We start from the raw sequence: 72,089 nt of genomic DNA, 5'->3' as shown, positions 1-72,089 counted from the left end.
GCAAACCAACAGCATACCAGTAAATGTTCATTACTAATATCTAATAAAACCAAGGTCTTATATTTTTAAATGCTTGTCTTTCACTTGAATTCCTATGATCCAGAAATTATGAAAACTATAAAATTATGAGATCAAAAAGTCTGTGGAACATTCACATATCAGGTTGGTTTGGTATTTATTTATTTATATTTACAATAATATGTACTGTTCTGGATAACATAATTATGCATAAGTTTAAGCATTGATATTAGTGAGCAGCAAGATGATATGACATCCTAACAAATAAGCATGCTTTTTCAAGCTGTACACAATAGTTGCCCAAAAAATGATCTCATTGCCTTGAAAGAATATCATTAGACACCCAAAGTCCATACTTTACCTTTGGGTTCACTCTTGGTGTTGTCCATTCGATGGGGCTGGGCAAAAGAGTAAGGGCATATGTCCACCATTATAATATTATACAGAGTATTTTATTGCCCTAAATATTCTCTGTGCTCTGCCTATTCGTCTCCCCCTCCACCCCACAAGACAACCACTGACTTTTTTATTGTCTCCATAGTTTTGCCTTTTCCAAAACATGATACAGTATATAGCTGTCATTCATTAATTTCACTTATATGTAAGCATACATAAATGTATGTATAATTTAAATTACATATTAAATAATATATAATGAGTTTTTCCTACACCCAGACTGGCTCCTGTGGTGGTTTCTGACTTTGAGTCTCTGCTCCACTAAGCCACTGCTCCTGTATTCACCTGTCTGTCTCTCCAGTCTTGAGGGCAGCAGTCTGCCCTGTGTCCTCCCCTCTCTTATGGACCCAAGAAGAGTTGATTTTTCAGTCTGTGTTCAGCTTTTAACTTGTTGTTAAGATGGTATTGGTGACTTCCAAGTTCTTCCCATGGCGAACTAGAAACCCGAAGTCTTTTCATTGCTTTTTACTAGTTACTACATGGAACAACTACAATTTAGGTATTAATTTGTGAATAACTGTAGTTTTATTACTTTTCCCAAATTTTTACACATTTTGTTTACCATTTTATTTATTGCAATTTCACAAATATTCTATACAATGTTCAAAGGAAGTTGTGATAGGAGCCCTCCTTATCTTGTTCTGCTTCTGCAGGGTTAAGGCTTCAACATTTAGCCAAGGAGTATGATATTATCTGTAGGTGTCTAAAAACACCATTTAGCACATTAAAAAAGACCTTGTATCTAGTTATCTCAGTGGGTTTTTAAATAATAAATTGATACTAAGTATTACAAATGCTTTCTTTACATCTACTGATATGATCAGATGATTTTGACAGTAATCCCATAAATTAGTGTTGTGATTTTCCCACTGCACCATGTAGAAAGAGCAAGAAGTCAATTTTTCTTATTACTTGTGATATGAACTCTGATCACTTGTTTTTTGAGGTTTTTAAAAGATTTTATTTATTTTTTTGAAAGAAAGACAGAGAGAGCATGAGCAGGGGGAGGGGCAGAGGGAGAAGGAGAGGGACAAGTGAACAGTCCACTGAGGAGGGAGCCTAACTCCAGGCTTGAACCCAGGACCCTGAGATCATGATCTGAGCCAAAGTCAGACACTTCACCAACTGAGCCACCCTGGCACCCCAAACTGTGATCACTTGTTAATTGGTGTTTGCCACTGGATATTTTCTAGTTTTTTCTTTATTATTAATAGACAGCTTGCAGGGAGATATCTCGAAACAATGTAAATAACCTGTTTCTCTTGATTCTTTCATCCATTAATTTCTAATAATCTTTTGATTGTCACATTTGTTCTTTTTACTTTTAATGTCTTTACTACATATTTTTACTTATTTATTTTCTATTGGTCAAACTTGTTCTATGTTCATTTTCTCCTTTTTATTGCTTTTTTATGATTTAGCATATTTTAATACTTCATATTTTTCTTCTGTCAGTTGAGAAGGTGATTACCATGAAAATCACAGCAGGTATTCTTGACTTATGAAAATCTAAGATAATTAATATGTTTAGCCTCTTCTTGAAAATGCAAGGATTTTAGAAAATTTTAAATCTATTTATCTAGATTTAAATAGCATTGTTGTCATGCATTACATATACAGAGATATATGACATGTATACACACTTAAAATATGTATTATATATTAAATGTCTATGGCTATGCCTGATATATATTAAACTCTACAAAATATCATTATTATTCTATACAGTCACCATTCATTTATATATTTCTATATGCCCACATACTTCTGTCCATTGCTTTTACTTCATTCCTTATTTCAAAGTTGCCCTAGGATTTTTCACCTTCTTCTTGAATAACAATCTTTACTATTTCCTACAGAGCATTGGCTGATGACAGATTCTCTTCACTTAGATTTGTTTGTGAATGTCTTTATCATCATTTTGGAGGATTCTTTTTTATGGGACATTGAATTTTAGTTTGGCATTTAAATCATTTCATTACTTTGAAAATATCATTCTGTTATATCTTGAATTCTAATTGCTCTTGAAAAATCAAATACAATGCTTGTTCTATTTTTCTGCTGCTTTGAAAACTTTGTATTTATATATTTTAACAGTTATACCCTGATGGGTCTAGATAAGTTTTTTTAATTTATTATTCATCATCCTTTCTGTTGGAAGGGCTTCTTGAACTTGTATGTTGATGTCTTTCATTAATTTTAGAACTTGGTAGCTATTAGGTCTTGAAATATTGCTTCTGCTCTGTTCTCTTATTTCTTTTCTTTCATCAGAACAATTCCATTTATGCTAGACATTCTCAGTGGACTTCCCACATCTTTTATATTATTTTCTGTATTTTTTACTATGTTGGTTCGTTATGGATAGTTTCTTTTGACTTATCATCACAATAATTTCCTTACATATGCATGTTTAAATCCATACATTTAGTGCTTAATTTCGATTATTAAATTTTCCTTAAATTTGAATTTTGTTGGGGAGCTTGAGGGTCTCAGTCAGTTAAGCATCTGAGCTCAGCTCAGATCATGATCTCAGGGTCCTGGGATTGAGCCCTGCATTGGGCTTCCCACTCAACAAGGAGTCTGCTTGTCCCTCTACCCCTCCCCCTATGTGTGCTCTCACTCCCTCTCTCAAATAAATAAATAAAATCTTTAATAAAAAATTTTTTAAATAAATTTAAATTTTATTCTTTCACAGTTTCAAGTTCTCCATCAAAGTTTCAATTTTTTTCTTTTTAATTCCTGGAATGGGCACACCATAGTTACTTTTAAGTCTGTGTTAACTCCATTATCTTTATTTCTAATTGGTTTACTTCTATATTCTATTGTTCCTCTTGGTTTTCAGTCATGGTGATTGCCTCCATGAGTTACTCTATTTTTTACTGAAATCATATATTCAAACATCATATATGAAATGTTATAGAAATAACCTGAGGCCTATGATGACATTCACTTCTCCTAGAGAGGAATTATTTTTGCTAGTTTCTCTGTGACTGCTCTCTGATCTTTCACTAAGTTTACATAAAAATATGGATTGGCTGCTCTAACTTAAAATTTTTACAAAGAAGTGTTCAACTATTTTATTTACTTCGTTTTGCAAAAAAAAAAAATCTGATATTTTAGGGAACTCTTAATTCATCTATTTAATAATTACTTATTGTTAAATCAATTATTGTTAGATCCGTGCAGCCAGGAAATCTAATAATCATAGATCACTTAGATCCCTTGATAGGAATTAAAATGACTTGATGCTGGGCTTAGGTTCCTTGAAGGGCTTTCCTACTTCTGGCTCAATCTTATCCTAGGATGTAGTCTTTCAAATTCTAACCTAGAGGTGCTCTCTCTCTCTCTCTCTCTCTCTCTGTCAAATAAATAAATAAAAGCTTTAAAAAATGCTCTCAGGCTATTAAGCTGGTAGGAGTGCCTGGACTATCAAAACAGTTAGTGACTAGATTGTACGTCTTAAAGGGCTGTGGGAGCATCATGGGAAACTGTTACTCTGGACTTAATGATGACCAAGAAGGAAAAATTGGTTAGTAAAGTAGAAGTGACAAGAACCTTGGAGACAGGAAACAATGTTACCTTAAAGTTTTAAAATAACAGCAAAAGAAAATTCTGGGCACATTCTTTATGTCTTTATGTCTTAGAAGGAAGTATTTTTTATTACTTTAAGAACAAAGTGAAAATGGATTCAGGCAGTCAGAACCTAAGAGGGAAGACCTCAAGAGTTTTCAAAATGCTCCCAAAAATGTAATTCTGCTTATATCATTATGGAAGAGATTCTGATGAGGAAGAATATGGGGGCAGAAACAATAAAGCTGATATTTCCACAAAGCAAAGTTTCTAATACACTTGATTTAAAAAGACAAATAAACTCATGACAATGACAAAATAGGAGTACTTGCGAATGGTTTCAGGAAGTCTTGTTCACAACGCATTTAAAGTTATAAAAATATTAAAAAACTACTTAAAAACTTTTTGTGCACTTTTGGAGCAAAAAGACAACCAATGATGGGGCAGCTTGCCCATGTGCTTATGTATTATGAGAAGAAAATGACACTTAACTACTTTGCATTTGTATTCTCCTGCAAGGTGAATTACTATAGAGTAAGCACACAGAAAAGAGGGAGTGGAACGCCAGAGCAGAAGATATTTAAAGAGACACAGTTAACATCTCAAAATAAGGCCAGTTCTCTTAGACCAGGTGAATTATCCCAAGAATGGTAAAATAACTTGTCAATGAGTTTGCTGAAGATATATGATGGATGCTAATCTTCGAGAAATTTTAGTGAATACATGAGCTACTACAAGCCTGTAGAGAAACTAAGATCTCTAATATTCAAAAAGGCAGGGAAAAAAGTGAAAAATCCTAAAGACGGTCTTATCTGAACACTTCTACAAAAGATTGTAATGGTATAATTTTTGAACTTTATGAAATGAAGTTTTAAGAGACTTAATCCCAGTATATTTTTCCTTCTCTCCTTGCTGTCTGTGCTCCAACCACAGAGGGCTCCCTTTCATCCAAAAACCTGGCACATAATAGAAATCCAGCTTTTGTTGAACGAATAACCCAATTCTCATCTACTGATGTCTCTCATATGATAGCATCCGATGGATTTTCCCACACAGGCCTATTGTACATGCTATTCCTTCTGCCTGTCAGCCTCTCCTTCTCTTGATTGACACTTAAACTCCGCACTCCACAGCTTTAATCCAGCTAACTCAATTCATCCTTCATGTCTCAGATTCAATACCATTTCATTATGGGATCCTGTCCTGACACCCCTCCACACAGAAACACAAACATTGGACAGATTGTTCTGTCATATCCTTAGTCTTTCACAGCACTTACCACCTTTACAATTGATTAGTTGTCTGGATAATTATGTATTTAATATTTCTCTTTCTCACCAGACTGTAACTTCTATCAGGATGAGGAACATGTCTGTTTTGTTTATCTCTATACTCCAAACATTCAGGTCAGGGAAATTTACTGGTCATAAATTCTTTGTAAGACAGTTTGTGGGTATAGGCAAGGTCTTTTATAAACACCTCTAAGAAAAGATGGAGAAATATTAGCTGGTCATGGTTCAGTTAGATTGAACAGCAACCTTGGATTAAATGACTATTTCCCAGGGATGGAGATTAAAGAGAGTCTAGAGAGACAGTATATATTATGTGCCCAGTAGCACAGCACATGATAAAACAGTGATTCATTATCTTTAGTGTGAATAAGAATTACCTTTGTACTTGCCAAAAAGGATAAACTCAGAGCCCCACTCCCAGCTTTTTGGGTTCATGAGGTTCTCTATGCTCTCCCTATAGGAAATTTTTCCAAGGATTTTGTGATTTTCTGCGGGGTCTCTGACTGTAATATCACAAGGACATTCTTTCTCCCATTGATCTTTCCCTCTTGGGCATATTCAGTTACGAACTACATTAGTAAGAGTCTATCTTGGTGTTTTTTCTATTTTAGGCTACTATATAAATGACATGTAGGATAGAATTAAAAATCAAAGAAAACATTTTGCTGTGGGAGAAGAAAAGGAAAAAAATTACTCTGGGAACAGATTTTTTAAATAAACATTTAGTTTAGAATAGTTTTGGATATATAGAAAAATTGAAAGGTAGTAAGGAGAGTTTCCACATACCCATACCCATCTTCCATTATTAATAACATCATACATTATTATGGTAAATTTGTCACAATTAGTGAAGCAGTATTGATCATTGGGGTTTGGAGGTTTGTTTTGTTTTGCTTGCCTTTGAACACTTTGCTTTCTTACTTTTGTAGGACTTTCTAGTACTATAAGATACTCCAAGCTCAGAGCGCCTGGGTAGCGCAGTCGTTAAGCGTCTGCCTTCGGCTCAAGACGTGATCCCAGCATTCGGGGATCGAGTCCCACATCGGGCTCCTCTGCTGGGAGCCTGCTTCTTCCTCTCCCACTCCCCCTGCTTGTGTTCCCTCTCTCTTTGGCTGTCTCTATCTCTGTCAAATGAATAAATAGAAATCTTAAAAAAAAAAAAAAAAAGATATTCCAAGCTCATTTTTAATATTCCCTGACCTAATCCTGGAATCAGTCATTTCCTCCAAGAAGGCCTGGTTTCTTTTAATGGAGAATGGTATTTGAAACCAAGATCGAGGTGTGTTCATTGCCACTTGGGTGTCACGGCTTCTAAGCTCTCTCAGCTGACAGGAAAAGGAAATAGATGTGTTAACCCATATATATGCACATATCTATAAACATTTCTATATGTAACCATCTGTACTATATTAAGCTAGATATGAGTTCACACTGAGGTCTCCGAGTCTAATCCATTACCATATGAATTATTTTAACCTTGATTATCTGTAACTTCCCAAACCATCAGTGAGAGACCTGGCTCCCACTATCCGTCATTTATTTACTGAATTGTTCAACCCAGTATGCAGGTATAGTGGTTTCGGAACTGTTAACTCATACATGAGGGAAACAATGTTACCACTGGAGCAAATCACAATGCTTACCTAAAGGTTGCTTTGCCTTTAGTCCTTTAAATTCCACTCATTTACTTAGCTCCCCCACCCTCTTCAGTGAGATTATTTCATACACTGGCAGCATACACAGATCTTTTGTGACATTCTGCATTCCATTCTAGGATCCCTCCATCTCTTGGCCTAAAAAGTTTCTGCAGAGAAATCACTGATAGCTTCCTGCCAGTTCCCTTGTATATGATGGCTCTTTTTCTTGACCCCCCAGTCTTGAATATTCTGGTCTCTTTTTGTCTTTCTTTTTCTGTGCATTTCAGTTTGGGAAGTTTCAATGTACCTATGATCACTAACATTATCTTAAAACATCACACTGCAGCAGACACATAGAAAAGAATTGGCAGTATAAATTTAGTCATCTGTGTTCTCATGTAATTTCATTGTCCCAATTATCATTACATTCTTTTCTGTTTAATTTGGGAAGATAAAAGTACTAACTCACTTTTCAGTATTCTGTACAATCCAATCAGTATTCTGTACTATTCAGTATTCTCTACAATTTTCCTTAACTCCATTTTCAAAATCCAGCAGTCATATTTTTAATCTCTAAGTATCTTTCTTGGATCTTTAATGACTCTCTATTCTGATTTTCTTGAACTTTAACACATTTACATTTAAAGTTTCTCTACTGTTTTGTAATAAGTTTATTTTACAGGTGGGCATTTGTTTTAATCCCTCAGAGTAGTCTCATTTAAAAGTATACCGTTTTCAATACATCGGTCAACTTTTTGGTTTACTTATCCTTAGAGAGGAAAGCTTATATTTGAACAGTAGTGGGGTTAAGGCTTATTGTAAGAAATAGAATGAGGCCTGTGTAAGACACAAAAGCAAGACGAGAATTATGATTTTACTTTGGAAAGTTAATGGTCAAGGACACCGCACTTGAATGAAATCAAGGCATGGGTTTTCTCTTCTTTACTGAAGATTTTCTGGTCTGTAATTATGGAGTAGTCCCAATGCTTTCTACAAAATTATTCTCATTGGCTTGACAGCTCTCACCAGGAACTACCCTCAGCTGTCTCCCTGATTTAGCTAAATGTGTAATATGAGAATAATCTGTACAGCGGGCTCCCTCCACTGCATTAACCCTGGCATCCAGGAAACTTCTGGTGGTAAGACTTAATTACCAAATGCTGTGCAACCCACACTTTTATCCAGCTCTTGCCATTCAAAATTAGGGGCAATAATAGTTTTTTCCATTCTTTCTGACTTAGGCTAGTTTTATATGCAGTGAGTTAAAGGATAACATGGTTCCCCCAATATATCTCCCCTCTTCTAGAGCCTATAGACTCCTCAAATCTTTGAAACAAAATTGATATTCTTTCCTAATTTTCATTGTTAATACAGATTTTTCATTATTATTATATTGCTTTGGTAATTTAATGATGATTTTATGAAAGAGTAATGGTAAAGCCCTTCAAAAGTTAGGATTAACATTCTATAATTTTATTATAATCCATATTGAAAGTGTTAAGTCAACTAAATACTATTGATCACAAATATTATATTCATCTAAATTTTACCCCAGTAAAGTCCTTTGTCTTTATCTCTGGATACTTTTGAAATTTTCTCTTTACCCCTGGTTTTCAGCAATTTGATTAAGATGTACCTTGGTGTAGTTTTCATAAGGTTTACTCTTTTGGAAGTTTGTTGAGATTCTTGGGTCTGTAGATTTTCGGTTACTTTCAAATGTTCAAAATTATTTGCTATTATTTCTTCAAATTTTTTTTCTCTCATCCCTTCTCTCTCTTCTTTCCTTTTGAGATGGTAATTGCATGCATGTTACACTGCCTGATATTATCCAATAGGTCACTAACACTCTGTTCATTTTTTCCATCATTTTTGTGTCTGTACATATTTTTTATAATTTCTACAGCTTGGGTTCAAGTTCATTGATCTTTTTTGCTTCTGGGTCTAATTTAATGTGAATGTTGCTTTAAATTGTAAATTGCAAGTGAATTAATATTACAAAAGTCGTAGAAGAAATTGTAAGTTAATATCGGTAGGGATATTTCCTAAGTAAAACACAAAACCAAAGAAAAAGATTGACAGATTCTATTTCTTACAAACAAAAGACTCCCTAAAACAAAATAAATCATAAATAAAGTCAAAATTCAGCAAAGTTCTGGGAAAAATCTTGCACCATGTATTACTGGCCAAGACTAATATCCAAAATACACACACACACACAGACCCTAAAGTCAATTAAAAAAAAAACAATGGAAATAATGGACAGGATATATGTAGACAAGTCTCAAAGGATAATCACAAATATCTACATAAATATATACAAAAAGATGTTCAACCTGACTAGTTATAAGAAAAAGGCAAATTAAAAGGAATTATTTTTCAGAAGTTTGACAAGAATTATAGTGATAACATTAAGCCTTGTCATAGAAGAATAGTACTTTTGTACACTCTTAGTGGGAGTACAAATTGTAGAAACCATTCTGGAGAATAAGTTGACAGTCTATCAAAATAAAATCATGCATCTCCATTGACTCAGCAGTTCTACTTCTAAAAAACAATTCAAAGGAACTATTCACAGATGAGCACCAAAATACCCATAGTAGAATGATTTCTTTGTTGTGGTAGTGAAAATTGGAAACCTAAATATCTATCAATAAATTATATATATTGGGGTGCCTGAGTGGCTCAGTCAGTTAAGTGTCTGACTCTTGATTTCTCCTCAGATCATGATCTCAGGGTCGTGAGATCAAGCTCCACATTGGGCTCCACACTGGGCATGGAGCCTGCTTAAGATTCTCTCTCCCTCCCCCTCTGTCCTTCCCCACCATACCCCCTCCCTCTCTAAAAAAAGAAGAAGAAGAAGAAGAAGAAGAAGAAGAAGAAGAAGAAGAAGAAGATTATTATTATTATTATTATTATTATTATTATTATTATTATAGTGTATTACATGGGTATTGAGATGAACGAGATAGACTTTTATGAACTTGTACAAACCCTAACCCTAACTCTATAAAAATGGAAGTTACAAGTTGCAAAAACTAAAGGTTGAAGTATCCATCTCCATCTGGTAGAAATCCCAAAAAGAGAAAAATAAATAAGAACACGGAAAGGGAAGAACTGAAGATACAGCTGTCATAAATTTTTGTAACTAAAGAAAGATGCATACCCTCAGTTGAGAAGCCCCATAAAGTACAGAGCAGGGCAGAAAAAGTAATACATATTTATATGTAGCACAGAAATATTTAAATCATTGAACACAAAGAGAAATTCATTGAGAGTGACAAAAAGGCATAGATAAAAGTGCTCACTGAAGAACAATAGTAGTAAAAGGCTGAAAGCATCCCAGATACCAGTCAACAGAAGACTTGGTAACTTAGCGGGGGGTACTGAAAGCCATAATTCCAATATATTTATCAAAATAAAATTTCCAGTTCTATATAGGTTGAGTGGAAAACGTAAGAAATACAATACAACACATGTAGTTGTATGTGAATCTAATATTTATATGAGAGTTATGCAATTCAGACATATATACAAATATATATGCATTATGTGAAATAATACTATATATTTAACACTGACATCCGTCAGAAATTTACGGAGGGTGTGGATTGGAAGGATATAAAGCAAGCATGAAATAGACAAAAAGCATATGAGAATGGGACCATATAGGGAGATAAAGGACATAAAACTATAAAAATGAATACTTGTCATACATTGACTGATAATGTACCAAGAAAAACACCTCAGTTTAATCAGTGCCCTTGAGATCCTCCCCAAATTATAACATTCAGCATGGGCGAGGCCGTAGTGAAACAAGCGTTCATGTATACGATTGTTAGACGATACTTTTCAGGACCTAAACTCCAATCTGTGTTCTTGGAATATATAATAACCTAGTCTGTTCCCAAGCTATACAGTAATGATAGGAGCAGTTTTACCACTCTTGACTAGCAAGGCCACTTTAACCACCTCCGTCTTAGCCTTTGTCTAGTTTCTAAGACATTTCTGTTTTATTCATTCAGCAGATGTTTACTGAACTCTAATTACATACCACAAACTCTCTGAATTTATCCCTGTCCTGTATTGATTTCCCTTCCACTTCTCTGATTGCTCCATTATTTTATTTATTTTTAATTTAATCTACCCTAAACCTCAAAATCACCCAAACTAAACCATTATATTTTTGCCTAAAATACTCTTTAGATTAATCCTCTATTCTCATAGCTTCTTCATATTGTCAATTTCCAAATCCAAATCTATTTTTTCATCTGGACATTGATGCTTTCGTATCATTCTACTACCTCAAACTCAAATATAAATCAGTCGAATTTCATCATCTTCCCCCAAAAATCATCTCTGATTGCCAATTACTATTGTCTTCCCTGAACACTTAAGCTAAAAAAAAAAATTCATATATTTGTTCTGCTCTTCTCTTTCCTTCACCAATCATATCAATTCCCATAAATCCATATTAGTTTCCTATTGCAATTGTAACAAATCACTACTAACTGGCTTAAAACAATATAAATTTATTATCTTACAGTTCTGGAGGACAGAAGTCTGAAATGGGTCTCACTGGGCTAAAATCAAGGTGTCAGTGGGGCTTTATTCCTTACTTCTTCCAGGGAAGAATTCTTTCTTTCTTTTCTTTTCTTTCCTTCCTTTCCCTCCTTCACTCCCTCCCCCCTTTCCTCCCTTCCTTCCTCCCTCCTTCACTTTCTATCTTTCTTTCTTTCTTTCTTTCTTTCTTTCTTTCTTTCTTTCTTTTCTTTTCTTTTCTTTTCTTTTCTCTTTTCTTTTCTTTTCTTTTCTTTTCTTTTCTTTCTGCCTTTTCTATCTTCTAGAAGCTGCTCACATTCCCAGGCTTATGGTCCCCTTCCATCTTCAAAGCCCACAGTGGTTGGTTGTCTTTTTATGGTGCCATTTCTCTGGTTCTCTTTTTTCTGTCTCGTTCTTCCTTGATGAGCCTTGTGCATATACTGGACCCACCTGGATAATCCAGAATAATTTCCTGGAATAGCTGATTAGTGACTTAATTCCATCCTCAACCCTAATTTCTCCTTGCCATGTAACATTCACAGGTTCTGGGGATTAGGATTTCAACATCTTTGTGGACCCATTATTCTACCCACCACAAAATTCAATTCATATCAATTCCAATATCACTCCCCCCCCTTTTTTTTTTTTTGCTTTTCTCCATATTTCATAATTTAGGACAAATTCCCTGCAAAATCCTTTTCCTTCCAAACCCTTCTGTGGGTCCCCACTAGGTATCTTGCATGTACTCGAACCAAGTCATGTTTTTAGCATCTCCCTGTACTGTTATCCTAGTTCTTTCTTTTTTTTTTTTTAAGATTTATTTATTTATTTATTTATTTATTTAATAGAGAGAGACAGCCAGCGAGAGACGGAACACAGGCAGGGGGAGTGGGAGAGGAAGAAGCAGGCTCCTAGCAGAGGAGCCTGATGCGGGACTCGATCCCAGAATGCCAGGATCACGCCCTGAGCCAAAGGCAGATGCTTAACGACTGAGCCACCCAGGCGCCCCTGTTATCCTAGTTCTTATGTCACAAATGTTCTTTGTCAAACGAAGTGACATCATCATTAAGGATCCACCACAAACCCCCATCCCCTCTCAAAACAGTTGTGAAATTTTCTAAGACAATTTAATCCATCTTCTTAAAAATTCAGTAAATATTTGATGCTTAGATGGTTGAATAAATTCAGAGTTTGCTAAGTAGATATAGAGGCTTTATTGTACCTAGGAGAGAACAGTATCTCTTAAAAGTAAAAATTAAACAATTCATCCTAGGGTTAGTATTACTTTTTTTATTACCGCCACCTCCCCGTCCCCGCCCACACCAGCAAACCACGGAGAACAGCCGCAGGTGTTACTCTGTCCTTTCCTGCTTGATTTAAACTCAATAATTCCAGGTTAAGCCTCATCTTGATATCCTCAAAAACCCAATTTGGCAATTCCTATTATCATCTGCCTGTACCCAGTGCCTTTAGCAAACCTCCTTTCCTGAGGCCACTGTCTTTTTAGAAAAATTCCTTTTTCAATTGCTCCAAACTCAGTCCTTTCTAACTGGCTTGCATTCAGTTTCTTCTGGAAATGACTACAGGTCTTTCCAGGCTACGTCCAAAATATAATTCTTTAAATTCCAGAATTTTTTCATAAAAAGTTTCTATTATTTCACCATTCATGGCCATAACACGCCAAATTACTGCTACATGATCATTAATAAATCATGATATTAGTTTATCTGAAGATAACGTGATCACTTTCACCGACAGGCAAAGCAGGGACTGTAATTCAATATCCAATAACATTTGAAGAAGGAAGTATTTCTTCACAAACCTTTCTGGGTGAAAAGTGCTGTATAATTTCAAAATAACAGAATCATTTTGGCAACAGAGGAAACGAGCTTCAAGGATTCTGGGCTATGTCTTTCCTCTGATGCATTTTTAGAGATCTCCCTGAGGGAGGAAAGCCCTAAGTGGGGGAAAAACCAGTGTTGCTATAATTGTTGATAAAAAATGAATAGTTCTAAGAAAAGAATCGGGATCTAAGACACTGTGAGTGGAAGACCAACACGTTTGGGGACTTAAAAGTTAAGTGGGCTGAGGTGCCCAGTGCTGTTCAGCAGTTCACACGTTTGCTGTTGTCAAGAGGTCGAAGAGACAAGCATTATGGAATCAGATAGAGAAAAAGTAAACTCCTCTTTTGGGGTCTTCATTGGTTGTCTCTGACCTGGAAGAATCACGGAGCCATAAAGTAAGTCATCTTATCGCTGTTTGAATTAATTATAAGCTACCTGGAAGGTTACGATTACAGGACCAACAACTCGTCACTGCTTCCGGCACCATGGAAAAGCCCTGAATTTATCAGAACAAGAGTTCTTGCTGAAAATCTCCTCACACGTGATCCTTACTGCTTCCTGAGACAGGCAGGGTACAGCACTTCCTGCACAAAAATGTGTGCAAAATTTAGACTAGAAATATCTGAGGGCGATCACCTATGAACAATCTTCATTCCTGTTTCGATCATTGAAAAGCTTCAACATCCCACACTTCCTCCTCTTTTCTTTGCCAGGGCACCTGACCACTACTGTTGTCAGAATTCTCTTCCTGATCTTTTTCTGCATTGAACAATCCAACCAGCCCCCGCCCCCACCTTATCCATTGTCATGCAAGACTCTTTCCGATGGATAATGAACTGTTCTGTGTCCCTAAGCTTTCTCTCAGGACCTCTTCAAGGTTTTTCCTCACAGATGACAGTGGAAAGACAGTCTTCCAAAGGAGCCAGAGGACTAGCCCAAAGCAGCATTTCGTAAGTGTAAATTTTCTTTTACATTTGCTGTGTTATCATTAACATGTGCATAAATTTTGCCTCCTACTTCAACTGTCTCTGAGTTTGTATGAATCTGAGATGTATGAAATTGTTTACCAACCATTGAAAATTGATGCTACTGGAAGATAGGCCTTGATTAATTGTGGCTTTCAGTATTCCCATAAGCCTCTTTGCTGGAAGCTATTTCTTTTTCTCCTGTCCAGGGGAACGCACGTATATATATTGAGAGACTGTGGAGGCGGCATTCCCCTGATCCCCTAATTCTACTTCCTGACCTTTATTTTTTCATCTGCCTATAAAATTTGATCTTCATTTAAGACTGTTTATCTCATATCATGCTTGTTAAGCTCACTTTATTCAATGTAGACTTTCAGACCTGGCTCAGAGTTTTTTTCTATCATACTTCTACCAGGATTCGAGGAGATTTCAGTGTTTACATAAACAAACAAAGAAATCACATTCTAATTTCAAATTCCCCAGACCTCCTTCACCTTACCCTTTCTTCCTCTGCACTGTAGCCCTTTTCCAAGGGACATGCCTTGAAGAGGTCAGTCGAAACCTCAAAGCTCTATATTCCATCCATTGCAAACAAGTTCTTGGTTTCTCACCTCTCATGCTATCCTGCCCACCAGATATGCACAAGAATCACAGCAAACCCTCCAGTCCCTGTTCTCCCATTGTCTCTTGAATTTCTCAGTTTCATTCTAGTCTACCTTCCTTTCTCACTGACAAGGTCTTTCATCTGAAGTTCGTCATTACCAGCAACCTGCTAAACCCAAATCCTTGAGCAGTAAGAGCTACTCCTTTCTGTTTCTGCATTTGGGGAGTTGAGAATACTAGAGAAAAAGCCCTTGGTTCTTTGATCTTGCGGGACTATGAATTCATGGTTTCCAACCTTGGCTAAGACCTCAGCCTCATGTCAGTACTCTTACTTGTCCTGATCAGTTCCCTCCAACTTCCCCTCAAAACCCATTCAGCATCTGCTCCCCTCAAAGCTCTTCTCCTCTCAGACTGGACTCACTCTCAGCAGATTTCAGCCTCCTACTTCATACTTCAATAGAGAAAACAAATATTCTCTCCTTCAACTTCCTACATCCTTTCTCATAAAACTTATTATCCATATTAACTAATAGCTCAAGATCATTTTTATTTAAAGTGAAAAAGAAAGTTCCTATAGTTAAGTTCTTCTCAATCATTTGAGAGGGCTTAACCCATTTAATAGCTTAAAATATGAAAATAGACCAGATACGGTCTGAATAACTATAGACAAAGGGTGCTCTAGTCTCTGTATTCCTGCCTCAATGGGAGCTAGATGAAAAACTACCCGGTCCTCCACTTATTGCTTATAAACTATATACATACTTTAAATTCTGACACAGTACAATTAGACTTCTAAAATGGAAAGCTCAGAGACTGGCCACTTTCAAGTTGAAGAAGACAGTGCGTCTTTGATCACTGCAACGGAGAGAAAGCTGCTGAGACTTCATTCTTTAGAATTCACCTCTTCAGAGTCCTCACTTTTCATCAAGGCTCTATCCGCTGGTATTGTTTATAACTCAGGAACACCACAGTTGCTGTCTTGGAGGACTGGGCTCTGCACCCAGAAACAATCCAAACCAACTTCTTGCAACATTCGAGAGAAACTAGTCAGCTAGACATTTAGAAATTACCTCCCTCCAACAAAAGAACTCAGTGTCATTAATCTTCAAATGCTTTATCACAAGCAGGAGAACTTGTGATAATTTAATGAATTATGTTTGTGCTTCCGGATTGAGAAGGCACAAAGCTAATGCAGAGGGCTTTGCTTTTGAAAAGACTAGTTGAAAACTGCAAGCTTTCAGCTGAGCTTCCAGTTTACTAAGCCTCAATATTTCTTTCTTTCTGGAATATGAAGTACAACAGCCTTACATAAGTAGAAAGAAGTTTAAGACAGCATTATGTTCCATTTCATAGTTCTGAATTTTTTCCCAAAAGTATATTTTCTGTCAGAAGCAGTGCATTTACATTGACTAATCTGGATTACTTCATGAGTGGGAAATGCATCCTTCTTCAACTATTCTGGCAGCCAGCAAAAACAACAGACTCCAATGTGAGGCAAATGTTAGGCTTCACCTTCATAAAAATCAAGGATCTGTCCAAAACATTGGCAGTTAGGATAAAAGTTTATGGCAAGATCCCCCAAAATGTTGTTAAATCTCATAGATCTTGACATTTTCCTGTCTTCAACACAAAATGTTATCATTCTCAAGGGTAACCTTCATCAAGCTTGGCCCTTTTTTCTTGTGGTTGGGATTTCCGTTCTTAATCCCAGTAGACTTTCAACAGATAGCTGGACTCAGATAGCTGGACTCATTCCAGACTGCCAAGACCTGTGCCCCCAGGTCCTTCACTAGGTAGGAGATGCACCGTGTGGCCTCGAGATTGGTGAGCACAGAGGAGCCTGATGGACTCCACCCTGAGTCAGGTACCCACCAGTTTAGCAGTGCCCCCAGGAGGCATCCAACTCTCCCCTGACACTGACATTTCCCCCTCAATCTCATAGCCCCGGCTTCATGCCTCTCTGCCCATGCCTACCTTCCTGCTGGCAGCATCTCCTCCTGCAGACTCTGGACCTGCAGGTCACCTAGCCCCTCCAGGGCCATGCCATGCCGCCAGCAGACGGTGAAGCAAACCTCTTTTTGTTCACCATATTTTTAATATCTGAAGTTAAAAAATGTTCTCTAGGGGTGCCTGCCTGGGTGGCTCAGTCATTAAGCATCTGCCTTCTGCTCAGATCATGATCCCAGGGTCCTGGGATGGAGCCCCGCATCAGGCTCCCTGCTCAGTGGGAAGCCTGCTTCTCCCTCTCCCACTCCCTCTGCTTGTGTTCCCTCTCTCGCTGTCTCTCTCACTGTCAAAATAAATAAATAAAATCTTTTAAAAAATTGTTCTCTGATTTTCTTTATAGGACCCCATTTTTGTTTCATAGGCAGACTATCTTTTCTCATATCCTTTATATTAACTATACTTTTATTTCTTCTGTTCCACTGATGGTCTTTGTTTTCCTGTAAGGTTTTTTTTTCCTGTTTTTGTCTCTCCTAAACTGACTTTTCTTAAATGTCTAGTGATTGTTGGCTGTCCTTTCCTTTGTATAAGTGAGAAGCTAACTGGAAGAAGCGCATTGGTGTGTGTTGGTAGGCGGAGAGTACAAACCTGGCTGTCTAGGATGCTAGGAGTTAGGCAGGAGAAGCAGCCTGCTGCTCTTGCATTTCATTATGCAGATTTTTGCATCCTACTACTTTCAGCTGCTACACATACCCCCACCTTATCCTGTGCCTGTTGTCTCTGAACCCAGAAGCTTCTTGGCTCAGTCTCTCCAGACTAAGCATGCTATTACCTATGACAGATGTGGGTGGGATAGTTTCCTGACTGTTCAGAAAGTTTAAGGGACCAGGGAAATTCAATCAATTGGTATATAGAATTTCAACCAATCGTGTCGCCAATCATACTTCACCCCATGTTCTAAGCATTCTGCAAGGCAATTCTGATCAATTCTTATAGGTACTCCTTTTCCTGTAGGCATTTGGAACCCTATTTCTTCTAGTCTGCTAAGACCATTAAATCTCCTCCATCAGCTTGTTGACTAACTTAAAAAAAAAAAAAAACTTTCATCCATTATTCTTCACTGATTATTTTAATGGAATTTTTAGAGGGAGAACTGATGCACAAGGATGGTTAACCTGCCAAGTCTAAGTGGAAGGGCTCAGTAGTCAACTGTTGATATTTCTAAAAGATTGGACAACAGGTTTTCAGTTTCCTCCCCAGATATAAAGCTGACTAACGTTCATATGTCATCTTAATGACAATTAAGGAATGGAGTTAAGCCTGATCCCCAGCCTCTTAACTCCCTTCCATGCCTGTTTTTGTAGAAGGAGCCCGACATGGGGCTCGATCCAAGGACCCTGAGGTCATGACCTAAGCTGAAACCAAAAGTCTGTAGCTTTACGGACTGTGTCACCCAGGCACCCCTCCTCCTCATCCTTTAAGACCATCTCTGGCTTCAACTCGGAGAAGCATTTTGCTCTGATTAGCCACCAGCAAAAATTGCGGGGACTTCCATAGTTCCTTATATTTTATAATTTGGTTTACACTTTTATAATATGTTTTCCGCATTAGACAAATCGTCATGTGAGTATAATGCGTCTATCATTCACGTTTGCGTTCTCTCAGTGCCTGGCACAGTGCCTGACATATAGTAAGTACTTGGTATGTAGTTGTTGAAGCAAAGAACAAAGGAGAACTATGGGCTTGCTTAAGGGTAAAAAGCAATTAGGCTAAATACTTTCAATTAAGATTAGTGTTTATCTCTAGCTTCAGAATTAGCCAACCATAAGGAACACCAGTGAGACTCTTAATGAAGGAAATAGAATTCAATCATCTAATCGGAAAATAATACTGAAACAGGGACTGTACAAAATAATTGTTTCCAGGGCATGTGTGTGCACACACACATACACACACATCACATTCTTTTTTCCATTTTTCTGTAAGATAACTTCTTACTGAGTTCTGAGGAAAAGCTGCCTCAGGAAATGCAGTAGATAAGTCCTACCCTGAGGATGGGAGAGGGGAGCTTGCAAGGTAACAGAGGAAAATGGGGAAACATTAACCTGGCTCCACTGAGGAAAAAAAGATCTTTAATACAAGGAAAGGAAAGAATGACATATAAATATACCATTTATAAGAAAGAAGATCAAGACTCAAGAAAAATATGGAGAACAGCAATAACTTAAGAGAATATAGACATGGATATTACACCACTGAGATCAAACCTTAAAATATATGAAGAAAACACCTGAATCACAGAGCAAAATTGATAATCAACATGATATAGTGCTATCAAATGAACAAGCTGAAGTCAATACTGCGGTATGTCCTAATAAAAGCCTTAACTTTCGAGAAAAAAGAAAGAATTATCTAAACTTCAAAAGCAGAAGGAAAGTAAACAGATTACTATCAGGAAACCAAAGTCAAGAGTGCTTCAGACTACCAGACAATGGAGTGACATCTTCGAAAGTCCGAAAGAGATAGTATGTGACCCAAGACCGCTATACCCTTAAGCTGTCCCTGTTACGTGGTGGTTACAGGAGCTTCGAAGAGATGCCAATTTCCAACATCCTTCCACTCCTACATCTTTCTGCAGAGAAAAACAGAGTGTGGTACTTAGGACACCAATAACTCAAGGATTACAGGAAAATTCGAAGTAACATCTTCAGATGCCTTATAAACTACTCAGTTTAGTGAGACATAAATAATGAGCAGATAAAAGAATGGTCATTTATAGGGGTAAAATACAGGGGCACCTGGGTGGTGCAGTCGGTTGTCTGACTCTTGGTTTCAGCTCAGGTCATGATCTCAGGTTCGTGAGATCGAGCCCCGCGTCAGACTCTGTGCTCAGGGTACTAAAGACTCTCTCTCCCTTTGCCTCTGCCCACGTGCTTGCTCTCGCGTTCACGCTCTCTCACGCACATGTTCTCTCTCTCTTTCTCTAAAATTAATAATCTTTAAAGGGGTGAAATACAAATGCCCAGAAGGAAAGAAGTTGGTGTGGATTTTAAATAACTCCATTAATTTTTGGAACAAAATCATACTTTAAAAAATGTCAGTCCTTCATATAGCAATCATAAAGAATGTGACAGGAGAGAAAGAGAAAATCAGACATCTGATATAATAATGATCCAAACGTACTGAGATTGCTGAGGCAGACACAGTTTTATGGATTATGTCAGTCGACAAATACTTATTGTGTATTTATGTGTCAGACACAAAGCCAGGGACTGTACTAGATCATGAAATAGAGTGACAGTCAATTGGAAACACCATTTGCCCTCTCAAGGCAAATATTAGTTGAAATAAATGAATACAAGTGTCAAAGTGATACAAAGCATAAACAGTGCTACGGAGAGTATAAGGAGTCCCAATATTCCCGGCATTACAGATGAAGCCTGAAAGTGTGTTTTAAATTGTTACGAGAAATTTCAGAAACAGAAAAGCTACCTTCTGAATGGTACTGAAATAGAAAAGGGAAACATAAATAGGAAACGCATCAAAATCCTACCTGCCTTCTACCTTCCAGCCTTCACTGCCTTAGGTACCTAACTCCATTACAACTTAGTCAAATGCCATCTTCCCTGATTCTTCCCTAATTTTTATAGCACATGTACAAATACACACCTTTGGGCACATGCCCACGTGCGTGCGCGCACACACACACCTAGCGTATTATTTCTGTATCTGTCCATACTGCCAACCACTTCTCTTACTTAACAGTCATTTACTTCTTTGACTGCCGTTTCTGGGACCCATAAGGCTTCTTGAGGAAAGAAAGCACGTTTTTTTCTACTTTGGACAGTCAGGGCCACAGAAAACCCCTTTCTTCTCTGTCTCAGTAGAAACTCTCAAAAGTCCCCTTTTCCACTTAAGTAGTTTACGATCTACTTAAACTCCCTTTAACACACACACACACACACACACACATCCTACTCAAAGACAGGTGAGGTTCAGATCCTGAGTTAAGTTCTTGGCATTTCTGCTTCCAACCCTGGGATGGTAAAAACAAAAGCAAGCCTGTCTTCTTGGAATGAGGCTGGAGAGATCATTTATTCTTTTTTCTGAATCTTATAGCGATAAGAACCAAACGCAAATGATTATGTCTACAAATCATCTTGCCATATTCATCAGAGTCCTTGGTGAAACAGAGGGAATGGACAAATTCTTTCAGCAAGAAAATTATATAATACTTAATCTAAGACAGTGATAAACTCACCAATTGCCAGAACTAATACAATATAATCAGTAACTGTTACAAGGGTAAAATATAAGTTCTGCAAAGCTTTGACTTTATATGACAGTTCAATTTCATTGTATAACTTTTGGATTCTGTGTATCACTCAGTCCGCTTTCTTCCACCCAACTCAGATCATACAGACTTATCGTGCCCACTTTCTTCTTCAATGTCTAAAAAGGATTTTATAAACTATGGGCCATATTAACTAAATCTCCTGAATTTTGACAAAATGTTTTTACTATCCTTGCTTTATCCAAATTCTAATTAAGAATGTGATGTACTTGCTATATTTATTTTTAAAAATAACCCCAAAACTTGAGCAGCCTAAAGCAACCATTTTATTTTGCTCACAAAGTTATGGGTGAATTAAGCCTCAATAAGCCTAAAGTTAAAAAAAAAAAAAAACAATATAGAAAAGCTCAACCGGTGGTTCTCACTTGGGGTCTGTCACGTGAATATAGTGAGATGTTAGCTGGGGCTGTAATCAGCTCAAGATGACTCACTCACATGGTAGACCACTGATACTAGCTATCAGCCGGGCGCGCAGATCTGGCTGTTGAGCAGAGCACCTCCCACAGCACCCCCAGTTTGGCAGTCTCATATAACCTGACTTCTTACTTGGTGGCTCAAGTCTTGCAACAAGCAATGAAGACACTTTGTGTTTTTTTCTTGCTTAGTCTGAGAAGTCACACAGCATCAGTGCAGCCACAGTCTATTGTTACAATCGAGTAACAAGTCACCTATATAGAACTAGAGAAGACATACACCTCACCTCTTGATGTAAGGTCAAGTTCACTGTGAAAAAACACTTCATGGGATGAGATACTGTTCCAGCCATCCTTGGAAAACACAATCTCTTACTGGATTCAAGGCAATCGAATGTCTTAGTGTAGACACCAAAGGTACTAGGAATGTTGCCTTACGTCTCTATAGTTATAAAATTGGTCTTCCACATGTATCATCTTCCAATTAATTCCAGTAACAATAAATTCTGTTACTAATCACTCTTTCAAACTGTCACCTTACTATATGCCTTGAAGGAAAAGAACTATCAGGCGCGCCTGGGTGGCTCAGTTGTTAAGCGTCTGCCTTTGGCTCAGCGCATGATCCCAGGGTCCTGGGATCGAGCCCCACATCAGGCTCCTCTGCTGGGAGCCTGCTTCTTCCTCTCCCACTCCTCCTGCTTGTGTTCCCTCTCTTGCTGGCTGTCTCTCTCTCTGTCAAATAAATAAATAAAATCTTAAAAAAAAAAAAAAGAACTGAGAGCGTTAATGTAAGATTTTGATTTTCCTGCATGGGCTCTGATGAAGGAAGAGAACTGATCTCTCTTTAAAATAATGGTTCTTATGATGGCCATTTGGGACTAATCAGAAAAAAAATAAACTCATTAATTTTTTATTTCATGCAAAAAACACAAAGGAAATAAGTGTATACTGAGTTACATTTATCTGCTAGATTGTGCTAAGCACTATACCTAGATACATGTCTACAGCTACATCTCTGAGTACCTCCATACTTATACCTACAGTCAGTCCTTCGGTAGAGACTCAGTGACATTAAGCAGCTTCCCAAAGTCATACCTAATTTGTAGCGGAGTTCAACTTTTGAAATCAGTATTCAGTGACTTCAAAGCTTGTGCCTGTTCCACATCACTTACGTTAAAATACTATTAAAGCACACACTTTGTCTTGATGTAATGGTCATCTGAATATATCCTCAAAATTACCTTTCCTTGACAACATATATTTTCTTAAGTTCTTCTACACAAATCTCTTCGAAAGCATGCAGCTTTCATAAGTGACACATAATGATTTCCTTGAATTGCAGTCACCTGTTCCATACTGGCTTTCTCATCATCTGAAAATCCCAGGAAACTCAACAAACAGTTGCAAAGGTGACAATCTTTTCATTTATATCTAAACTTATTCAGCCATAGCTCAGAAATCCCACCCTAACTTGATAAAAGGAATACTTAAATACAAGAGACCTTGACTGTTTTCTCCTTGCATCGAATTTGTCACCAGATAGGTAATTTTTTATTGAAATGCTGCCAAATAACTTTGCCTTGCTTAGATACCCAAAAACTACACAGATGGGCTCACATAGGTTACTTAAGAAAGAAATCTGAAAATGTGTATCCGCTAATACATTTTTATAATCTACACAATCAAATCTCCAACATTTTTACCGTTTCAGCTGTTTTATAGAGCATTTAAAATGCCAGCTCAATAATATCTTAATAAATCATATGATTTCGGAGGGAGGAATTATTATTACCCCCTGAGATGACACAAAAAGTTCTTCCATGCTCCACTGTGCCTACTTTATACCTGTGTTATAATAATCATGAACTAGGGGTGTTTAAATTTTTAAGTCTATTACCCCAGGCACTGTGCCATGCCATATTTGGGTCTGCGACGTGGTGTCTGATAGAGAATTGTAGCTGTAAACTGACAACTGTATTAGGGATAGCTATTTTAGTTGTGCACAACAGGTTTTTTTATGGTAGTTAACTGTGATACCTCCCCCCACAGCCCCCAGCCAAAAATCTTTGAGGCCGGTCAGAATTAGCTACTCCTCCTAACCATGCTACCCAATTATAATGAAATAAATTTCAGACCAAATTCTGCCACACATACAGACATTTATTAAACAAGCATTTCTGAAGCACCTGGGTGGCTCAGTCGGTTCAGCTCCAACTCTTGATTTCAGCTCGGGTCACCATCTCAGGGTCATGGCATCCAGCCCTGCATTGGGCTCTATGCTCAGCGTGGAGTCTGCTTAGGATTCTCTCTCTCTCTCTCTGCCCCTACCCTACTCACATTCCCGTGCATGCACGCTCGCTCTTCAAATAAATAAAATCTTTAACAAACAAGCATTTCTTAGCGAGAAGGCATAAGGAGATGACACAACCTAATCTGCAAAGTCAGTGAAGTCCCAGCAGTTTGTCCCACTGGGAGCTCCAACCATCACAGTGCACAGAAGCTCCCCAGAAGCAGCAGAAGCAACATACAAGGGGAGGCATCCGGTTACTGTGTTGTTATAACTGGGCAACCAGAAGTTCTAATTCACCAGTGGGCACAAGACCATTTAGGGATTCAATGATACTCTGTTTTTATGGATCAAACCCATTGTGCTTAGGCTAGTTCTGTAGGCAACAAATACGGACCGAATTCCAGCTAGTTGAAGCGAACATGGTAGCCCCTGCAGTAGTGAGGTCTTGCTGATACAGTGCTGACTGAACCACCTCCAGTCCGTGCATCCTTTATTAGGGAAACTTACTGCTCCTGTAATTGAAGCTTGCACTGAAGTGCTCATTCGTACTATTCAGTAGTCTTTGCTACAGTGTTTTAAAGCAACAGTGTTAAAATCTAAGAACCATAACAACTGTTGCTCAAAATCACATTTATCCAGTTAGCAAATTTTGATTTAACACCTAACGCGTGTCAGACATGCTGCATTAGATACCAGGCTCATAAAGTGAAATAAGATACTGTTCTTCCCCTCAAGAAGCTTACAAATCAGTGGGAAACTGTAAGCAAAGTACAGTATGAAGTGATAAATGCTGGATGAACGGTTCATACAGGCTGCCTCTGAGATGCAAAGGGCAACCATATCAGACTCAGTGTCTCTGCTTTAGCTTTCTAGAAGAGACGGTTCTCGAGGTAGCATTAGAAAATCAGTATGAGTTCATTTAGATGCACTAATGGAGGAAACCGTTTTAGAAAAAAGCAGCAGAGCAGTTCTGAAGTCACAGCGGTTTGAAACCTCACAATCCAGTTCAAAAACTAGAAGTAGTTCGGAATGGCTGGGAGGCAAGGAGAGTGAACTGTGGAGGAGATGAGCTTAGGGAGACCAGATTCTTTAGGTTTTATGCGTTAAGGTGAGGAGTTTGAACTTCTGTTAAACGTATGGGATACCATGGGAGGACTTAAATCATGGAAGCACATCTTAGATCATTCTAACAGCAATGTGTAGGATGGGGTGAAGTAGGATTGGGGAGGAGGCAGAGTCGGTGTGGCGGTGATACACATGAAAGGCGGCGAAAGCTTGAGCAAAGGAATAGGCGTTGAGAACAGTGAAAGGGATGGACTCAAAAGTACGAAGCCAAAGGGCTTGAGACAAAGTGGATATACAGCATGTGAGAAAAATCTAGACTGTCCCGAGAGCCTTGGAAATTGCATGGAATAGTGCTACACAGTAAATACAGTTGACCCTTGAACAATACGGGTTTGCCCTGCGCAGGTCCACCTACACCTGGATTTTTTTTTTTATAAATACAGTTTTCTTTTCTCTAGCTTACTTTAAGAATGCGGTATATAATGTAACATGTAAAATATATGCTAGTAGACTATTTATGTTATTGCTAAGGGTTCTGGTCAACAGTAGGCTATTAGTACTTAAGTTTTGGAGGAGTCAAAAGTTATAGGTGGATTTTTGACCATACAGGGGATCGGCACCCCTACCCTCCATGTTGTTTAGTGGTCAACCATCTACATGACTGGCTGAATGAAATGATCAAATGAACAGTGGCTCCACTATGAAGCACTTATATAGGAAGATATCCAAAAAATAAGTTTTCCTTGGAAGTTTATAACCATAAAATAAAAGTGGAAGGCTGTGGGGCGCCTGGGTGGCACAGCGGTTAAGCGTCTGCCTTCGGCTCAGGGCGTGATCTTGGCGTTATGGGATCGAGCCCCACATCAGGCTCCTCCACTGGGAGCCTGCTTCTTCCTCTCCCACTCCCCCTGCTTGTGTTCCCTCTCTCGCTGGCTGTCTCTATCTCTGTTGAATAAATTAAAAAAAACTTTAATAAAAAATAAAAGTGGAAGGCTGTAACAGGAGGTTTTCCTCATCATCAGATTCTGACATTTCCCTATCAACCCCCTGAATTCTCTTTGCTCTTCTCTTGCTCGGCTTGTTATGTAGGTTCAATTCCTTCTCCTTCTTTAAGCACTTTCACTATGAGTATTTGTCCTTGCTGGCCAACCTAGTATGACTACATTTTATCACAGTATATATTTTATTTATTCAAGCACTACAAACCATAATCTCACATATATATGCATGTTAAATAATCTGCAGTAAGCACAGCCTAGTAAACACAATTCTCTCCTGAAGTAACTCACAATTTTGACTGGAAATCCAAAGTAATTGATAAAATGTGTTTTACAGCTGTATCAAAATTATGGACTATTTTAAGTGACTCTACCTGTGTAGAGGTAGTCACTGGTTCCGTAAGTACATATGTTCATATACTATAAAATTTAAAATAGGAACATACACTTTTATCTATATTATGCTCCAGTTGCTCCATCATTCAAATGTATATTCTTTCCTAACTAAAATATAGCTCAAAATTCCTAAATAGTATCCCTTCTTTTCTAATACAGTGTGAGTTTTCCCAAAAATTCTGTAAAACATTATTTATAAGAATAGACACTAAAATTAATATGTAGAATTCAATAAACAGTATGGCTACTGGGAAACAACTCTATGCCACAAATAAAGACCTTTTAAAGACCTAGAGAATGATGAAATATACACTTAACTATAAAATTCATGTAACATCACTACAACATAAAATTCCATATTTAATATTTTAAAGTTAATCAAGAGATATTTTAGACTCTTGAAGACTGTTAAGTATAGAATTTCAAATGTCACTTATTATGTTGTGGGTGTTTGAAAATGTAACTACGTAATTAAATGCTCTTCTATTAAACTAGATATTAAATAATAGATTTTATTATACCAAAATCAAAGAATGCAGACAGTAAAGCAAATGCAGAACGATTTATTGTGCCACCAATTAAAATTTAACAAAATACACAAACAACATATTGAATATGTGTTTTCTAACTCTACACTGAAATATAACAGTGTAAAATAATAAGAAATTAACTACTTCTAAGCTCCAAAATAGAGAAACTTTTTGCAAACACATATGAATATTTATATTAAGAGGGTGGAGGCTTATTTAAGAGTATAATGTGACTTTCACATGTTAAATCCCAGAAGAATCCCCTTTTTTCACGATATGACAGCCTATACGTTTTCTGATTATATTCACAAAAAAAATGACCTAACAATAAAGGAATAGATTTGTTATGAATAAATAAAAATTTATCAATGAAAAATAGTACATGCATATTGAGCACCCACAGACTTAGTCATTTCAATATGAGGACAATTTGTAAGGTTTAAAATGACTATCATTGGATAATTTTCTCCAAGAAAAAGAATGTGATACAGAAATGGTATTACAGACTTATTTCTACCAAAATGTCTCCCAGCATATTGTTTTAATTACAATAACCTAATTGGAAAAAAAAATCCAAGGGATAAAGAATTTAGCTAGCAAAAATAGCAGTAAAATGTTCATACATATGTTCCTTCTGGTATTTTAGTAGTGAGTTTTAGTATCTCCTCAAATCTTGAAAAAGTACTACTTTGAAGTTATTGTGTTCACACACATCTCTGATAATGTTGCCAAGGGTATGGATGAATAAAGTTATGTGCCAAAAGTCACATTCTACAAAGTATATGTTTTCACTTTTAACAACTTACTTTACTCAACACCATTCTTTTCTAATTTATGTTATCTTAACATGTAACATTTAAAATTATAAACTTGGAAACAACTCTATGAAGTTATCTCTTCTCTCTGTATTTCCAAGGAGAAGTGAGAAATGAAGAAGAATTTAGAAAAGATAATAACAATACATCTAACCATTAAATAATATCTATTTAGAAGAAAATGTTTTAGTTGCTTAGTATAACAAAAAGAGATGTTTAGAATAACATACATTGATTTTAGGACACAAACATCCTTTTACATTTTGTGAAGAATTACTAAATTATCCCTTAGTCCATACATGGGATAATGCACTTTTTGAGATCTTTATTTAAAAATCTAAGAAAATATTCTCCCTCCTATTTTGTATTGTCTCTAGCTAAACAGTAATTCTGTGTAGGTAAAAAGGATTGCAGTTAAAAACAGAATAAAAGAAAGAACAGAGGTGATCACTAGAATAATTACATTGTGCTCTACTGGACAAACAACAGCACATAATTTAGAAGAATCCACAAGACAAATCAGTGTTTAAATAAGCATTTTGAGGGTAAGCCTCCATCATTCTAAATATTTATGTTACAGAAAACATCTACACCACGTGGAAAATTTCTCTTGAATATCCTTTAATTCCTTTAACATTTTAATATGTTTGAAACAAGCTGAACTATTAGAAGTCTTACAGGCTTTGGGCCCAACTCCAGTCCATCAAATTGAGAATGGTGGCAATCATATTTTGGGGAATGGGTAGCCAAAAACCAATGGACGAGTAACTTCGTTACTATATACAAGCCCTCATATAGTTTGATTCAGATGTAACTTTCCTATGAAGTCTAATTTAAAAAATGACCTTTTAAATATTTTCAAGATAAGTAATGAATCAAAAGATACAGCTTTACACACTTAGAGACAGGCAAGCACTCAGACATGCACATGACCAGACACATACCCCTCCAGCTCTCTTTCTGATTTCTCCTTCTAGACTCAACCTGTTTGAGAAAAACAAAAAACAATACAAAAAAAGAAGTCCTACACAAATATATTCCAGGGTTTGACCATATTTTACATTCAATTTATCTCTCCTTTAAAATGCTTAGTGTTGAAGACACACTTGTTCTAAAAACACTAAATCCCCCATGGAGTACGTACGATAGTAACAAAATCTTCATCATTTACCATCTCTATACTTAGACCTTCATAGTAATCTTCAAATTCACCGTAGGACACTTCCTCAGACTTGCTGCAGGCATCTTTTAATGTTTCTAGAAAAGATAATTTGATTTCTTCCTCTGTGGAATGGCCTGTAAGATAGTACCGACAGTGAAACAATCTCCTTAAAACACTAGTAAAATGACTGATGACGATAAAGAAATACTTAATCACCTTACGAAATCTTTTCGACTGTTTCAAATCTTATGCCAAACTACCCTCCAATTTATTTAAACATTTTCTTGCATGAATCAGAATTTAATGGTGATGACTTTAATACACTTTTGAGGGATCTTTTAAGCTTCTGATCAGATGTGTCCTTTAAGTATAAACAAAATAACAGCCGCTACAGTAGATATTCTTATATATCTTAATGTTTGGACTCGGCTTTATTCTCATTAGAAATGAGGAAAAAAGAAAACAAGTAAATTGAGATTTACTGTTTATAGTAAACAGAGATTTATAGGCTGTTAACGCAGTAATGCAATGTGTGAAAAACATCCCCAGATTCACGCATTAGTTATTTTATGAATCAGTTACTTGTAACTGCAGCTCGAAAATATAACCACAAACAGGATTCAGAGGCCTACGAAAATCTTAGCTGGAAGAATTTTCACTGGATTAAATCACTCTATTTTAATCTCTGACATTAAGTAGGCTATGTCCACTACGTCATACTAAATATGATTAATTTCATTCTATTGGAAGATGCTATTGAGAATCACATTTGTAAAAAAATTATAATTCTTCAGTTTGTTACTTAAAGAGAGAACATAACTGCTAAGCAAAGTGAGTCAGAGACAAATACCATATGATTTCATTCATATGTGGAAGTTAAGAAACAAAACAGATGACTATAGGGGAAGGGAAGGGAAAATGAAATAAGAGGAAAACAGAGAGGGAGGCAAACTGTAAAAGACTCAAGCTATAGGGAACAAACTGAGGGCTGCTGGAGGGGAGGCGGGTAGGGGGAGGTGGTAACTGGGTGATGGGCATTAAGGAGGCCACCTGAAGTAATGAGCACTGGGTATTGTATGCAGCTGATGAATCACTAAAATCTATCCTGAAACTAATAATACACTGTATGTTAACTAACTTGAATTTAAATAAATAAATAAATAAATAAATAAATAAATAAATAAAATCGAAAGAAAGAAAGAGAAAGAAAATTATTCATTTGACCATGCTATACCCATTAAGATTCCTAACCCGGTGTATTACTGAGATGACTAAGACATTGTAATCTCCACCCATGGATTGTGACTGAAAAGTACTTCTAAAAAGAATAATCTGCTGAGTTTAACTGGGGAGAAGCAGGTCAAGTTTAGCAAACCAGGAAGAATGCATTAACTCTGGAAATTTTATATCTCTAGAATCCCCCTTTCACAGCTGTTTACATTCAATTAAAATACTGTAAAAGTTCTAAAACAAAACAAAATAAAACAAACAAACAAAAAACACAGGGACTGAGTGGGTGGCTCAGTGGGTTAAGCATCTGCCTTCAGCTCAGGTCATGATCCTGGACCCGATCCCAAAGCGGGCTTCTTACTCAGCGGGGAACCTGCCTCTCCCTCTCCCTCTCCTGCTCCCCCTGCTTGTGCGCTCGCAAGAGCTCTCTCTCTGACAGATAAATAAATAATATCTTTAAAAAAACAAAAAACAAAACAAAGAGAGAACATAAAATATCTGGTTCAGTCTTTTCATTCATTTGATTTTTTTTTTTTATTCAGAAAGAGAACAACAAGCTATTTCAATAAGTAGCTTGGGTTATACTGTGGTCAGTTAAGAGGAAGGAGCAATGTCAGGGGCTACCCAACTCACATGCACCTAGATATACTCCCAGGATCCCAGCACAGAACAGGAAAAAAGATGTTCCTGAAGTTCTTAATAAAAGGAATTAAAAGATGAAAGGAAGCTAAAAATATGGCCAGATGATACTCAGAGGAAATAGAGACCCATATATAAAGGCAAAAAGCGTCCGAAAACTCTAAATGACCCTCTGGATCATTGTGAAGTCATGCTGCATCTTAAAACAACACACTTAAGTGGGGAATACCACCTTGATTATCTAACGAGGTGGGCAAAATTAGGGTAAGAGCTGGACCTTTTTCAAAAACCAGAGGTTCTCTAATGGACTTGTAATTCATTGTTAAGTGCCTTTCAAACTAACGAAATGCTTCAGACGTTTGCTGTCTTGTAAAAATGTGTGCAGAATAGAGAACAAGTGATTATTTTATTTAAAAAAAAAGGCTGAATGAACAAGGACTGAATAATTATGTTCTGCAGAAATGGTAATATAAAACAATAGAGTGAATTTGTGACTGTTAGTCAAGGATTAAAATTAACCAAGATCTAATCTATGTAAAAATATATACCTGTTGGCAGAAGAGATTTCCTCCTCTGTTTACCATCCACATTTCTGAACAAATGAGTTTTAATACTATTTTTAATGAAAACATTTTAATTTAAATTTGTGTTTCAAATACTCAAGAATTTTATACCGCCTCTGTATCACCACCAAAGAAATACATACCTTTTATCATTTGTAACTAACCTTTCTTTATCTCCTCCTAGAGGTATTTTATTAAACAATGATAAATTTCTACTATCTTTACACAGAAACACATTTGGGACACCTCATTTCTAGTAAAGCTGAAAACACTTTTTTCTAATAAATTATTTAAGTAAAAAGAAAGTATTTTCTCTAGTTAAATTATGCTACAAAAGCCTTAATTTGAAATTAATTATAAATTATAAATAATCTAGGGGCACCTGGGTGGCTTAGGCAGTTGAGCATCTGACTCTAGATGTGGCTCAGTTAATGATCTTGGGGTCATGAGATCAAGCCCCGCATTGGGCTCCAGGTTCAGTGGGTAGTCTGCTTCTCTCCCTATCTCTCTGCCCCTCCCCCTGCTCTCGCTCTCTCTCTTTCTCAAATAAATAAATCTTTTCTAAAAATTATAAATAATTTATATTCCAGAGATGGGCATGTGAATAGATTATGATTTGTAATGATAAATAATAATAAATTTTTAAATTTTAAAAAACTGTAGTATGTGTTCCTCTTTTTAAGACTGTGTGTACCTACCAGCTTATCTTTCTTAATGTGAATGCAAAGATGAGGTATGGAATTTCTTAAACTAATGAAGGCTTATCCAACAATAAGAACAAAACCCTCACCAACAATTCAGTGACATCTAACAAAACTAAAGCTACTTTAGCAACTTAATTAAGCTAAAGAGAAAAACAAATAGGACGTTGAAATCACCTTTTTGAAATAAGTAAACTATCTTGTTCTTATATTTAGCAAGACAAATTAAAGGAGAAAAGCAGAGAATGACATAGATTTAAAGGAAAAGATATGCTAACTCCAATTCAATAATGCTAGAAATTTTCTTATGGCAACTGCAGTTCATTTGAAGTCATTGATAAGCAAATTAAACTATTCTGAACTGAAATAGATTATTAGAAATTGGGAAGCCAGTGATGATTAGCTTAAATCTTTATAACAAACTGTTGGTTTTTTCACTTCATAATTAAAAGTAATAAATAAACCATTTACAAGGGTTAATGATGATACACCAAAGTAATTACAGTGTATCTTCTTTTAATAATAAAAATATTAAAGGAAAATTCTGGAATAATAGTATTCTATAGTATTTAACAGTATATGATCGAAATCATAAATTAGAAAGAAACTTCATAAAATATAAATTACAAACGGTCAAAAAATATACAATAATATGTTTAACCTTCCAAATAACTCAGGAAATGCAAATAAAAAATTTTTTAGTCTATCAGATTGGCAAAATTCTATGGTGTTGGCATGATAGTCGGGGAAATGAATTCTCCAACTAATGGCAGTATAATCTGGTATAACCATCTTACAATGCAATTTGTAAGTATTAATTAAAATTTGAAATTTAGATATTCTAGGTATTGAAATTACCCCCCCCCCACAGGAAACAGCGGAAAATGAGCCTAAGGAGTCACAAATAAGCCTATTCATTGTTCATTACTTAGAAATTTAAAGTCTGCCAGTAGGAAACGAACTAGGTAAATTGTAGTGTATTGATTTTTAAAAAGAATAATCTGCGGCAGATAAAAATAATGTGGCTCAATATGGATTGATATGGTAAGAGCTCCAAAACATATTTTTGAGTGTAAAAAGTAAACTACATAGCAGTGTATTTAGTGTACCTGTCATGAAAAAAAAAAAAAACTTCAAGAAGTATTTGATATTTATAGTACCTATACAGCTATGAAAATTCATAGAGTAAGGACTGAAAATTATATACATTAAATGATAATTAAGTGTTACCTCTGCAGAGGAAAATGTGATGAAAAGAGGAGAGCTACTGTGGCCAAACACTTTCTTTATAATAATTTATTTATAAATCAATTATGTAAAAATTAAAGTCAGAAGAAATATAGTAGGTAATGAATCTCTAAAATTACAGATCTTCTCTGACTTCTGATACAGTCATGTCTGATAAACCCATCATAAACTGAAACTATCGTAAGCTGAAAATGTATTTAATTCACTTCATCAACTAGATACCATAGCTTCGCCTAGCCTACCTTACCTGTGCTCAGAACACTTACAATTAGCCTACAGTTGGGCAAAAATCACCAAACACAAAGCCTATTTTATACTATAGTGTTGGATATCTCACGTAACTTATTGAATACTGTACTGAAAGTGAACAACAGAACAGCTGTATGGGTATAGAACGGTTATAGAAGCGTTGGGTTGTTGAGCCTCCTGGTCGCATGGCTGACTGGGAGTTGCAGCTTGCTACCGCTGCCCAGCGCGACAGTAGAGTGTTGTACCACACATCATTAGCCAGGCAAAGATCAAAATCCAAAATTCAAAGTGCAGTTTCTACTAAATTACTTACTTAATTCTGTAAAGTCAGAAAATTGTTAAGTCAAACTGTCCTAAATTGCCTGTATGTATTTAGGATATTGTCTAGATCCTCAAATTTTGATAGACATGTGTACGCTTGTTAAATGTATACCACCATTCCCAGAGAAAGACGTTTGCTTTCTGCCTTAAATCTTCAAGTATACGAAGATATAGTAAAATTAACTCAGAGAACTTGCACATGTAATTATCTGTCCTCTAAATCCATTTTGTCCTTACTCAAATTCCTCACAATCTCCTTAGCAAGAAATAAAAGTTCGATCTCAGTTTATAAACATCAAAGAAAAAAAATAAGCACAGACAATAGACCTCACAATTTTTAAATGAAGAAGGTCAAATGGCTCTTGCGTTTCTAGTTTAAAAAATAACTGTTTATTTTCTCTTAATGGCCTGAAGTCCACACTGTAAGTTAATATAATTTAAAGATATTACTTTTATTAACTAACATTTTAGAAATCTAATGCATTTTGACTCATAATAATTACCTGAAATTACTTGAGGGTGCTTCTTTGCACAGTAACATTTTCTTATGTCTATAATAGGCACATAGCCAGTTTTGTTGAAATCCAATTTCATGAAGGCCTAAATAAAGAGAGAAATGTTATTTTTTTCTATGAAATCATTAGAAATGAGAACCTAATTCTCTATTCTGTAGAAGGTTATCCTTGAACTCTAAACAAGCCAGTTTAAAAGTACGAAACTGGTATATGAAGGAAGCATCATGAATAAGGAAGATATTGGAGCAAGATGTTAGGTAACCTACACTTTCTGGCACCTGACCTTGAGACGGTAAGCTAACCTCCGTTGCCCTGGCTTTCCTCTTCTCACACTGAGGAGGTGCGTAAAAGACCTTTCTGGTAAATTACAGCTCTAGGATTTATAAGAAACTGATAAATGGCCAAGACAAATTGCCGGGACCATTTTGATTCAAAAAGTGAACATGCAAATATTCATCACCAAAATCAATAAGAAAGTGTACTATTTTTTAAATGGCTTGTGTTTCTCTATTTCCTGAAATTTAACACCACCTTTTGATATGCCAGTTGTTTTACTGCTCCTCTAATTCAATGCAATTTTTAGTATCATAAAATAAAAAATATTTTATGGGGAAGAGAAATGGGTATATAGAAACATACAACCAACCCAAAGCAACAGCCCACATTTGCAAAAGAGTCAAAACTAGAATCAAGTTTGGTTATTCACAATAATGTGTTCACAGAAATATGGTACCTATTATGGGCTGAATCCCCCCCCCCCATTATACTTTGAAGCCCTAACCCCTCCCCCGTTCCAGTACCTCAGAATGTGACTGTTATTTTGGAGATAGGGCCTCTAAGGAGGTAATTCATTTAAAATGGAATTGCTAGGGTGGATTCTAATTCAATATGACCAGTGTCCTTATAAGAAGAGGAGATTAGGACCCAGACAACCAGACTGAGGGATGACCATGTGAGCACAGAGGGAAAAGACAGCCAATCACAAGCCAAGGAGAAAGACCTCAGGAGAAACCAAACCTGCTAAAATCTTGATCTTGGACTTCTAGCCTCCAGAACGGTGAGACAATAAATTTCTGTTACTTAAACCACCCAGTCTGTAGTATTTGTTAAGGCAGCCCTGGTGAACTAATGCAGTACTTTATAACTCTACTTTTGTCCTCTATTCCTAGTATCAAGATTTATGAAAGAGATAACCCTCCAGTTTCTACTCCTGATATTCAAATCTGTCACCAGGACATGTAAAGCACAAATAAATGCAAATTTAGAAATTATTATGTGGTGAATTCATTTAACACAGTTTTTATTGTGTTTTTTGGCCAGTAAAGATAAAGATTTTGATACTTTCTATTTGAGATTTATACCGCATGTAATTGTTTATACTTTTCTATACACAAAAGCTTTGTTTCAATATTAGATGCATATACATTTTTTTTTATCAGATACACATACAAAAGAGAAAGAAACTACATTGCTCAGAAGTATGGTCTAAAAACGGCCAGCAGAACCTGAGTAATACGTACTTTCCTATAAAAATCAGGGCCCCCTGAGGGTGCCTGGGTGGCTCAGTTGGTTAAGCCCAACTCTTGATTTGGGCTCAGGTCACAATCTCAGGGTTGTGAAATCAAGCCTGTGTTGGGCTCCAAGCTGAGGGTGGAGCTTGCTTGAGATTCTCTCTCCTTCTCCCTCTGTCCCTTCCCCCACTCACGCATGCCTGAGCATGCTTCTCTTTCTCTCTCTCCCTAAAATAAATAAATAAATCTTTAAAAAAAAAATCAGGACTCCTGTGTTTAATTCTAATTTAATAGTCATTTTAATCTTCATTTGAACAGCTAGCTAATATGCATATTATGAAAACCAGAGAAACATCTCTTAGTCATAATCCTAAGATAACATGTATTGAGCCTTGACACTGGAACAGCCACAATGCTAAGAATTTTACAAGTTTAATCCTTATACCAACTCTATGAGACAAGAAACTAAAGCTCAGAGATATTTAATAATAGATAATCATATAACTAGTCATTTATGGAGCCAGTAATTTATGGAACTAGTAATTTATGAACCAAAATTTGATTTCAGATTTTTTTTCCTTTTAAAATCTGTTCCTAAAACATATGCATAAATTATTTTGCTTTATCCTGGTAGATTTGTATATATATGTGTTTGCCTGTATTTTACTAATCACAAAATAAATTACAGGTAAGGGGATTTAAAACATGTTCAATGGTAATTCAAAAAAGTTTTAAAATAATGAACCCAACACTCTATTAAAAGTAACTATTTCAGGGGCACCTGGGTGGCTCAGTTGGTTAAGCGTCTGCCTTCAGCTCGGGTCATGATCCCTGAGTCCCATATCGGGCTCTCTGCTCAGCGGGGAGCCTGCTTCTCCCTCTGCCGCCTCCCCCTCCCGCTCGTGCTCTCTCTTTCTTGCTCTCTCTCACTCTCTCTCAAATAAATAAATACAAAAATTTTTTTTAAATCTTAAAAAAATTAACTCAAAAATTACTTAACAAAGTTACCTTTCGAACAAATGATTTCCTGTATTCATTCATTTCACCAATAATGGCACGTTTGAATTCTCCATAATCAACCTTGCCACTGCCATTGCCATTCAGAATTTGCCACGCAGACTCAAAATCCTAGAAATATTCACGGAGACCACTGTTCCACCTTAAAGTTATATATGACCACAACAAAACTCATCTTAATAGTATTTTGTTACTACTTTTGTAGTCCCAGACAAGGTAGCAGACTCAGCAAGACAATTCCAAAAAGTTACATATAAACCCAAACAAAGGCACTAAGAAAACTATTTAAAGGAACTCTGTGATGGACAGTTCTGTAAAGTTCAGGGTCATTTAGGAATGCCAGTGTCACAAATTCTTATTTTCTATATAAAATGCTCACCACCTACTTGAATTTGAACATTTAATTATTTTTGATGTATTATATACGTAAAATTAAAAATTCACTTCAGTTTCTACAGTGCCTCCAATAGCATCAGGGCCACTAACAGTATTTCTGCTAGTCGTCATGTTTCAAAGTACAGATCTTCTTCTTATTATTATTATTCCACAATTCACACTGAAAGGTGTTATTTTGAGTAAATCCTTACTTCAGTTTGTTCATTTTACCACTGCTACTTAGTTCTTTGCAAATGCGCAATTTAATAGAATGTTCTATCCACAGACTGCCTAATAACAGAAAAAATTACAGAAGAGGTTTTCTTAAACTCAGGTAAATAAACATATTTTCAAAGTTTCAGTCAAGTTGTTAGCTTTAAGTGAGATTGTAAATAAGATGTCTAGCAAGTGACTGACAAACAATGGGACTCAAGTTCTCTTCTACTTCCTCCTACTTCCTTCAATTAAAATTCTAATAAGAAAAACTCAATCTTAAGATGCCCTGCTTCCCCTCAATTTTCAATAACCCCTGATTTGTCTGTCATAATGCCCAATACATGACTGATTTTAAAGTGTCTGTACAATGTACTCTTAAATTTAAAAATGAGCTTGACCTTTAAAATCATACATAATACAGACAAAAGATGAATTTGCATGCCCAACTCGTGGAATACTAGAATTAAAAGACATTGCTTGAAGCTTAAAAGAAATAATTTTCAAAAATGGAATAGGAGCGCCTGGGTGGCACAGCGGTTGGGCCTCTGCCTTCGGCTCAGGGCGTGTTCCCAGTGTTATGGGATCGAGCCCCACATCAGGCTCCTCCGCTGTGAGCCTGCTTCTTCCGCTCCCACTCCCCCTGCTTGTGTTCCCTCTCTCGCTGGCTGTCTCTATCTCTGTCAAATAAATAAATAAATAATCTTTAAAAAAAAATGGAATAATTAACCAGAAGTGGCAACAAATTCATGTAAGTCTTTCTAAGATATGGCACAGAATGGAAAATGACAATTCAGTTGAAAAAAAACTGAACTTAAATTTATTGATAGTATCTCTAATAAATTAGGCTACTTAGGGTGTGTATCAATTTTTCAAATTTCAAATCAAGGAGAATGACTATGCCTTCCCCAAACTAGTTTCACAACTAGACCCAGACTGGTGATTCTTGAGTTCTTATTTTTGTTTATGATTGCATGGGCAGTGTCTAGTGATACTACAAGGGCAAAAGGAGGGAATATTATTTTAAAATGGAAAAAAGGGAAGCTTACTCATATTTTTATAACATATGTTCTCCCTATATTAGAAGTCTTATATAATTTTAGTTTTTATTTTTGACTCCAGTGACAAAAATTTAGCAAATCAGCCAAGAAGAGAAGTACTGGTTTTATGCAAAAGAATACTAGACTGACCTGGACTATCTGGCCTCTAGGTCTAACTCAGTTATTAATTACCTGTGTGACTGTGGATAAAGACACCAAGGCTTTCTAAGTTTCTATTACTATTTTTACCATCATTATTATTATTATTATTGAGAAAAAGAGATAAAGTTACAGGATCCCTAAGTGGCCACAAGGTTAAACTTGGTAAAACACACAAAGGACAGGTATGTCACAATAATGATAAACAACATCACACTGGCACAGAATTTGAGTTGAAAAGGCATGCTCCCATCTAATTTTCTCGTCTGAGGTTCAAAGCAACTCTGACTGCAGGTATTATCTGTGGATCACCTAGGCAGAGCCTGTCAATCAGAAAAGTGAAAAGACCTACGCAAGATCCCACAGGTGAAGTAGTAAGTCTAGAACTTGAATCTATATCTCGTAAGTTCAGTCTCAGTGTTCCTCCCACAAAATACACTATGCCTTGTGACAAGACCATCTGAAGCAAGAGAGAACAATGCAAGAGAATCTCTGCTCTGAAACCCTTGAGGTAGACGTGTTTCAAATCTACTTTTAGACTAAAACCCAAACTTCTTAGCATAGCATGCAAGGCATTAAGGTAATGGACCCCACAGGGCTTATTTCTCTCCGTTCTTCTCTTTTCCTTCCTTCCATACATCTATCCATGTAAAATCCATGAAAATGCTGTTTCTTCAGTTGCCGTACGCCAGGTTCCATTTGAGGTTTAGACACAGCAGGAAACCAGAATCATCTTGGTCCCTGCCCGGATAGAACTTATACTCTACTTGCCAGAAAAGCCAGAAAATACTTGCAAAGTGGTATGAAGAAAACAAAATGGTAAATGGCATAAAGAGGACCAGGGATCATATGGCGGCACTCCTCTAGACAGAGGCATCAGTGTAGTGCTCCCCACGGAGAAAGCTAAATGATGGAAAATCCAGTCATGCAAAGGTCTAGTGGAAGACTGCTCCCAGCACAGGGAACAGGACGTGTAAAAGCTCTGGTTGCTTCTTGGGGGAGGAGACGGTTTTGACCTTTTGCAATTCTTAGAACAGGCTACACGCACCCCGCCCTTTCGTGCCTTCACATGTGCTTCTCCTTTGTGTGAAGTATTCACTGTCTGACCCACGTTCTTTCTCCCCTCTTGCCCGTTTAACTCCTCCTCATCCTTCAGAACTCAGCTCAGCTACACTCTCCACCAGGAGATCTATGACCTTTTCTCTTCTTCCCCATAACCTGGCCTGGAATTGATCACATGTGTTCTGAAAGCATTCTCTATTTAACACATACAGTCTTTTGTAACCCTTCATCTTTCTTTTCCTCCGATTATGAAGACCTTGAGAGTATAGAGTATGCATTCTTAAAGCTTAGAACATTGCCTACTTATTAGGTTCTTATTAAATACATGTGGGAGGAATGAATATTGAAATTTTAAAAATTGACAGGACTCGTCGCCTGATGGCTCTGATTATGAAGCATAAAGAAAGGGACACGGGGGGGCACCTCGATGGCTCACTCGGTTAAGCATCCAACTCTTGATTGGGCTCAGGTCATGATCTTGGGGGCTCAGCAGTCAGCGCGGACTCTGCTTGAAATTCTTTCTCCCTCTCCCTCTGCCCCTTCCCCCACTCACGCTATAAATAAATAAATAAATAAATAAATAAATAAATAAATAAAATCTTTTTTAAAAAAGACACGTGACCTGCTAAAATCTCAGCAGAAAAGTGAATAGTACCACTTAAGAATACTAGGTCATTCATCGCAATACCTACATTTTCAGACACTTCTAAGTGAAATACTTGCAGAGTTTGCTTAAAATCTGCCTTATTTAAAAGTCCAGTTCCTTCCTGGTCCAATTGTTGAAGATATCTTCCCAGTCCGGTCAAAATGCGAACACCTCTTTTGTGCAGCTGTTCTTTTAACACATCTGTTGAGGAAGAAGAAAAATGGAAACCAATTGTTCCTACACACAAATGCATCGATTCTCTCGTAGGAAAATTAAAGTTGATGTAAGTGGTACAAGGGATGTGAAGACACAACTAGATGGCAGGTAGGACTGACAAAAGACTTAGAAAAATAGCATGCTTTGAGCCGAGCATTCGTACAAAATCACACGTAAAGATACTAGAACTATAGCGCCACTGTGTGGTGAAAGTGTTACACAGACAAATAAGGGATCACTTCAACAGCATGAAAATAACCTACACGTTATAAATAAAACCTTAGTTTTTACTTTCCAGGCTTCTTCTTCATCTAATGATCTCACATCTTTAATCTCTTCCCTCTTTGCTATAATTATAAAATTGATGCCAGGCAAGTCACTCAAAACTAACAAGTTCAAAATTTCTAAAATATTCGAAATCTTCAAACTGTAACTTACATATTGAACAGCATCAAGGCTTTGGAGTGCTATCTTATACTTACACATTCTCGAGCTTCTAGCATTCTCTTTGCAGGTCGGTAATTACACTTAACACAGTTTGTGCCATCTTTACTTAAGAAAATATAGTTAACTTTACTAAAGCAGTTATTAAATATAATAAAGAACAATGTCACCGGATTTGTAAATACTGGGCTGACCATGACAGAACAGAGACAATGACATCAAGGATACTGGGAGAGTTCAAACCCCAATCCCAGACCACTTTTAAATCTGTTTCTAGCCTTCTTACTCTCATATCATTTTTAAATGACAAATCAGGATGTATCAAACTTTATAAATGAGAGGTTGGTTTCTATGATTACTTGTTTAATGTCTTCCTTCCTCTTGACCATGAGAGTCATCAAAGGACTGTCTAATTGAGCCTAGTATACCGCAGTGGTCATAAGACTGGACTCTAGGAACAAAATCTGTAACATGTTTTCGTATCCGAAGCCTGCATATATTTCATTTATTACCACAATAACTCTGGAAAGTTAATAAAACAGGTTATCCCCATTTTAGAGATGAAGAAAGAGGTGCAAGGGATTTACACAGTGTAATATGTCTACTAAATGGCAGACTCCAAACATCAACCTGGCTCCCAGGCTAGCATTTTTTTCTTTTACAAGAGGCTGCCATAAATCGCTTTGGGATATCATCTCATGCATAAGACAAGTATTATGTTACAAAAATCACTTATATTTTATTCATTTCATGGAGAAAACCCATACTATCTAATACTTTCTAAAATTCTTAAATTCATAATTCCTACAATACTAGTTAAACAAGACCATTAAAGTGGAAAAAATCCTAAAAATATTTTTTTTCAAATCCACCTGCTTTATAAAAGTATTTTTAAATATACAAATTCATAAAAAGAAGCAAATAAGAAATATAAATCAAGTGCCTTTTATAAAACTAAGAAATATCTGGAAAATACTGTCTTACTGCTTGCAAAAAAATTGTTGAAAGTTAAAACTACTTCAGACAATAGTAATGATACATACCTTGAATGGCCTTTAAGACAAGCCTATCATTGGCTTCTTGACTGGTTATATCATCCTCATGTTCCACAGAATCAGTTCTGCAATTGATATGTTCACAGTGATAAAAATATATTGTTTTGCAATCTTAGTACAGAAATTCTTAAGCTCTTCCCTGTTCTGGACTCAAAGAAACTCTCAAAGTTGGAAGAGTGCTTACAGATTCCTCAAGTCCCAGCCTCGCTTACTGCTGTAATTCCCAGAAAAATTAAATATGCTAAGTCAAGAGCTAAAATCCTTAAACTTTCCAAGAACTACCTTTAAACATTACATTCATTTTGCAGCTATTTCAATGTTCTTTTAGAATAATTAAAACTATCAAATTTAAAGGCAGTTTTAACTTTGAAAGTACAAAATGTAAAAACATTATTTTAAGAAGCCAAAAAAACTGCATTCATTTGAGCAATACAGTAAATGACAAAGAAACAGACTTCCTTTAGCCAGTTTATGGGAGATGGCTCTCTAATGCACATACAGTACACCGATTATTGTCATTTTGAAATGCATACAGCACCAAGAAACACTCAGCAAGAATAGCATATATACCCATCTGTTGTGATTAAAAATATATATATATTTTATTGATTATATATGATTACATATTTTTTACATTTTACTTATATAATTTATATATAAATATATTAATATATATATAATTCATCTAGAAATACATAGATGGATTATAAAATATATATTATTTATATATAATGCTGTGAATGCTATGAATCAAAGCATCTTTAAATGAATTTGAATTTTTTAAATCACAGAATATATATATTATAAAATATATACAAATATACATATTGCAATTGACATGTTCATACATGTAATATATATTATATATAATAAAATATATATAAATAATACATGTTTTATATAATATCTATTCTGTGACTTAAAAACTCAAAATCATTTTAAAAAGCATTTTTTGAGGGGCACCTGGATGGCTCAGCCAGTTAAGCATCCAATTCTTGAATTCAGTGCAGGTCATGATCTCCGGGTCCTGAGATCAAGCCCCACATCGGGCTCCTTGCTGGTGGGTGTAAAGCCTGCTTAAGATTCTCTCACTTCCTCTTTCTCTGACCCTCTCTCCCCCAGCCCCTGCTTGCTCTAAGAAATAAAAAATGAATAAAAATTTAAAAATAAAAGCACTTTTTGATTCATAGCATTATTTTTTCATTATGCTTATCATCAATCAATGAATACTATAATCATGTGAGACCCAAGACATTTTTTAGTGCTAAAGAAAGAAAAAGCATTACACTGAAAATGTGGGAAATATTATATAGCCTACCTTTTAAAATTGACTGCTTTGGTGGCGTTTGGTAAAATAAAGGTGTTATAGCACAGGCAAATTAATAAACAAATTAACATAAAATGGAACACTTCTGAGCTTTATTTAACTATTCCTACATATAAAGTGTATTTGAGTACAGTCTAGCACATGACATAGACGGATGTAGCTATGCTTTGTTTTTCAAAAATGTAAAACTTAACTAAAGTCAAATGCTTTAGGATAGAGTATCATTTTATGATAATAAAAAATAGTGTTTTCACTTACTTCCAAAATGACAAATGCATATTTGACTTACTTGAGAGAATCCAAAGCTATCTGATCAATATTAGTGATCCGAAGTATAAGTAATGTGTTTTCTTTTATGCTTTCTGGAAGTCTGGGATGATCAGAACTCAAAAATGTCAAGTTTGCACCCTAAAGAAATTAACAGACGAATTCTTTAAAGCTAGAAAGCACATAAGAAGTAAAATACAACTAACACTAATTTTAAATATTCAATTCTGATTATATTTGACATGGTATACTTTTATACTGATAAAAAAAATTACACTGAGAGAATATATAGAAACCACACAGGCTTCAGTTAATAATATTGGAAAATAAAGGAAATAATTTCCCAATTAATCTCTCAATTAAAACAATCTTAGATTTAACAAGTGATGTGAAAAAATAAGAACTCCAATTTTTTATGAGTCAGAGGAAGAAAGGACAAGTAATTTTAATTGAAATTATGACATCCCTAAATTCAGAAATAGAACTATTGACTCACAGAAGGATGTACTGCAAATTGATGACCTAATAGATTCATCACCCTCTTTCATCTGGTCTTTAGACGACAAACATCACATAAATATAAAACTAACTGTAACCTAATTGGAGCAGCAAGGTTTTGGTGAAAACATTCCTAGCAAAAATCCCCAATCCAAACTTAGAAAATTATTATTTTTATTTCCGCGTTGCTCAAATAAGTATGGTCAGATATGGACAAGCACAAATTTAAAATAAGGGGCTTAATTATTCCTCTCGAAAATAAGGGGAGAGGTGTCTTTCCTATTTCCTGGAGCATTTACTTAAAATACTTGTAACTATAGTACTCTCTCTATTCTTTAAAACGTATATAAATTCTCTTGAAATGACTGTATTAAGCAATTAAAGAGCCTATGTGACAGGGAAATGCATATGAGCCTATGTACGTATGGCTCTGTGTGCGTAAGGTCCATCTAGGAGTTCTGAGGCAGGGCGCCCAAAGCAACAGAGGACGCTTGTGAGTGAACATGTGGGTGCACTTTCATGCATGTGCATCTGTGAGCAAGAGAGCATGTTTATAGGAGCATTGTATTAACAGCTGGCACTAAAATTTCTTTTAGGGAGTGTCTGGGAAAAGATCTTGGTGGGGCATACAGAAGTGAAAAGATAAGTTCCAGAGTTACACCTGGAAGGCAGACAAGACCTGCCCCCGCCTCCACAAAAAAGAAAAATAAGCCGAATATTTCTGCATAAAGAAATGGAAGATTCTGGGAAGAGTAAGTGATGGAAGGATCAGAAAATGGAGAGGAGGACCACACCATGGGAAATGTTTAAGGGCCATATTTTTAAGAAGAAGACTGTCTAATAATAAATTATAAGTTGCTTACACTGCTGCAATATAAGCCTCCCTCTATATTCCCTTCGAACTGTCTGCCACACAAAGGATCATCTATATGGTTTGTGTGTGGGTTCCCTCCCTTCTTTCTTTCCTACTTTCCTTCCTTCATCCCTCCGTTTCACTCTCTCTCCCTCCCTCCCTTCCTTTTTCTTTCTCCCATCTCCCCTCCGCCCCATTCTTTCTTGGAAATCATAAAAGGGAGCAGAGTTCCACATCGGGTTCAAGTAATACAGACCAGGAGAGTAAGAATAAGTCATAAACTATACTAAAGTTCTGGAGCAGCAGTTCAGAGATAGAAGTAACTTTCATGTTGGGACAGACATTAAAAATTCCGTTTCCAGGTTGTGAAATGGGATTTGGAGCTGATTTTCTCTAGCTCTTGAGAGGCAGGCTAGAGTGACATATGTCTAGTGTATTTAATCCAAGTTGAAGATGCAAAGTTCTTCCTTACCCCCAACTCTTCACATAACCAGTCACAACATCCTATTGATTCTGTCTCCTAAACACGTTAAAATTTTTTTCTAATTAGCTTCATAGCCACAGCCACTTGCCTACTTTAGGTTGCTATACCCACCTTCCTAATTAATACAATTCAGTCCAATCTGGTTCTTTCTACTAGTCTTCGATCCATTCCCCATATTGTAACCAGAGAGATTTTTCTTTCTAAATCGTAAATCTGATAATGTCAACTCCCTCATTCCATCCACCTCTCATCTTTCAATGACTGCCCAATACACTTTAGATAACTCTTTAATATAAGGCTACAGTAAATGAGCTCTGACTCATCTCTTCCTAACTCTTACCTGGAATGAGAGTTCAGCCAGACTGAACAACTTCCAGTTCTCCAAATAAGCCATGCTGTTTCATGCTTTTGTTCTTTGCACGAGCTGTCTCCTTCACCTGGAAGCCTTTTCCTATCCTCTCCTGTCCATCTATCCCAACCTAGCTAACTCCTTTTCTAGATCGATATCAGATGGCACTCTCTCCAGGAAGCCTTCTTTGACCCAACAAAACTGAATCACTGCCCCTCCGATCTGGCCCTCCTATTTGACTGTATTTCCCATTACACTGTAAGTTCCACGCAAGTAGGGAATTGATTTAACTTATGCACTGTTCTATCTCCAATGCTTAGCTTATCAGTAGATATTTGTTATATGGGTGGTCAATGTGAATAGTGCTAAATTTTACTCATGAGATAATGTGAACATAATAATTTAAAATTTAAGAGCACTATACAAATTGTAGTATTACGTATCATTGACCCATTCTAGAGAATCCTTCTTATACACCGTAAGTCAGGAGCTGTGTGAGGTGGGGAAATCACAAGGCAGAGAAGCTAACTATCAGATATGTGACAGCTCCAGAGGCCAAGTATCCCTCTGTACAGAGAAGAACATGCGTCTACGGGAGATAAGCCTGCATGATGTGGACCATGACTCCTGGGACTACTGAAGAGCCACCTACCCAGGGCCTTCAAAAGTACCAAGAGACAAGCTCTTCCAAGCTTAGATTGCAGATTTGTAAGGGAGGGGTAGAGTGTTACAAGCAATAAATGCTATATGCTTACATTCAGACCACGGGGATCTGGACCTGTGAGGCAGAACCTCCTGGGGAAAGATCAACCCTTAGCCCCTGCTCTATAGGAAGTAGAGATGATAAATTGAAAACTAAAACCCTGTTCCTTCTACCCCCACAGGATCCCACAAAATTCAGCATCTGGCATTAAAACATTTACATACACATACGCTTCACTTACAATATAAAAATCGCCAAGCTGGTATTGTTTTCCTTTTCTTCGTCCACACTGATGACTATAAATATTTTTTTGAATAAAAGGAAGCACATTTGTTCTAGAATTAAATGACAAAAATGTGAAGTTATTCAGCTTCTGTCAGAAGTAATCATCTTGAGAGCTGTAACATGTTTTATGGTATACCTGTTTTTCCCAAATTGCCGATATTCATAAATTGTTAGGGACTGGTCATGAGCAAAAAAGAACCCAACCAGCTCTCTGCAAGCATCACGTCCATTTCTAGAAAAACAGAATGATGTTAAAGATTTTCAAACAGGGTAATTTTCAAAGTACATGACAAACCAGAATTGTGTACGTCAAAGAATAGCATAACTCTCTTCAATGTGCAGCAATGAGCAAGAGTTATGGGAAGCTATGGGGAAACATGGCATGGCTTGCTGAAGTGCCAATTTAAGTAATATTTGGATGGAGAATAAGGCTTTACCTTACACTAATAGGATCCAGATATATTACAATGTAGACTACTATTCTGACATAGACTTTTAAGATAAAGTGAAAGACCTTAAAAAATGCTGGCCTTGCAAGAAGCCACTCAAGGTTAGACACCATCTTTGTCACAGAAAGTTTAAAATCACTGAACAAACTTGGTTATTTTTAAAAACACACTTCACCTTTAATATATACAAAGAACATCAGTATTATGTATGACTGGAAGTTTGTAAGACAGAGATAACAGATTGGAGAATCATCTTCCTTCTCATTGTCCTGCATCTATCAAAAATCTACTATTAATTTAAGCCATTAAAAGAAAATCAAAGAAAGCAGCTTACACAAAGGCTAATTTTTAAATGTTTTACTATCTTCTAGTAGTAGTATATGTCTTTAAAAAATTCACTTCTAAGTTTCTTTTTGAAAGTCATTTTAAAATCACTTTTTCAATAGCTTCTAATTAAAATGTCTTATTTCTAGGATAGCTCCTGTAATTTTTGTAACATATTAATATTACCTAAAAATGTTCATTCTAAATTCACATTTTGCATTTAAATGTGACAAACTTAACTAATCTCATTGTTATTTCTATTTGAAGAGAATATTGTTTTATGATCATAGGATTAAAAGTTTAATAAAATCACAATTACCTTGATATGATCCTACCATCAAATTGTACTTTATGAGAAAGCATATTTTCAGTTAATGTAGAATGGGTTCTTATCCTGTTAAGAAACACATTATTCAAAAATCAGTTTAAAGTTTCCTATACTTGATGTTGATGCAAATGATAAAGTACAAAAAAGGTTATGTTGCTATTTTGAAATGAACAGAATGAAGATGATGTTATAAACCTTTTTTTTTTTTTTTTTTTTTTGAGAGTACTAGCTAACTGAAGCAGCCTTGGAGGAAATAACCCTGAAATACCGTGTATAATACACTCATAACTTCTGTGTTAGAATGTATAGTAACAAAGTGCTATCCAAGTAAACAGCACATTTGTAACCGGTCCTGTCACAATGCTCCCTGGCAGCCATTTTAACCCTGCCTGTTCTCCTTTGCCTCCCACCAACCATCTAATTTGCTTTTCTAGCCTCTTTCCATTAGAGGTGACTTAAGAGACAAAGTTCTGCCAATAATCTTTGAGGAAAGACTTTCTTTTCCTGATAAGAGAGTGGCATGGGAACAGTTCCTGCCTGTGAACGTGGCAGGGATATGATGCTAGGAGCCACTGGAGCCATCAGGCAACCATGTCAGAAAGGCCAATAAGATTTTGAGGAAGCCAGCCCAGAGCTGTGTCATCGCTGAACCACGGAACTAAAACCAACACTACCTCCAGGCAGCTGGTTTTACAGGAAAATAAATCCTGACTTTTTAAAGTCACTATCAGTTAAGTTTTCAGTCATGGGTACCGAAAATATTCCTTACCAAAATAACGGAATGGTGGGAAAAGTGCTAGATGAGGTTCCAGCCTTGAATAGGTGTAGCTATGACCTGAGATCAGCTGTGTAATCTTTATGGCCTTCAGATGGCACTGAATAATCTCACATAGATTGCTAGTCTGAAAATTCTGTTTACTACTATGAAGCAAAACCCAAATGTCCGCACTTTAACATGCTAATACTAGTAAACTCCTTTATAATAAGACATCTGAAGATCTGGTGACGTATCTTTACTCTCCTTCCTAAATAATTTTATGGCACTCCAATAAAGCTGCGGTGTCATGAAACTGCAATACTGCAAATAGTAAGCAAGTGTATGGGTCATTGGGATCCTGAAAAGCAATACCTCTCTAAAATCAAGGTCTCTGAAAAATAAGCAGCATACAGACAACAAGAGCGTGTGAACCAAAGGAGTCTGTGAACACAGAGTGGAGCCATGAAAGACTGGTCTTCTCAATTCAGTTTAATCCGTCAGTATTAATGTGTTTATTAAATGCTCACTACATGCCTGAAAAAACTCTAAATGCCAAGAAAATAACAGCAATAATAACAGTAACTTTATCGAGAACTCCCTAGACACGTCATTATTAAAATCACTTAAATGCACGTTGGTTCATTCAATGCTTGCAATAACTCCATAAAGTAAGTACTATTATCCCATCTTACAAATAAATTTTATGGAGTCATATAATTAGTGCATGACAGAGCCCAACCTTGCTCATAACCATTATGTTATATTGCTTCTCCAAGGTGAACAGAACTCAATTTAACAGTGATAGGTTGAAGTAATAGCTTCAAGGAGTCTACAGTCTCCTTGAAAAGATAAAAGAAGTAAATAAGACATTTATATTATAAACGGGAAGTTCTGTGTTAGCGTTTTAGGTATCCAGTAAGTAGTACTTCTCTCTACCCAAGTTCTTAACCAATACGGGAATAAGAGTCGGGCAGATAAAGACCAAAATACAAATTTTACTGCTCCTGGTGGGAATGCTAATTGCAGCAACCACTTTGAAAAACTATTCGGCAGTATTTTTTAAAGCTGAACATATGTGGACTAAATGGTCCAGTGACTCCACTTCTAAGTATGTACTGAGCAGAAATGAGTACATACGTTCACCAAAAAACGTGCACCAAAATTCATAGAAGCACTATTCTCAAATGGCCAAATGTCCATCAACATCTGTGAATGAACTGTGGTATATTTATGCCATGAAATACTGTACAGCAATGAGAATAAAAGACAACAACAAATAAAAACACAGATAAACTCACAAACATGTTGAGTAAAAAGAAGACAGATACCTAGAGTCCAAATTTTGTGCTTTCAGCAAGTTTACGACAAGGCAGTGACCCTCCACGCTATCAGGACAGGGAGGTTAAGCTGCTGTGGCAGAGGAAGGGGACAGTAACTGGGACGCAGCAGAGGGGAGGTGCTGAGGTACAAGGAACGCTCTATTTCTTCATCTAGGAACTTGGCACATGAGTATTGTGCAGTCTGTGGAAATTCCTATGCTGTACACTTAAAATGTGTACACTTTGTGGACATATATTTTATTTCAATAAAAGCTTACTTTAAAAAAGAGAAGTTTAGATGTGTTAGCTAAATCATGACCCTCCAGAGTTGTTCGTACCCTACACCTCAGAACATGTAATTACATTACGGTTACACGATATGATAAAAGGGACTTTGCATATGTGATTCAAGACCTGGAGATGAGGAGATTACCTGGAATTATCCAGCTGGATTCAATGCACTCTCACGTGTCTTTATGAGAAGAAAGTAGAGGGATATGTTGACTACAGAAGGTGTCAGAGGGGCACTTGTGTGGCTCAGTCGGTTAAGCACCTGCCTTTGGCTCAGCTCATGATCCCAGGGTCCTGGGATAGACCCTGTGACGGGCTCCCTGCTCAGTAGAGAGTTTGCCCCTCCCCTGCTCATGCTCTTGCTCTCTGTCTCTCTCTCTCACAAATAAATAAATAAAATCTTTTAAAAAAGAAGAAGAAGAAGAGTGTCAGAGCGATAAAACACAGCTGTACTGGCTTTGAACATGGAGGAAGGGGTCATGAGCCAAGGAATAAAGGAAGCCTCTAGAAGCTCAAAGAGGCAAGGAAATGGATTCTCCCCTGAAGCCTCCAGAAGGAATGCGGCCCCATCGACACCTTGATTTTAGGCTCTGACCTCCGGAACTGTAAGAGAATACATTTGTGTTGTTTCAAGGTACTGTTTGTGGTGATTTGTTAGAGCAACCATAGGAAATTGATACATGATACCTTTGAATATTTAAAGGTATGGAAACAGAATCTTCCAGAAAACAAGAATGAGACAAAAAATAACAGCTCTAAGAACTTTTCGGCATTTACAGCAGTCTGAAAATATGAAAGAACTGCTGCGGGAACTGGTGGGTTTTCTATGTCTCTTAATGCTGAGGCTAGCCGTCAACTGCCAGTGAAGTGTGGAGAAATTTAAGTGGACTACACCCGAAAACTGTGAAAGTCCAAAGATTTTATAAGCTACAAAGTAAAAGGCAAAATAATAATAATAACTTGTAAGCAATACCAATTTTGAATATATTGGATCAGTGAGATTCAGCAAATATAAGTATCTCAGTTACTATACTCTGTATTTTCACATATATTATCTCCTAGGTTGTAACTGTTTTTCCCGAATTACTAATAAAAAACCTGGAGGGCAAAGTTTACCCCTATATCTTAAAGTGGCAGAACTGGGATCCGAACTCCAAAAACTCCACTTCCCTTTATACAGAAAAAAGCAAAAAAAGAGCCAAAAAAAACTTTTCAGTTAGACACAAAGTACATTTTTTTAAAATTCATTTATAACATACTATATCATTTGATATAAGTAAAATTTTCTTACTTAGTTTCATGTAGTGTTCTTCTCCTAAATCGAAGAGGTGCTACCTCTGAACCTGGAAAGATACGAGCGCTTTCTTGTCTCTCCGTGGTTAGGTTTTGTTCTGGATCACTGATTACAGCCCTATATAGGACAACACAGTCTGACTCAATATGATAATGCGCTACTCTAGCATTCACATGCTTATAAGCAGCTGGAAAAGCTCATCTACAAATGCAAATTTACACTATTGTCAGAATTATACATTTTCCAGATACTGAATGAACAAATTTAATAATTAAAAAATTCTGGCCATAGGGGCGCCTGGGTGGCACAGCGGTTAAGCGTCTGCCTTCGGCTCAGGGCGTGATCCCGGCGTTATGGGATCGAGCCCCACATCAGGCTCCTCCGCTATGAGCCTGCTTCTTCCTCTCCCACTCCCCCTGCTTGTGTTCCCTCTCTCGCTGGCTGTCTCTATCTCTGTCAAATAAATAAATAAAATCTTTAAAAAAAAAAATAAAATAAAATAAATAAAAAAATAAAAAAAAATAAAATAAAAAATTCTGGCCATAAAAAAGTGAATACTCCTATCAATCTCTTCTTCCGTAAGTGTTATCTAAATATAAATAGAAATTTTTGAGAGAACTCTGAGCCCCATGTCTCTCTCTTATTATTCTTTAAACAAACAGACACTGTGCTGGTGATCTCTGAATAAAGACATGAAGAAAAGTAGCTAAGGAAGCATATGGATTTCTGGAGGAAAAACATTCCAAGAAGTGAGGGAAATAAATGCAAAACACCTGACACAGAAGTGAACCTGGTATATTTCAGAACAAGAAGGAAGCTGAATGGCTGGAGCAGAATAGATAAGAGGGAGAGAAGTTGGAAAAGTGGTCCAAGGTCTAATGGTGGACAGATGATGTAGGGCTTGGGTAAAATATATTATTGACCATAATTTTTTAGCACTCCTGATCCACATCCGTGCCATGGCCTCATTACAGGTGTACTATACTAATTTCTCACCCTTTAGCTTTGAACTTAGCCATGTGACTTGCTTTGGCCAATGATATATAGCTGGATGGCTCTGCTGATCTCAATGAAGCTAACTCGCGAAAGTCTGGGTTGGCTGGGGATCTGCTCACCTAGCAGAATCTCGGCTGAGTGGCCCAGCTACTTTTGCAGAGTCATATTCTTCTTGAGATCAGTGGGTTAGCCAAGCTGTGTTCTTCTCACAAATATGGCAAAAGCTCAAAAAGGCAAGTGGAAATACATAAGGCTTCTTAAGGCCTAAGCTCAGAACTGAGACCACTGCTTTTGTTCATATATAACTGGCCAAAGTAAGTAAAAAGCAAGAGCCACTTGGCCAAGCCTAGCCTGGACAGTTATCTGAAGATGCGCGAGTTCTAATTAATCACTGTAGTTTTAAGCTACTAGGTTTTGTGGTAATACATAACCAATGAATAGATTTTACTCTGACTGAGATGGGAAATTACTGGAGGGTCTGATGTAGCTTACTTCTTAATAGGCGTACTCTGAGGGGCAAATGCAAACACAATGAGTCCAGTTAGAAAGTGACCGAAATAATCCAGGAGAAAGAAGATGATATTGTGAACAGGGATGCCAGCAGCAGAAGGAGTAAATTTATTTTGACGGTAGAACTGAGAGTGATTGTTGACAAACTGAATATAGGATTTGAGAAAAACAGAGGCATCAAAAGCATCACCAAGATTTTAGGTCTAAATAACCTAAAGAATGGAGCTGTCTTGGAGGAAAATTAAAGAGGATTTGGTCATGGGGGAAGGAGGGAAAGAACTTTCAGGAACCCAGGCGGGCCAATGTTACATTGGAACCTTCGATTAGGGAAGCATCAGCGTATAAATGCTTTTAAAGGCATGATACTGGATGAGATCAGTTAGGAAGTCAATGTAGAAAAAAATCTAAGAAGAGAGCCCAGTGTACTCCCATGTATAAGGACAACGGTGTTGAAAAGGAACCAGGGCAAGAGACTGAGAAGGAGCAGAGGGAAGGAGGAAAACCAGCTAAGTGTTGTGTGTAGGAAGCCAAATGGGAAAAAGTATTTCAAAGAGGAGAAGATGCTGCTGGTGGGTCAAGTAAATGAGAACCGAGAAATCACCATTAGTTGAGCAACACGGATGCCACGACGTATCTTATGAGGACATGTGCGGTGGCAGGTGCGGGTGAAAACATCAACAAAGTGAGCTCAAGAGATAACGGAAGGACAAACATTGAAGACTGTAAGTATAATTATTTCAAGATATTTTTCAAGTTACTGAAAAACATGCATGTAGAATACCTTTCTGCCACCTAAATAATTTTTTTCAAAGCTAACCATAAGTCTTGCTTTTTCCTTGAAGACTTTCTAGACTATTCCAGCCCTTTCTGAAATCCTACAATATTTACATATTATCATGCAATTTTTAGCACAGCACGTACTTAAGCTTTACACAGCTTTCTAAGAGTTAGGAAACTTAAGATTAAGTTTTAAATTTTTAACAGTCCCACAGTTCCCAAACTGTGTACCATGTCACTCCAGGGTGCCACAGGGAACTGACAGGGACTATGTGGGATATTTGTAATTTTTGAGGGAAACGTAGTGATACTTGATATTTGTTGGAGATTATGTGAGCTATTTTGCTCAAGGTAGTTCACAGTTTCAACAAGATATCCTGCTACACTCTTTCAGTGAGGTCAAACTTCTGCAAAGCTGAATTTTCTCCAGTTGCTGTGACAACTAGCAAGGGCCATGTGGAACTGAAAGTGAAGGTGACAGCAACCTCACCAATTCTAAGGTTTGAGAGATTGTGCTGTGCACTAGAAGGTACATACAAGTAATTGTGGCTATTTAAGAATGAAATAAAAATATTTTTTCTTTTAATTTATGTGTATTATTTTTTGAAATGGCCATTAAGTTGTCATAAAGCAAATACTGAAGTTATTTAGAGAAAAATACTTAACAAATAGAACTGTTGGACATTTCTACTGGCCCAGGAATGCTGCAAAAAACTACAACACTACACTACAACATTATGAGCGCAGTGAGCACAGAACGTGTGGGAACCTGTGAGTTAGCCACTTGTTGATTAACTGAGGATAAAAAAAATGTAATGAAAACTTTCTGAATGGATTGCTATCCCTCATTACTACTAACCCTCACCTAGATAAGTGGTCTATCATCACTTGCTCTGCAACAGTCTGTTTCTTCCTCTCTGCAGCCACAATTTCCTGAGAAGAAAACATTTTTTAAATTTCATTATCCATAAAACAGAACAACACTATAGTTAACACAAGAACCCTAAAATATATGTTAAATTTCCAACTTTCTTAATATAGATTACTGTATCCATCATTAATAAAAACAAGTTCCAATTACTTAATCTGAAAATACCATTTATTTCCTAAAAAATAATGCACTTCCATTTGGTAGAAATCATCAGAGATTTCCATGCGCAGCCTCTGAATTTCATGGAGGCAGAATAAAGAAGGAGGAGACTATGATGTCCCTCTCCTTGACACATACCCTGTTAAAAGGCACTTTAACCTGCTCCAAGAAAAATACCAACATTGACACAAAAAGTTTCTAAAACTAATCATAGTACATGAAGCTAAAATTGAATTGGAATCCTTCAACCCTTTATCAAAAATCTAAAAATCAAAATCTTTCAAAAGCCTCCCATCATTAAAAGGATATTTTCTATGCATAATAATATCCATTAATACTTTATCAACCTTTCTCAATTATGGTTTGATTAAATTATCTTCGCACTGGTTTTTGCTTTTCCAACTCATCTGAAAATATTTTTACTACATACTACATTTTAGGTTATATCAAAATGAAAGATTAGTAATCATTCAATTCCAATCAGATTATAATGTAACTATATTTACTAAAATGTTTCTTTAGAAGAGTAAATAAAAAAGGTTAAAAAATTAAGGAGACAAAATAAAGCTTGTTCTATTTTTACACTGTAAATTACTGTCATCTCCACTCATCACTCCAGTAAATGAAATCAAGTACAATAATGTAGCTTATGATAGGGGCTTTGTAACCTTAGGAGAGCGCTCTATTCAAAATGGACACAAAATTCAAATAAGAATGACTAAAGACATATCATAGAAACTCCTCTAAGAAACCTGGAAATTTGGGCACAATTACTTAAATGTTAGTCTATAATTGAATTTGGCCTTTTTGGGGGGGGTTGGTTTGGTAGAAATTAAGATACATATCCAAATATGCCCCATATAAATATAGTTCATGTCATTTAACATATAACTGCATCTGATGTTCTCTAAGCCCATGACACTTTATAATGATTTTTGTTTAGTAACAAATTTAAAACAGCAATTAAAAAGTTAGAAAACATATGGTAACTTACAGGCACAGCAAAGTGTGTTTTATGTCTAAGGGTGATGAAGGTGAACGCTGACTAAATATGAAATTATATACAGAAAAGGTCAGCCAGAAAATAGGTGTAAAACCCAGAAGCGAGCAAAGAGGGGAGATTAATGAACAGAGAGCCCATGCAGAAAGCCCACCTTGAGTGCTGACATTTATGGTGGCTTACTGCAGGAAAGGTTAGAACCACCCTCAGGCACATTGATTTTGCGGTCTGTGTAAACATAAAGCAGATTAGAAGCAGGAGTCACACCGATGCAAAGGATCTAATAATGTTGAAAAATGACAAGCAAACTAGAAGAGATGGATATAAAAACCACAGGTTCACTGCTTCTGGTGTTCAATTAAGTAGTGAAAAATTAAATTAAAAAGTTTCCCCCTAGATTTTAAAAATAAATCAGTACTAATTTCAAATGCATTCAAAGTTTACTCACGCAAACATGTCCTTGAAAAAAACAGATAAATATGTGCTACCACAATGAAGGAAAATAGTCGATGCCAAATTTAGTGAATTAAAGTGATGGTAAGTAAAAGAAATCCACTAACACCCAGATGGCTTTGGATGACACCAAGAACAATACCCAATGGGCCTTAAGCATCGGCAACACCCATTTCAAGTATAACTTCAGGAACATATCAAAATAAGCCTTATTTGGGAGACTATTTTGCCTTATAAAATAGCTTTTTAAACTGTAGGATAATCCTGGTAATATTCCTTATTCTATTAAACATAAACATCTAAATAATAACAGGCACAGAAAATAATGTTTGTGTTGTTTTAGTGTAAGAACTACAACAAATTAGCAACTTGAGACTAACAGAAAATCAGTCCATGATCCAGACACTGATTACACATTGCTGTCAACTGAGAACATTAAACCTGGATGATTGTAGACCAAATAAAATATATACTGACTTTCCTCTCAGTGATAATGATAATATAACCATCTAAAACCATGATGCTTTATTCTTATTTAGGCTATCTAAACCAGAGTTTTCCCAGCTCTTGAACCACCACACACGGGTATGTCATCAATCCACTACACATATGTCTAAGATCTTAATCACCTGGGGGTGTCTGGGGTGACCCGTGGACTCCAGCTTGAAGCAGCTTGGTCTGATTACCCCAAGACACTACAGAAATGTAATTATCTGTTTGTCCCAGATCTGGCCTAAGCAATACTCATCCAACAATCTAACTGATTTCGTAAAAGACACAATTTAAAGTTAATATTGAGAATCTAGAGTTGTGCTTCCCTTTTTCTGAAAAAAATTACTTTATTCTTGCCCTTTTCCTTAACTTGCTGGAATTTCTCTAGTCTTATTAGCTTATCATTTTCAAAAAATAACTAGGTTACTTTGGGGTCAGAGGTGATGCTGACCGAAATAGCAGCCAATTAACATTTTTTTTAAAGATTTTTTATTTTATTTATTTGAAAGAGAGAGAGACAGCCCGTGAGAGAGGGAACACAAGCAGGGGGAGTGGGAGAGGAAGAAGCAGGCTCCCAGCCAGCAGGGAGCCTGATGCGGGGCTTGATCCCAGAACACCGGGATCACGCCCTGGGCCGAGGGCAGGCGCTTAACAACTGAGCCACTCAGGCGTCCCCCAATTAACATTTTTAATAGTATAAACTAAATTTTTACAAACTCTCAAAGATTCAAGACTATTTCTCCACAGTAAATATACCAAACATCAACCATTTGTAAAAATGAGGACTCAATTTACATATTAGTGAACACGCACTGCAGTCCAGATTCAATTGTTGCAATTATTTATTCAATGTTAAGTCTGCAAAATCTTGAAGGGCAAATTATCTTAATGGCTTAATAATAAGTAAGTAAAGATCCCGATAACTTACGGCATCAGATTTTCTCATACTCCTTTGTGCATTGTAAGGGATGTCTGCATAACCCTGCTGTAAGAGGGCTTTCCTATCCAGAGTGGTAAGACCACCCACGATGGCTTCTTCACCTTGTATACACTGTACGTGAAAGCAATAAATGAATTCTTGAGAGTTTATACTTAGTTCACATACTTAGCATATTTGTTTTTAACAAAATAGTGTATTAAATAACCTCTAAACACATCAATAGTTATTTGCGTACAACTATGTATACACAACAACACGTAACACGTTAACAATGGTTATTTGTGTATAACAGCTCAGACTGATAATCAGATTGCCTATTTGAATGCAGTTCTTCCACCTTCTAGCTAGATGACCTCTCTGTGCCTCAGTTTACCCATGGTAACAGGAACTGGTAATGGGAATTAAGAGGGAAATTAATAATAGTAACTACTTCACACATACAAAGATGAAATGTCGCACACTTATAAAAGTATCTGATATACAGTAAGCATCAGATAAAAGGTAGCAACTATTATAACTATTATTGCCCACTTGAGTCTTTGTAAAGTTAATAAAAATGGGCATGTTCACTCCTTTGTAAAATGAGATTCAGAAGTACTAAGAAATGGGCTGTATCCTTTGAGGTAAAGGATCCTCTGGGATCCTAAAGATAAGCACTAAATTTTCCTCTGAATATAAGGTATACTTATATTCTTTTAACAACAACAACAAAAATGTCCCAGTAGGATAGCAACTGCCAAAAACTTAGTAGATTTCAAGAGTTTTTCCTCCAGGGTTTGTTCTCACTTTAGACCTTTCTTAAAAGGTCACATTCCATATTCGTACTCTACTCTGTCTTCACGACCTTTGATTGCTACATGAAATCTTATTATACATTTGTTTATGAATTGCTGCCTGCCTCTTCTGCTATAAGCTCCATGAGGGCGGGAACTTTGTCTGTCATTTTTATTTCAATATCCCTGATGCCAGAACAGGACCACACATAGTGAGCACTCGATAAATACTTATTCGACAATGAATGATGCATCCTGTATAAGTATTAACTATTGAGGGGCGCCTGAGTGGCTCATCAGTTAAGCATCCAGCTCTTTAGTTCAAGATAGTTCCTACATGGATTAGATAAAATAGCTGATACGACATGCCTACTTATAACTTAATCGATTCTTTTTATCTATAAAAAATGTTAAGCAAATACAACCAGCAAACTTCCCTGCAAATACATTATTCTTATAAAAAATTCACTGAATTAAGAATTATATTCAACCATTCTCTCCTTCAAGGCCAGTAGTATCATAAACTATGTTTCCAAACCATTCTTTCCACAATTCAAGATCGACCTTTCCTATATGCTTATGAAAAGCCATTAAATTTAATATGGTTTGTTTGCTCTTATATTCATTATTGATGAATTTACACCTAATTAACATTAAATAAAAGCATAACTTTAAAAAGTCATGATGTTAAAAAAATATCTCACAACAAGAGCCAGAAGACAATCATGGAGTGATGACAGTTTTGGAATAAAACAGGATAACTGCAACATCTGAAATCACTTTTCAACTTTAAAATTTAGACTGTGAGCAAACAGAATCAAGATAGCTACATCGAAAACAACTTTTTAATACTGCCTTATTTTCAATCCCAAGTCAAATGGAAAAAATCCTTACACAGAAAAGATGACTAGGTCATATGGCTAGAGTTTTCACATTTGAAAAAGATAATAATAAACTTTTAGAGTTGTTGTTAAGAATAAACTAGTTAATGGAAGCAGAATACTTAAGATAGTCCCTAGCACACAGAAATAAATGCTAGCTACTATACTTACTATGATTAACAGCAAAACATACCAGACAAAAAGATTTCCATAATGCATGTAATTTTTTAAAAATTTCATCAGAACTTTATAAAGTCTCATTCATTACCTTGTCATCTATCTTATTTCTTGGAGACTGTTGTGTGATCTTTGATTTTGTCTTTTCTGCATTTCTCTGACTATACTGTCGATATCCCTCTTTCATTTCAGTTTTATACTGCTGATATTTTAGCTTATATTTGCTTGTTGGTGCTGGCAAGTTTTCAGGTATTATGTCTTGCTCCTAGATGTAAAAATAAGAAGTATGCTATCTGTCAGAAAAAAATCAAAATAATTATAACTTTTCCTTATTAACATTAACAGGTTTATCATTTATCTTAACATTTATGCCTAACAGATCATTATGATCTATGTGCTAAACAGAGGTGATATTTATTTATTATTATTTTTTAAATTTATTTGACAGAGAGAGAGAGTGCATAAACGGGAGAGCAGCAGGGTGAGAGGGAGAAGCAGGCTCCTCACTGAGCAGGGAAATATCTGTACTGTCCACTCCATTTTGCTATGAACCTAAAACTGTTCTAAAAAATGATCTATTAAAAAAAAGACAGGATACAAAGATATGTAGCTTTAAAATTAAAAAAAAGATTTTATTTATTTATTTGAGAGTGCGAGCATATGCACACAAGTGGGGTGAGGGGCAGAGGGAGAGAGAGAAGCAGACTCCCGGCTCAGCTGGAAGCACTAGGCAAGGCTCAAATCCCAGGACCCTGGGATCATGACCTGAGCCGAAGGCAGATGCTTAACCGACTGAGCCACCCAGGTGCCCCCAGAGGTGGTATTTAAAATGTTTAGCTGGTATAGAATCACTGAGCAATCAAAGCAGATGGAATTGCTCAGAATGGGCACTGGCCTTAAATACCAGGAAGCCTGTACCTGATTTCCCTGCTGAAGATCAGTCCTGGTTCTAAAATAATTTGAGAAGACAAAAATTAAGTTTTCTTTCAAGAATTTTAGATAGACCTTGTATTCCTGCCCCAGAAAAATTCCACTGACAAGCATTTCTTCCAGAACAGTTACAGGAATTAGAGATCACGAACACTAAGAAGCGCTGGTTATCATTTGTAGAATTCAGATATATCTCTGGTATTACTTGGTTCCGTACCACATTCCCATGGGAGTAAGAGATAACAGAGCCAGTGGATAAGTGAAATCTAAAAGGAGTACTAAGCAAACACGATGGCATATATATTGGCTCAAAGAGGGATAGATACTCCAAAAGGAGGATAAATCTAGCACAACCCTTGAAAATTGTTGATAATACCCAAGTCTAACCTAGAGAAGGAAAAACAAAGTTTCAGGGTGAAAACTATAGCATGATACAGACTAAGGTACTACTGGTGCCATTTATCCAAAATGAGACTAAGGAGAACATGAATAGAACCAGCTAAGGGCGCATGGGTGGTTCAGTTGGTTAAGCCTCTGACTCTTGATTTCCACTCAGGTCATGATCTCTGGGTCTTGAGATCAAGCCCATGTCAGGCTCTATGCTGGGCATGAAGCCTGCTTAGGATTCTCTCTGTCCCTCTCCCTCTGCCCCACCCCTGCCTCCTGCGTACACACTCTCTCTAAAAAAATGTGTGTGTGTGTGTGTGTGTGTGTGTGTGTGTGTGTTTAAAAAAATAGAACCAGCTACAGGAGAAAGACTAACAAAGACAGAAAAGCAAGCCAGCCCTCCTCATAGAATACTGGTCAGAACTTGTGTTCATAACACAAAACACTAAATACTGTTTGAAGTATAAATACTGTCCCAAGGAGATAGCTTGGAATAAGTACAGTTACTTACAGTTACTCCATAGCATACTAGTAGTCCAAAGTATAAGTTAATTTCCAAGAGACAAATCACATTGTTAAACTAACAAGATCTGATCTAATACTCTACCACAGTTTTTTAAATTCCTGGATTTCCTATTAGGATAAACCTGTACTTTACTAATCGTATTAAGACATTTTTAAAATACTATTCCTACGTGAAAAAAATGTAAAACAAAGTAGAATTATTTCACCAACATGATCGTTTGGGATATTAATATATAAAATACTTAAACTGGACAAAACATAGACTGAACATAATGAAATTTCTGGACTAAATACTGTGCTTAAATGCACATTATAATTCTGAAAGTTGGTAATAAGAAATAAATACTAACCAGTTCATTTAGATGATGCTGTGTATGTGATATTTGATATGGTGTGACCCAACTAGGAGCAGAAGATGAATTTGGTGGGTTAAAATGAATATGCGTAGTACTAAGTGGGATGTATGAAAAATCATCCTAAAATAAAATTAAATAATACTTGTTATACATTATATGCAATATTGTGTTCAAATATTTATTATAGTAAATACCAAATAAAAATTACCTCCTCATCAGAGTCAACGAGGCTTCCCAAATCAAGTCGTGGAACCCTGAAAGAAATAATCTATGCATCCCATAAATTTTTAAAATGAGACTTTAATAGTTGCAAATCATATATGCTATATCTTACATAAAAAGATATACTAGGGTTGCCTGGGTGGCTCAGTAGGTTAAATGTCTGCCTTCGGCTCAGGTCACGATCCCAGGGTCCTGGGATCAAGTCCCACATCGGGCTCCTTGCTCAGCAGGATGCCTGCTTCTCTCTTTCCCTTTGCCTGCACTCCCCCTGCTTTCACTCTCTCTCTCTCTGTGACAAATAAATAAAATCTTAAAATGAATAAAAAGGTACACTAAAGCCAAAGGTGTGCTGCACCAACCAGCTGTGAAAGGCTTTTGTTAATGCCCAGCAGTTGTTGAGCTGGTTGTTACCAAAGCACAATTAAAAATAAAATTATATGAACTTATAAATAAGTAAGTTATATTAAAAACAAAGGTAATAAATACCCAAAGTCATCACTTCTTAATGACTTTACTGTACTTCACTATTGTCTATGTTCTAGAAGTTATTTACATCTATGGTATTTGTCTGGTAATATAGTAGTGTGTATCTCTTTCCAAGTCTGTGTTCAGTGATACTATACACAGCTTGAAATCAGCCACAGTGGGATCATTTACACAAAAACTGGCAAATGCTATGAATTAGGACTTGATTTATTATTTTGTTAATTTCTGAGACTTAAAACAGTCATGGAGAAAACATTAATGGTGCAGATTAAACTTGGAAGTGTACATATCTATAACTGTCACGTTGTGAATAACAAAAAACTGACAAAATATTGTCCCATATCCAAAACTATTACGTAAGTCAACAAATAGATCACTCACATCACTTTACAATAAATGAAAATATCAACCAACATTCACATTGGAACTACACTGGTTCATGGACTGCAACCATAGGTTGGCTACAAATACCAGAATTCAGCAAGAAACTAAGAAAGCATTCAGTGAGAATCAACTGGCTATGTGGAATTTATAAAAAAGAGTTTAAACATTTTATTAGTATTTGTAAATTGCTTACTATGTATCCTCTTTACCAGTAAAATTTATAACTACCTTAAAATATACTTAAGTTATTTATAATTAACAAGTAAAATTTAAAATAAACTTAATCAGACCCTGTCAGGAAACCAGCTGGTACACATTTACCAGCACACGACTATCAACGCATACTGAGTATCTTGTATCAAGCGCTTGCACGTACTTCGTACCCCAATTCTTTGTCTAGATGAGCATACGGGTATCTGTTATGTAGAACCACATGAAATTGCTGATACTTGCCCATTTTTCATCGATAAAAATGTCAAATTCATATGGTTCAGCCTAATAAAGTACTAGGTTTTTAACTTCTATTTTCTAATAAGCCCTGTAGTCTAAAATACTTGAAAGAATATAAAAGTCATATCCTTTCAAACATTAAAAGGCAAAAATGTATAATATAAAACATAAATTAATGTAGTCTAGTCCACAAATAAAGTCATTTAAAGAAGACTGATAAAATCGTCATTTTGTCAAGATAAAACCACAGATACTTCCCATTAAATTCATTTTGACTATCCCAGTTATAAAATTCAAAATTTTACGTATTTCTTTAAATTCATTTAGCTGACTTTTCTAAATAAAACAATAAACGTTTTCAGGAAAATGTAAGTATATTAAAGAAAATAAAAAAAATAAAAATCTTACTATCCTACTTTAATTTTAGCATAGCAATTTTCAGGCCATGCACATTAATTTTTCATAACCACATATAAAACTTGGCTTTCTTTTTTTACTTATTATAAACATTTGCCCATTACTCAAGTGTGAAGAAATGTGACTTACACAGGTAGGCTAGGATTCTGGATTGCCCATGATCTGGAAGTTTGTCCTTGCTTTAATTAAAAAAAGAAAAAATCAGTATGTATATACCCTTTTTTATACTTTAAAAGATAAGAAATGAGTTGATGCAATAAAGCTGATGATAATTTTCTCAGTAAACTGCATATAAGAAATACTTATGAAGCCTCTCCTTACTGGAGACAACAGAGATCGGATGATAAGCAACAGAGATAATCCTTCACCTCGTGGTGCTCTGTCTGCTGGGGAAGACATTCACTCAAACAAACAAAATGTGAAAAAAAACACATGCTCTGCCAGAGTAGCTACATAGAGCATTTTACCGCACAAGTCTGGAAAACTGAGGAAGCATTTTCAAAAACAAACAAACAAAAGGAACCTTTAAACGGAACTCTGAAGGAGTCAGCCAGATAAAGAGGGAGGGGAGAAAACTGCTCTAGCCGGGAGGAGCAGCTCACCCTGCACTAGCCCACTGGCAAGAGTTAAGAGTTAGCAGTTAGAGAGGGCTGAAATCCAGAGAGTGAGGAGGCAGCGGTGGCCAGAGCTGTTACATAATAATACAAGTCAAAGAACTTGGACCTTGTCCTAAAGGTAATGGGAAAACTGCAGTACTTAAGCAAAGAAGTGACCAGTACATGCATGTATACATTTGTAGATGTTCAATCTTACTTCCAAAAAATTGTGCAAAGATATGAAAATTAGAGTGAGCTCAGACACCATACAATAAGAATATATATGAGTCATAGAAAAAATTCAAGTTAATAAGGGCAGGAAGCAATTCAAGCATCAACACTTCTGGTTTACTTCTGAAATGTTGTCTAACTGGTCATTTTTGTGGTACTGATAGCAAGAACAGAAATTATATTCAAGACTGAGCTTCATCACTCTAACTGACCATAAAAGAGAAAACAAATTCAATTCAGTATAAGTTTTAATATGGCATTATTTTAAATACTATCTTAATAAGTTAAAAATGTAGAAATGTAAAAATCACAAAATGATCAGCTAATTGGAATACATATATACTAAGTTGACCCTTGAGCAATGCTGGGGATAAGGATGCCAGCTACCTCCCCCCATACAGTCAAAAATCCACATATAACTTTTGGCTCCCCAAAAACTTAAACTACTACTAGCCTACTGTTGACTGGTAACATAAACAGTCAATTGACACATATTTTGTATGTTATTACATACTGACACATATGTGTATGTATTATATACTGCATTCTTGCAGTAAAGTAAGCTAGAGAAAGTAAATGTTAAGAAAATCGTAAGGAAGAGAAAATACATTTGCAGTACTGTACTGTATTTATTGAGCAAAATCTGCACATAAGTGGACCCGTGCAGCTCAAACCGGAGTTGTTTAAGGGTCAACTGTATATAAATGACATACATATCATAGCCTAAAGCAGCAGCACACTTCTATCACATATTAAAGATTTTCCTTTTTTTTAAGATTTTATTTATTATTTGAAAGAGATAGGGAGAGCATGAGCACAAGTTGGGGGAGGCCAAGGGAGCTGAGACTCCCCGCTGAGCAGGGAGCCCTACGCCCCGCTGTATCTCAGGACCCTGGGATCATGACCTGAGTTGAAGGCAGAGGCTTAATTGATTCGACAGGCTCCCTGCTTAGTGGGGAGTCTGCTTCTCCCTCTCCCTCTGCTCCTCCTCTCTGCTCCTCCCCTCTGCTCCTGCCCTCTCTCTCTTTTGAATGAATGAATGAATGAATGAATGAATGAATAAATGAATAAATAAATAAATAAATAAATAAATAAAATTTAAAAAAAAAGAATAGCAAGGAGATATATATCACTTCTACGTATTTCTAAACTAAAATTTATATATACCCAATTCTGTGGTGGAAACAAGGACAAAGCAGCTATAACCTTGTACTCAATCAGTGATATATATACACAGTGGTGATATTATGAAGGTTATGAAGAATAAAAGTCCTAATAATAGGAGCTCTGATTTTCTTTCTACCTAGCTAATACAAAATGTATACTGATATTCTCTTCTTCTTCCTACTATCCTTATTTCTTCTATTTTCTGCAGATACACACAGATAATTTTTTAAATAAGAATATGAAAACAATAAGAATACACTTGATTTTTTAAAATAACACTAATTCAAGGAATGACCCACTTTCAAATAATGATTATCTTCAATTTTGGCCACTCAATTCTTCAATCTAGGAAATATGGATCCTAAATATTTGTGAGTACAAGTTGTCATAAAAACATGGAGAAAAGAGTCAGAAAATTATTTCCTGAATCATCCTACAAGAGGAAAATTATATAGCACACATACTCGAAGCAGCTTCTTTCTTCCAGCGAACGGCTGCGTTTGATTCGTAGCAGAAGCAGCAATTCCTTTAACCTCTAAATCCATTCAAGTTCACGTCTGCAGTATGCTTTGAAAAAGGTAAAAAACACACAAAATGATAACTCTTACTCTAATTTTAAACAAGCCATACAAACTACATAACACTACTTCATGGAAAGAAATCATGTGGTTAATCATTCTTGTGTCTTTACCAAAATCAGCTTTCTGTGGGTCAATTACATTATGTGGGGCAACATTTATGGGGCAAATGCTAGTCTGAATAGGGTTCCTCTGAAGATGTCCATGTCCTAATCACTGGACCCTGTGAATATGTTTACCTTACATGACAAAAAAAGACTTCAGATGTGATTATGTAAAGGATTTTGAGGTGTGGAAATTATCCTGGATTATCTGGAGGGCCCAATGTAATCACCAGGGTCCTTATAAAAGGGGGGCAGGATGATCAGAGTAAGAAAGAGAAGATGTAAGAAGGAAAGCACAGGTCAGAGAGGAGTGAAGGTACTAGATAGCTGGCTTTGAAAGTGGAGGAAGAGGTCATGAGCAGTCTCTGCAAGTTAGAAGACGCAAGGAATGAATTTTCCTCTGGAGCCTCCAGAAGGAATCAGCCTTGCTGACATGTTGATTTTAGCCCTAGAAGACTCATTTTGTGCTTCTGACCTCCAGAACTGTAAAATGATGAGTTTAGGTTGTTTCAGACCACTACATTTGTGATAATTTTTTACAGTAGTAATACGAAACAAATGCCTGTACTTCTCTACCACAAAGTGGTGTAAATTTATTTTCCTTACTCTTTTCCTAAACCTTTATGAGTTTTGATTTTGCTGGAGTAAGTGGATAAAAAAATGTGTTACGTAAACAGTATTTTCTGATACAAAGAATAAAATACAGTGGATGGTCCAATTAGCAATTATGAGGCAACTGGTAAAAATGCATGTGAGAGAATGTTGAAAATAATCAACTTGAACAAAAATGTACAAAACAAAAATCAGATGAATATCTCAGTCATGCAAATTTTGAAGATTTTACTTTACACTTCAACCTTATATTACTGAGGATATGTTGTTTAACAAGTCATACTTTCTTTTTCTATTATTACACTTGGATTTAATAGTAAACTCTTTTCTTTTTAATTTTTTAGGGAAAGATAGCATGGGATAGTGTCAGCATAGAGTTAGACAGACTCACATTAAAATCCTCATTTTTGACACTTCCCTGTAATGTATGCTTGGATAAGAACTTAATCTTTCAGAGGCAATATTTCTAATATGTAAAATGAGTTTAATGTTAGCACCTTTCTCATCTTTCTGTATTAGGTAGACTATGGTCATTCAACACATGGTAGACATCATTGTTATTATTAAAATGTAGTTTTACTGCAGGCCCAGTGAAATCCTGAAAGATATTCCAGTTCTTCGCTAATTTACCTGTATGGCTCCCTTTACCCCATTTCCATAGCCCCCTCCCCTAAAACCCCATACCCCAAGGCTAGATTTCTACTCTAAGAGTAATGTCAGTAAGACTTACCAACCAACAGTAGACATATTCTGAAAACATCACAAATCATTGGATTTAAAAATAATTCGACTTTTTTTTCTGAGTTATCTTTCACAAAGAAGCAAGTTTTTAAAGTTGTTATTGCTTTGGGGGGTGGGGGAGAAGGTTGTTGTTTGCTCTTAGTCACATCACAGAAGCTGTTGTATTTGCCGTGATAATTAGCAGCCAACAAACCCAAGTTGAAACAGGGACACTGAGGAATCAGCTAAGTGATCTTCTCCACACAGCAAACACACAATTATTTATACCTTAGGAACTCTTGTAGCCATTTCAAATCACTACAGGTCACTTTAAATAACCCTCATTCATTTGCAAATAACAAAAACAACAAAATTTAAATCCTCTTTCCAGGACCTTCTAGTCCCTGTACTTCCCCAAGCTTGATGGTCATTACTCTTCACTTGTAATGAACTCTTTTCATGTCCCTAATAAACTGTCAAGTCCATGAAGGTTGGTATCTCATGCCCTTAATACAGCAGATACTTAATAAATATTTATTTAGTCAATAAAGAAATTAATGCATAGTCAAATACCTGTACACATTTTAAAGACATCCTTCATTTCCTTTCTCTGAACCTAAATATGACAGGATCACAATGTCACACATAAATTCTGTCTTCAAACAATAGATAAGGCATCCAAAGCATGAATGGTAGCTATTATTCTTCACACTCTACTGTAAGCTTTAAAAAGGACTATGGTTTTGCTCATCTTGTATCTCAGCACTTAGCAGAAAGCCTAGAAAACAGTAGGAACTTAATAAATATTTGCTAAATAAGTGAATTCAGTCAACTCAGATATGAGTTGTTTCAGAACTATTAGCACACAGATGGTTCACTCGGCTATAACAGGAGTATTCAAAGGGCAACTACCATATGTGGAACACTCCAGGACCTGTAGAATTAGAGCCGTCAGGCTACTGACACCTTACGTCAAAAAATCTTAAGATTTGGACAGGACTGCAGATATAAAACAGCTCAACCTTCTGGTTTTCAAACTGAGGAATCAGACCCAAAACGGGGACATTCATTTTGCCAAATTATTCGCCAGTTATTACTGAGTGTGAACTTCCACCAGTTTCAGACCTCTTTCTAATACTACACCCTTGCTTGTACGGGTCAGAAGAAAGAGGAGAGTGAGCTGCAGGGACTCTAGAACACCAGAAACTTAAACTTGGTGGCAAAAGAATCAGAATTTCAAATAAATGGCATGTGAGCAGATCTTGGGAATGCATACCAAAGTTCGTCCTGGTCCTATAGCACGGAATATATAGTTGGGCTATGCCGGGGACAAGAGAGGTGGTAGGAGCAGGGAAAAGCACTTCTGAATGGCTCTGTCTCCATCCAAACTGCTGCCAAGTCATGAGATACTACAGCTAGCATGTAATGAATATTGCTGACTAACAGATTCAAATCTTACCACATTATCTTTATTGCTACCATAAAAACTGCACTCACTCCCACTCCTCTCATTTTTTAAGGATGATTATTTCCAATTGCAATTATCACCACTTCTTTCTTGGTTAGTGACATTAATGGCTATTATTTGCTTACACCAAATCAGAACATAAAGGAAAGCGAAGACTAAATCGATCAAATCCATTCCATAATCAAGGAAAGAGGAAAAGTTTTAGTATTTAACCTCCGCAGGTGAGGACCAAGTTTATCCTGGGGCCCAGGTGATAACAGACCCAAGTATCTAAATGAACCTAGCATCATTCTTAATTTCATAGTAATTGTACATCCACTCCCCACAAGTTAAGATTACGCATCAATACACCTGCAAAGTACAACTAACGCTCCGCCCTCGTCCTATCTTAGATTCCAGGGACTGGGGTGGGACACACGGGACAGCCAACCTGACTTGACCCAATAAGCTGGGTAAACAGCAGCTCCACGGTGGGAAGGATGAAAAAGGTACCAACTGGGGCAATTCCACCGAGAACCTCCTGAGACTGCTGGAAAGGAACAGCTCCTGGTAGACTCCAGCAAGCCCAAGCCCGCGGCTGCACGTTGCCTAGCAACAGGCGTCCCCACGCTGGGCTTCCAAACACTTTCCCACTTCCACGGAAGATAAGATCATCGGCCCAAATCTCTCATTCCCTCCACGCTACCTCCTGCCCCACGCTGTGTAGGGTTGTACCTCCGCCAACCCCCGCTACGCACCGCGAGCTACTCCGCAGGTCTACTCACCCGAGGGCGGTGCTGAAATCCTTGCAGCTGCCTCTGAGCCTCATCCGGGGACTAGTTCCGGGGCGCCTCTAAATCCTGGCAGGGATCTGGAAGAAGACTCACTCATCTGGGCTGCTTCTGCTCAGAGAGAGAGAGCCAAAGCCTGGCCCGGATCCAGACGGCTGTTGTATAATTCTCCACTTAAGTGAGCTCTAGTTAACATATTTTATAGAACATCTACCAGGAATTCAAATCCCAGAGAGATATTTTGAGGGGAAAAAATTACACTGTAATTTCCACTCTCAAGGAGCTTGCAATTATTTAAAAAGACAAGACTACATTATAGTATTATAGAGAGATATATAATTATAGATACATAGATATATAGATGTATAGAGATTTTATAAATGAAAATATCAATACAATGGAAAGGGAATAAGCCTAGGAATCTGGAAATTTCCATTTTATTCTTGGCTCTGCATACAATGTCTTTGGTCATCCATTCCTCATCAATAAAAGGAAAAGTCTGGTGTGAGATATTTCTTGGGTTCCATTCCACTGTAATATGCCTGTAACTTTCCTGAATTACACAGCCAAGCGTCAGACACTCAAAGTCTGAAGCCTAATCCAGTTCTCCAACCAAAGGATCAAGGTTTTTTTCTAATCTAGAGTGTCTTTTCAAAGTTAGCTTCCCTAAAATGTATATATCTAAATTTGCAGGTTGGAGTCAGTTTTGGAGTAAAACTACAAATATGTTTGCAATGCATATAGAGTAATCACTCCTTCTATTTCTTCCCTACATAAAATTCATCCACCCATTCTCCCCACCCAGAAAGAAAAGCAAAACTGGAAAAAGAAAGTAAAAATGAAACAAAAGACTCAACTTCAACTTTTAAAAAGCTTTTAAAGAACTTAAATAATTCTAGTGCCCACTAACTTTGCCCATTCCATAAATAAATATTCAAGAAAATAACATGAGGACATATCCTTGTCTGTTCCTGGCACTTAGGCTTAGTACACCTAAATTGTTTCAGTATTTCTGAATATAGTCCTCTAAGCCATTAGGAATATAGTCCAAAAAACACATTTATACAATCCAGACATTGTGTAAAAACACGTATTACAAAAGCAGTAATATTGGATTATTACTGATTATATGTAGAGAGGAGAAAAACATTTTCCTTCTACCCTTTGACGTCTTCCAGCTGGTTTAAGAATTAAACTGACACAAGATAAACTCAAGGGGAAAAGACAAGGTATGTGCACACAGAGTCCCAATAATGAAATTGAGACCTAAAGAAATGACCAAAGTAGGCAGTTTTTATACTTTTTGGACAAAGAGACAATACATCTGTGAGGAATTGATGAAACAAAGAAAACTTAACTTTGGGACTTTAGTAAATTATTCTAAACAGAATTTGGGCTGGGATAATATATTAGTAAAAAGTAGCAAGGGTTGTTTATACAGCCTTCTGGGCTCTAAATTTCCTCCCTGATGATAAGGATGTCTCTTACCTCCTGATATAGGAAAGGTACTTTCACATGGAAGATTTATTTCTTGCTTTCTGGAGACAAAGCAGGGAGCAGGTCAGAGTGTTCTTTTGCATTGGCTGTTCCTTAAGTAACTTTTGTTCAAAATAATCAGTATAACAAAGCGGCACATTTTGGGGTGGCCTGCCTTTGGCCTGTACATATAAATTGTACTTTTTTGCCAATTTTCAAAACAATTAATCACGAAAGTTCTGTTGTTATTACAGCCAATTAATTTCTTCATACACCAAACAATACTAAATTAGCCATGTGTTAACCTAGATTATTTGCAGATCTAAAATAATCTGCATTTGAAGGTCAGCAAATATCCATTGATCACCTACTATCTGCAAATATATCCAGTGTTAGAAAAAGTAAAGTATATAAGCCAACTTAGTATTTATTGCCTTTCAAACTGAGTCTAAAATATCTATTGAGCCTCTAGTATGTATATGATGCATAAAATAG

At 36.4% G+C, this 72,089-nt stretch overlaps 1 protein-coding gene across 1 annotated transcript; it reads right to left on the bottom strand.

The window, feature by feature from the left end:
• Positions 1-27,557: 27,557 nt before the first annotated feature.
• CAPS2 (calcyphosine 2) lies at positions 27,558-70,165 on the bottom strand. The gene is made up of 18 exons (XM_044384742.3): positions 70,113-70,165; positions 66,331-66,433; positions 64,002-64,051; positions 62,122-62,167; positions 61,908-62,033; positions 59,807-59,980; positions 57,873-57,995; positions 54,775-54,842; positions 51,624-51,743; positions 47,957-48,031; positions 47,001-47,096; positions 46,821-46,914; positions 43,715-43,833; positions 42,087-42,163; positions 40,430-40,584; positions 36,880-36,999; positions 34,349-34,445; positions 27,558-29,028 (listed from the first exon to the last, which is right to left on the bottom strand). The coding sequence occupies exons 2-18, from the start codon at positions 66,409-66,411 to the stop codon at positions 28,853-28,855; spliced, it is 1,797 nt and encodes a 598-aa protein (XP_044240677.2). The 5' UTR covers positions 66,412-66,433; positions 70,113-70,165; the 3' UTR covers positions 27,558-28,852.
• Positions 70,166-72,089: the final 1,924 nt, after the last annotated feature.

Source organism: Ursus arctos, unplaced genomic scaffold, assembly GCF_023065955.2.
Source record: "Ursus arctos isolate Adak ecotype North America unplaced genomic scaffold, UrsArc2.0 scaffold_21, whole genome shotgun sequence".
NCBI lineage: Eukaryota > Metazoa > Chordata > Mammalia > Carnivora > Ursidae > Ursus > Ursus arctos.
The sequence above is the reverse complement of the archived record's forward strand: the minus strand, read 5'-3'. Positions and strand labels throughout refer to the sequence as shown.

What these genes read in the sequence shown, in the direction of transcription:
- CAPS2 (XM_044384742.3), bottom strand. Translation starts at nt 66,411, where the DNA reads ATGGATTTAGAGGTTAAAGGAATTGCTGCTTCTGCTACGAATCAAACG. An exon ending in AGAACACTACATGAAACTAA is followed by an intron (nt 48,032 to 51,623) that starts GTAAGAAAATTT and finishes GTTTCTTAACAG; the next exon opens with GATAAGAACCCATTCTACAT. An exon ending in GGAAATCATTTGTTCGAAAG is followed by an intron (nt 34,446 to 36,879) that starts GTAACTTTGTTA and finishes CTCTTTATTTAG; the next exon opens with GCCTTCATGAAATTGGATTT.